The sequence below is a fragment of the Chiloscyllium punctatum genome, chromosome 35, assembly GCF_047496795.1.
Source record: "Chiloscyllium punctatum isolate Juve2018m chromosome 35, sChiPun1.3, whole genome shotgun sequence".
NCBI classification, from domain to species: domain Eukaryota; kingdom Metazoa; phylum Chordata; class Chondrichthyes; order Orectolobiformes; family Hemiscylliidae; genus Chiloscyllium; species Chiloscyllium punctatum.
Window position 1 is genome coordinate 6047987 of NC_092773.1, and position 72089 is coordinate 6120075.

At 45.2% G+C, this 72089-nt stretch overlaps 1 long non-coding RNA gene across 1 annotated transcript; it reads left to right on the forward strand.

Moving 5' to 3' along the window:
- The first annotated feature begins 8219 nt into the window (after nt 1–8219).
- Nucleotides 8220–37117, forward strand: LOC140459824 (uncharacterized). The gene is made up of 3 exons (XR_011953875.1): nt 8220–9219; nt 9689–9780; nt 36628–37117. It is a non-coding gene; the product is annotated as an uncharacterized lncRNA (long non-coding RNA).
- The last annotated feature ends 34972 nt before the right edge of the window (nt 37118–72089 follow it).

The following is a 72089-nucleotide window of genomic DNA, read 5'->3' on the forward strand; positions in this document are numbered from 1 at the left end:
GATTAAATTCAGTTAACGAAAATAAATCTCCAAGCCATCCGATGCCACAGTCAGATGTTAGTGAATTGGGAGGCAGCCTGAAGGGGCCAGATCTCCCACTCGCCTTCTTACTATTTATCTTCAATAGACAGCACTTTAAATAATACATGTTTAAAAGGAGCATTTTATCTTCCAGTGTAGCTAGAGCGTGAGGAATTTCATCTGTGCAATGCAATTGATCAGGAATGCATCCTTTGAGCTGCCCAGTTAAAATATTGTGAGCCCAATATCTTGTACATATTTCAGGGCAAATATTGGAGGATTGAGAGCAAATCTTACCCTGTTGGCTAACTTCAGTTTGGTTTGGTCCAACCAAAATTTGAGGAGATATTTGCAGTGTGGATAATGAAAGCCTCAGTTAATTCCGTGGTATAGACAATATTCAGGGACTGGGCAGATTCCTCTACTCCGGGACTGACAAGCTTGAAGGTGGGAAGGGCTTTACGTCATAGCATGGTGATGATATAGCTAAACTCAACCAACTTTCTGCCTCTTCCAGAATTAAGTTCGGGCTAAAAATGCTCACCATCGACATTCCTGACCTTCTGCCACTTGAGGGCAAGTCAGGATCACTTAATGGTTTCATCCCCACCACTGCTGAAGTTAACCCAGTTCCAAACTTGTTGCAATGCAGCATGTACGAGAGGTCAAGCTGTGTGGGCCACTTGTCACTTCAGGGAAGTAGTTGCCTCCTTGATTGGAGGGCTGGACAAGAGATGGAGTTACCCACAGGGAACCGAAACACTTCCCCTGCTTCCACCTGTCCCACAACTCCAAACTGAGAAGTGCTCCTCCCCCCCATTGCTTACATTTGTCCTGGGTCCTCTGCAATCCTCAGACTCTGAGGGTACTTGTGGGAGAAAGATCAGCTCCCCTGGCTACCGACAGCATGACCACATAAAAAAACACAGAAGCTGGCCTGCGAAACACAGAGGTCAAGCCTGCCAACACGCACGAAACACACCCACAATGCCCCAGCCTTGACCAAATAGGATAACGAAGGATCCAGACATGGCCAAGCTATTCCCAGACCAGAGAATTCACTTACCAAACAACCTTCACAGTAAAACTCCAGCCTGATTAGTACTGTGTCCCAATATCCTAAGGGCAGGCTTGTTTCCCATTGAAACCAATACCACATAAACAAACAGGCAGACTGAGAGACCCCAGAAAACTTCACTCGCAGGAGGAACACAATGGACAGACCTGAATGCCAGGAGAAGGGACATTTACACATACTCATGTGGACTGGAAATACAATGAAGAATCCTCTAGAAGATATTCTCAACCATTCACGGAGATGAGTGGAATCTCCTGTGTCAATTACAAATGAATTGCTGCTACCAGACGCTTGATTAATGTCCATTCAGTTTGTTCTTGTTTTAATCACTTTATAATTTTCCCTATTGTACTGTAACTGCTTTACAATGATCATCTTTGTGTTGGACCCCTATAAAGTCTGCCTTTACCTTCTGCCGAGGGAAGAACATTCTGACCATCTGTGCAGAGATTCAGTTCTGTGTCAGCCTGGTCAAATTCTTTTCCGCGATACCGCTTTGTTTGATAAAGCACTTGTCAACTTCACCGCGATCCTCCTTTGTGGTCTCTGATTCAGTGGGCTGAATTTCTCTGACAGTACTCCTTTATTAGCTCAGTTGGCTAGATGGCTGGTTTGTGATGCAGTGTGATGCCAGTGGTCTGCAATCAATTCCTGAGGCTATAATGAAGACCCAGCCTTTTCAGCCTCACCTGGTGATCCTGAGGTTAGACTGTCTGAAATGAGAGAAGACTGTCATCCCTGGGCTTACCTGGTCTGGCCTACACGTGACACCAGACCTACAACAATATGGTTGACCTGTCACTGCCATCTGAATTGACTGAGCAAGCCGCTCAGTTAAAGGGAACTATAGATGGATGGTAAATCCTGGCTGTGAATAAGGGAAAAAGAGACAGTTTTTCGTACAGTAGTTCATGTTCTTGCCAGCATTTGTGCAGGCAGATAATTTTGAACTTTCACATGAATTCTATTTGATGATCTAAAGTATGTTGCTATTTCATTTGTTTACAACAATGTTAACAACAACGACTGCAAAGATTAAAGGTAATATGTACCTTTGATGCTGGGGTGCACGTTGAGAGACCAGAGGTGACCGATGTGCAATAGAAATGCAACTTCATCACATTATCTTTCTCTGATTCTATCTAACTGAGCAGGAGAAGGGAATGAGAAGGAGAGTGAGAATACCAGTAATAAATTCATAATCTTGTCCCCAAGTGCTCACATGCTGATTACTGAGGATGGAGAGGAAACTCTATCTGTTTGATTTGGAAAGGAAAAGCCTCAGAGGTGATTTAATAGAGGCGCAACAACATGGTGAAGAAATGTAAGAAAGATCTGGAATCATTTGTGGATGGGTCAGAGTTTCAAATGTGTAATTTAGAGATAAGCCAAGCATCTTCCAACCCCACAACCACTTCCATCCAAATGGACAAGGGCAGCAGATACATGGAAACATCACACACTGCAAATTCCTCTCCAAGTCACACACCATCCTGATTTGGAAAGATATCACCGTTCCTTCACTATCGCTGGGTCGAATCTTCACATCCTCCCCTAAGGGCATTGTGGGTTAACCCACAGCAGGTGGACTGTAGCGGTTCAAGAAGGCAGCTCACCACCACCTTCTCAACAGCCACTCGTGACGGGCGTTAAATGATAGACAGCCAGAGATGCCCATGTCTCAGGAGTGAATTTTAAAACATCTTTAAACTGTGACGTGGAAGAATTGGGGTCTGATTCAGCTGGAGGTGAAAATTCCAGAATTTGAAGTATTGGTTGGTATTCGGATTAATCTGACAGGGTGAAGATGGATTGAAAAGCTTTCCTGCTCTGGAATTGTCTTTTGACCTTATAAACAGGCTCCTTGTCGCCGATGTATTCTGAGATATGTTGGCTAAATTGCATCTCGTCAAGAATAATAAAGGGCTTTGGGACTCAAGCCAAACTCGGAAAATGAAAAGCTACAACTGGGCTGTTTGGAGCCTGAAGCTGGATTTGAGTTTGAGTGGAAAGTGGAACAAATCTGGATAATTGGAATGCTGGACTTGATGTGTAAGAGCCAGGTCAGGTCATTGGTTCTGCACCCACTGGTTTCACATCAAATCCAAATGGAAAGGGTCAGGGGAGGGAGGGTGGTGGTGTTGAGATATTTCTGGCAAGGCACAAGATCTTGAGCAAAGTAGTTTTGTACTTGGCAAGGAGTGGATGGGAGAATGGTGCATCTGATGGAGTCAAAAATATCTTGTTAATGCAGTGAAACAAAAGGGTATTGAAAGAGTGGCTTCTTAAAGCACTCAGTGTTCCTCGATCCTCTGATGATTGTGAAATGTTGTTAAACAGATCAGTCAAGAGCCCTTATGACTAACTTGTGAATGTTACGCTGATCAGCGAGACAAGGCAAGCTTGGTTACGTCAAACGTCAGAACCCTAAACTGGGCTTCTGCATGTTGAGAGTTCAAGTCACAGGCCCAGTATTTTTTTAATGCGGAATTTTTTTTTAAAATCATGTGTAAGTGATTTATTTAGAAGTTGCTTGACGTCAGTCGTTCTTTCCTTTCATTTCTCAGATTGTTTGAGCTGCATTCAGGATGATAAATGAATCCTCGGATGACAAGAAAATGACTAATTGACTCTGGAATATGAGCTCCAGATGTGCGAGATGAAGCTGATTTGAAGTGGAGCCAGATTCCTATTGTTAGGCAAAACACAGGGGCTGCAATGACCATAGGGGTTGGTGGGGGAATGCAGAACAGCCTGAAAATTAGTTGAGCAGATCAGCCATCAAAAGAACTTTGCTTCTACTGGCAGCCATAAAGGCCTTTACGTGCAGGGTCGGAGGGTGGTGGTGGGGGGGGTGGGGGTGGGGTGTGGATGGAGGAACCAAAATAATCCAAAATGTGGTATGTGTCACACAGTAATTGCAATTATGTAGTGCGCTAATGCAGTGAAATGTCCTGAGGCAATTCACAGGAGCATAAATCAGTCAGAACTTGACATCGAGCCACATTAGAACAGGAAAATGTAGCTTTTAAGGAGGCTCTTAAAGGGGGACGGAAAAGGTCAAGGGTGGAAATCCTGGAGTTTGGGGCCCCAGGCAATTGGACACGCACCCTCTGATGCCCAAGAGTGGGGGATACTAGAGGAGGTAGTGTTGGAGGCACACAAAGACCTTGGCTCTGTCATAGGAGCAGAACAAAATGATGAGCTCAGGATGATGTAAGGGCATGAAAGAATTAGAAAGTAAAGATCAAAATTTAAAATTCACAATATTGTCACACTGGGAGCCAGTGGGGGCTCTGATAATTTCAGCAAAACTTAAGACCTTTCAGGAGTTGGAGAAAGAATGCAGAAATGAGATCTGAGCGATGCAAAACCATGGCTGGAGGGTGGACTTGCAGCATGATGAGATGTTAACATGGTTAGCTCTCCTTATGAAAGTTGGTGTGTCCTTATGAAAATTGGCAAGAGCTAAAGTGCAAGTAGATATAAACATTGAAATATACATAACTTAGAGCCCAAGATATTTAATAGCAGGCAATGCAGAAAGGAAGTCCCCTTAAAACACCAGAGAGACATTCATGGCTAGTCCGTCTTCATGGCAGATTGACTGATATTCTACAGTGACTATTATACAACCATGGGTCTCATTTCCCAAACATACCTCCACTTCAGCTGTTTCGAATTCCTATTCCACAGGAATTGCATGAATTTACTGCACAGAAAGAGACCATTTGGCTGAACAATGCCAGTGTTTATGTTCCATGTCAATTTTCTCTTACCTCAGCCCTTTCAGCTTAGTAGCACTCTCATCTATGAGTCACAAGGCTGTGGGTTGAAAGACACCTCCAGACACTTCATCACACAGAACAAGGCTGACACTGCAGCAAAGTAATAGTCTGTTCGAGGTATCACATTTTGAACAAAACACAAAGCTGAGGATCTATGGCCCTAAAATGAGGAGCTACAGGACAATTAATTTTGGCCAAAATTATCTCTTAACTTCACAGAATAGATTATCTGGTGGCTTTTCCAAAACACAAGTTGACTCTCTCTGGACTCTCATTATCTCATTTCTGAAGTGTTTTGGGACATTGTCTGCTGTGAAAGTTGCTTTCTAATTACAAACAGTTTGTAACCCCATCAGTAAAGACATCTGTTACTTTCTCCTGAAAGCATCTAGCTCTGTTTAAATGCATCTAACACTAATTGTTTCATCTATTCCTTATCGCAGCCAATTCTGAACTCTAGCAATTTAACAGGAAAATAAATGTTCCTTTTGGTTTTATGAACAACTTTCTGATGAGTTCAGAAGAAGGGTCATTGCACCCAAAATGTTAAGTCTGCTTTCTCTCCACAGATACTGCCAGGCTTGCTGAGTTTCTCCAGCATTTTCTGATTTTTGTTTCAGATTTCTGGCATCTGCAGTAGTTGATTTTATTCTTATATTTATGCTCTCTAACTCTGGCGTCTGCCACAAGTGGAAGTTTTCTCAACATTGAACCGATCAAACTCCTTCTTTTGCTAAAGTTAAAAATCACACAACACCAAGTTATAGTCCAACAGGTTTATTTGGAAACATCAGCTTTCGGAGCGCTGCTCCTTCATCAGGTGGTTGTGGAGAATAAGATCGTAGAACACAGAATTTATAGCAAAAGTTTACAGTGTGATGTAACTGAAATTATATATTGAAAAAGACCTGGATTGTTGTTAAGTCTCTCAGCTTTTAGAATGATCATGTTGGTTTCAGTTCTTTCACATGCAAATCCCAGAACTTTCTTAAAGTTACATTCTCAAATGAACTTTAACAATAGGTGCCATGTCGGCCCAGATAATACAGGTACATTGAAAGTATGAGGTGCCTTGGGTGAGGCTGTCTGTGTCCCAATCTTCAGACTGATTCTAATCTCAAAAAGGGATTGACAGAAGCTTACATGGATTCATGCAGTTTTTGAGCAAAATAAAATGGAATTCTGCAAGTACAAATTCACCCCACAAACTTACACGTGTGTGTGGTGTGGGAGGGTGGTGCTATGAGTGTCTGTGACAGAGTGTGCGTATGTGTGTGAGTGTGAAGGGATATCAGTCTGTAAGAGTCTGAGTGTGGGAGTGTATGTGTGAGCATATGAGAGAGAGCTTGTATATGAGAGAGGGTCTGTGTGAGTGTATGGGTCTGTATGATTGTGTGTGTGTGAGAAAGTGTATAGTGTAGTGGGGTCACCTGTAGTGTGACATGAACCCAAGTCATCTCCACGAATACTGAACTTGGCTATCAGCCCCTGCTCGGCCACTTTGCATTGTTGCCTGTCCCAAAGTCCGCCTTGGAAGATGGTCACCCAAAGGTCCGAGGCCGAATGTCCCAGAACGCTAAAGTGTTCCCCAACTGTGAGGGAACATTTCTGTCTGTTGATAGTCAGGAATGGCAGTGTCCATTCGACCATTGCCATAGTCTCTGCTCGGTCTCACCAATGTACCTTACTTCACAGGGCATCCTTGCCTGCAGCCTATGAGATAGACAACGTTGGCCGAGTCATGGTGGGAGGTGTCCCCATGTGTAATGGTGGTATCCGTGTCGACATTCTGACACATCTTGCAGCGTCTACCATGACAAGGTTGTATGGTGTTGTCCTGAAAGCCAGGCAGTTTGCTGCGAACATTGATTTGTTTGAGGTTTGGTGGTTGTTTTAAAGTGGAGATGTGGGGAAGGCCTTCATAAGGTCAAGGCCTTTATTAGGTCATCCGTCCTTTCCAGAGAAAAGAACTCCCTTGGATTCAGACTTGCACGTGTCAAAGGCACACGACAAATCAAGTTGGAAACAAGGTACAAAAATTCTGAATCATGTATCAACTGCATTCTGTTTGAAACATATCCCTTTCCTGAGGCAAAAAGTTCAGTTTCCTTTTTGAAGTAGAGAGAAAATGAATTGTCATGACTGATATTTCATTTCAAAAGGATTTTTCAAAGCAGGATTGGCCATAAGGCTGCGAGACAGCGTATTCGAGCTATTGTTCTGCACACAAGGGGGCCTGAATGTACACATAACTTTCTAAACAGCCACAGGTGTGTTGACACTTTGTATTGACATTTACCCACTCGACCGGATAACCCATCTTAATTTGTACCATATGAGTTGCTGACACACTTGAGATTGATGCTCACTCACAATTAGGCAACAGGTAGGGATTGTTTAGTCATAAAAATATCTGGATTATATTTGTCTGCCTACATCTGAGAGAAGAGGAGGAATTTTCCCAGGTGTCCTGGGACTAACATTTATCCTTCAAGCACTGCTGCTAAAAACAGATGATCTGGTCATTATCTCGTTGCCGACTCTGGGAACTTGCCGAGTGCAAATTGGCTGCTTTATTCCAATTTATAACAGACAACACGTCAGAAAGAAGAATGGCTATGAAGCACTTTGGGAGGCTGTGAGGTTTGTGAAAGGCACAATGTGAATGCAGGACTTGACTTTCCAAAGGAGAAAAGTCAACCTTGGCATTGCCTCTGACACCTCCCCCACCCCCTGACTTGTTTCAGCCCTCAGGCCTCCTCACGCTGACACATTGACGAGGTGGTGTGACTGACATCTGATTTGTACAAATTTCAGACCTAATAAATCTACCTGTCAGAGCTGAGAGTGCCGAGCCCAGGGGGGACAAGCCGAGCAAGCATTCAGTAGATGAAATTCTGCAGGAGGAGAAATTACTTCTGTCACAGATTCCACCCACATCAGACCTGACACAAACCTTGGCAAGGAATCACCACAGCTTCACTTCACTGCCAAAAGCCCATCAATCATCAGATCAAAAGCAATAGTAAAACTTCGAATGTTGTGCTTTTATTTTTTTAAGGGGTGTGTGTTGGTGGGGGGGGGGGAGACAGAGGGCAGGAGAAAGACACTTTTTCCCACCACAAGGACTCCTTTGAAACCACCCTCCTCTGCTACGTACCTCCCATCGACACACAGAGGAACAGAAAGAGTAGCTTTTTTTTAAAGCAATGTGGTTGAACAACCACCCTGCTCTTCACTGACACAATAAGCCCCATGGTTATTTGTTATTAATGACAGCTGGCTTAGCCAGATTTTCCCAGCTGGTCGTTCTCTGGAAAAGAAATCTGGAAATGGTTGAGGCTTGTTTTTCTCTCTCTCTCCCACTCGCTCTCTCTCTCTCTCTCTCTCAGTATGAAATAGTGAGACAGGCTTCAGCTAAGTGCTAGGCATTGCTGAGGCCAATATGTCTCTGGGAAAACCATCACAGTGATCGGAACAGGACAGGCAGTTGTACTGAATAGGTAAAACAGTTGCCCAGGGACACTGCAAGGCTGTCCAACCCTTCCACATGAACCCGGAGCCTCCAGGAATGAAAGATTAACTTCCAGGAAACTGCCACACGAAAGAGAAGAGCATTCACTGGCAGCAAAAACAAAATTGTGTTCTTAGAAACCACTGACACTAATAGTTCATCACAGACTAACGAAGCAACATTCTCACAGAATTGTGCCTTTCAGTCAACTTCCCAGGCTCCTCAGTCACTGTCCCTGGATTTATCTTGGCTCATTGGCAGGACAAAACCACGAGAAGTAGTGGCCCAGTGGTATTTAGTCAGGAAGGAGTTATCTTGGGAAATCTTCCCCATTGACTCAGGATCCAGTGAGGTCCTCTGGTATCAGGTTAAATATGGAGGAGGAAACCTTCTGAAACCTCTCACAACTAGTCGGTCAGTTCTCTTTCATGTTAGACACCAATTGGAGGAAGTGGTGGTCGGAGAATCAACGGGCAAAAAAGCCAACTTGCTCTCGACCTTGCAGATTGCAAACGTTTTCGCCTGTGACAATAATGGTTGTTCATAGCACTAACGGAGATGAAGTCCTGTCTTCACGCTACAGAAATCCTCGACCACATTTAGTGACACTGCCATCGTGCTGGTTGAAACAGATTTAAAACAATGCTTGCCACACAAACCTGGGGATCAATAAAGGAATAGGGCCATCAGCAGCAGCAGGAGTTCCACTGGAATCTGGATCCAACATGTCTCTCTCCACCAGCGACATCACACAAATGAATCAGCCAATGTTCAATGAGGAGCGCATAAAAGCAACTATAGGAAGATATGAAAATAAGGTATGAACCTACTGAGACTGCAATGGAGTACTGCATGCATGCCAAACCATACAAGTGTCAGGCTTTTAGCTGAACTAAGGGACTCGGAAAGCAAATATGATAGTGGACAATTCTTCTTATTCATCCTCAAGGCAAAGATAACCCACTCATCATGTGGGATGTTTTATAGAGATCCGGTGGGATCCTAAATGACCAGTCATCAGCCAGAGGATTCTGCTGGAATATGAAAGGATACCGCAGATGGCTGAGTTGTCAAAATTTGGCTCAGGATTTCCTCTCCTTAAGTTTTCTTTTTTCCTCTGATGTGTGCTTGCTTTTATGAGGAGCGGGTTTTTTTCTGAGGGAGGAGGCGAGGCGGAGGGGGGGGTGGGGGGGTGCACAGAAGCATCTTTTGCGTTTTGTTGCTGCAGGTACAGTGATGCTGGGTGAGCTTCTCTTGGAAACTCAAAATCAAAACCCTACTTTTCAGGTTATCCCTCCAGTTTTTCCTTCCTTCCACCAGCATGAGCATAACCAACCCAAGTAACCAAGGTTTGGGCTCTCCAATGAAGATTTATGATGGTAAGTCAGTGAGTGTCGGCCATTCTGATGACATGAGTCACTCATCTGGTTGTGATTGTCTCAATATTATGTGAATGTCTGCATCCTCATTGTCTGGTATTTTGACTCATGGGTCTAAACTTCAAGAAACAACTAATCTGAGGGTGAGACTCCACATTCCCACCTCCATACTTAATAATGTGGGAGACCAGCATGTGAGTACAAAAGGAAAGGATTAAATGTATGCAACCATCTTTAGCTAGAAGTGCAAAAAGGACCACCCATTCTTGGCCTCCTGAAATCCACCATCTATAGATGCCATTCTTTGCCAAGCAGATGAGTTTAACGAGTATTACTTGTCACTGAGCATCCAGCTTCTGACCTTATGTTGGGCGGTTGAAGCAGCTGAAGATGGTTGGGCCTTGGACACTACCCTGAGGAACTCCTGCAGAGATGACCTGGAGCTTCAACCATTTTGACTCATTTTGCATCCAATCAGGCAATGGCTGAGTGCACTTGGATACAGCATCTTAACTGTGCTGCCACAAAACCTTTGTGTCTTGATCTCTTTGAATACATTCATGGCACCAAAGCATTCTCTCCATCATCAACAAAGTGAAAGAAGGTGGCATTGACAATGCTATCAAGCTGCCCTTGCTCATTGTGGGCTCGGCCAAGGTTACACAGTTCCTAACATCATTACAGTCTTGGGGCCAATGTGGACAAAGGAGCAGAATTCAAGAGGTGAGGTGGGAGTGACTGCCCTTGATGTCAAGGGTGCATTTGACCAATTGGCATCAAGCAGTCTCTATGAAATTTAAATCAATAGGAATCAAGACTCCTCTAGTGATTGGAGTCATACCTATCAGAAAAGAAGATGGTTCTGGTGGATGGAGGTTAGTCATCTCAGCTCCAGGACATCTCTGCAGGAGTTCCTCAGGGTAGTGTTCGAGGCCCAAACATCTTCAGCTGCTTCATCAGTGACTTTCCGCCCAACATAAGGTCAGAAGCTGGATGCTCACTGATAATTGCACAATGTTCAGCACCAGTTGTGACTGAATCAGATATTGAAACAATTCATGTCTTGTTGAGGCAATACTTCGACATGTCTCAGACTTCAGCTGATAGGTAACAAGTAGTACTCATTAAACTCATCTGCTTGGCAATAACCAACAATAAAGAAATTAACCATCACCCCTTGCATTCAATGGCACTACCATCACTGACTCCCCTACCATTGATCAAAAGCTGAAATGGACTAACCATGTAAATACAGCAGCGACAAGAGTGCTTCAGAGGCTTGGAATTCTGCAGCGAGTAACTCACCTCCCGACTACAAAAGCCTGGCCATCATCTACAAGGTACAAGTCAGGAGGGTGATGGAATACTCCCCACTTGCCTGGATGGGTGCAGTTCCAACAACACTCTAGAAGCTTGACACCATCCAGGGCAAAGCAGTCCATTGAGTTCCACCCCCATCCATCCACTTAAATATTCAATCCCTTCACCAGTCTCAAGATGCACTACCAAGAACTCACCAAGGTTTTTTTCTTCAAGGAGTCTCTTAAAGAAACAGAAGGGGTTAAACCATAGGCAGCTGAAGGCACTTGTGAAGTCATACAAATCGGGAACACTGAAGAGGCCAGAAGTGGATGAGGTAGGTATGATGGAAAAACTCTGGTCTAGTGGTGGTTCCAGAGGGAGGAAGGGATGATTCTGTGGAGGAATTTGAAAACACAGATGAGAATCTTAAATCCAAGGAACTAACCTTCACTGAAAAGAATCTGCTGCTTTTGAAGTGCCAGAGAATGAACCAAGAGAAAGAGGAGCTCACAATGTTGTTAAGGAACTGCAGTGATGAATTAAGAGAAGGAAGACCTCTCACGACTGTGAGCAAACCTTTTTTTAAACACCTGTCTCCTTCAACGATAGAGTGGAGGTGTTACCACAAAAGCACACACAGACATTCCTTGTTCCACATTGCATGATTGAAGGGACATTATTGATGCACTTGACTTGTCTCTCAACAGGCTATTTTGCTAAAACAATATGATCTGATATTTCCATCTCCTCCTCTCTCCCACACTTCTCCCAGCCTCTACCTGAGGGTGGATCATATTCTGTGTAAATGCACGCTAGCTGGACTCACAGTGTACCATGTCCTGTCTGGCTGAGTGACGGTGGAAGTCACAATGACTCACAGAGAGACCCTCCCTGCACTTACCATCTGCTTCTTTCTCTCATTATGTCTGGGTGGGTAACTGATCGACGGTGGCTGGGGGGGGGTATTGGATATTTTCCTGCATTCCTGCTCAACAGTTGTAAGATGTCAGTCTTCTGTCTGTGTTGCTGGTTAGAGCCTGAGAATGATGGTGGTTAAAATATTTTGGAGTTGCACTCCAGGTACCAAACATCACCAGGGTGCAGTACTTTCTGAACATGATATATAGGAGAGATATAGTGCAGGGAAGAGACTATTCAATTTGGTGTTCTTGTTGATGTGATAAGTAGAGCACTGCTCAATCTCTTCTGAATGCTGACAGAAGCAAGAAATTGAAATTGTTGCTCAAAGCAAGATGCTAGATATTCTTTTTGTGAAATTTAATGGCATTTTCTTTAGTCTTGGCTCGGTTTTGATAACCAAATTCTCACCTTTAGCTGAAAGGATTGTGCTTGCAAAGAACCTCCTCTTCGAGTGAATGGAATGACATGAAGAGATATGGGTTGAGCTGCCCTTAACATTACAGAAATATTTAGGCCATGAGGAATCAATAGGGACATCCTCCAGTGGCTGAAGTTGAACCAGATTTGTATTCCAACACAGCCCATTCACCCATTTCCATCAAAGAGAGGATCACGGTTTGTGGGCGGCACGGTGGCATAGTGGTTAGCACTGCTGCCTCACAGCGCCAGAGACCCGGGTTCAATTCCCGCCTCAGGTGACTGTCTGTGTGGAGTTTGCACATTCTCTGCGTGGGTTTCCTCCGGGTGCTCCGGTTTCCTCCCACAGTCCAAAAATGTGCAGGTCAGGTGAGTTGGCTGTGCTAAATTGCCTGTACTGTTAGGTGAAGGGGGGAATGTAGGGGCAGGGGTGGGTGGCAGGTCGGTGTGGACTTGTTGGGTCAATGGGCCTGATTTCACACTGTAAGTAATCTAACCTTGGGAAAGTGGAGAGTGCAAAAGGGTATGCCAGGAGCAGCACCAGGCACATGAAGTGTCAACTTTGCATGCTTAGACACAGCTTAAAAAGAATGCCATAACCAATACATCAGATCTAAGCTCTGCAGTCCTGCAGTGAGTCCTATTAAACAACTCACTGGAGAAAGAGGCTTTACACATATCCCCATCCACAAAGATGGAAGAGCCCTAAACATCCGTGCAAAAGATAAAGCTGAAGCCATTGCAACAATCTTCAGCCAGCATGGCCAAGTGGATGATCCATTGTGGCCGTCCCCAACATCACAGATACCAACCTTCAGCCAATTCAATTCAGTCTACATGATATCATAGAATGGTCAGAGGCACTGGATACTGCGAAGCTTTGGGGTCTGACAACACTTCACCAATAGTACTGAAGGCTTGTGCTCCAAAATATGCTGCTCTGCTAGCCAAAGTCTTCCAGCACAGTTACAATACTATCCAATAAGATGGAAAGTTGTACTATTTTGTTCTTATACACATAAAGCAGGACAAACCCAACATGACTAATTACTGCCCCATCGGTCTACTCTCGATCATCATGAAAGTGATGGAAAGGGTCATTGACAATGCTGTCAAGCAGTACCTGCTGAGCTGAGTAATAACCTGCTCAGTGATGCTCAGTTTGGGTTCTGCCAGGGTCACTCATCTCCTCAGCTCATCCTCAAACATGGACAAAAGAGCTCAATTCCAGAAGTTGAGGTGAGAGTGACAGCCCTTGGCATCAAGGCAAAATTTGGATGAGTGTGGCACTGTGGAGCCCAAGCCAAACTGGAATGACTAGGTATCAGGGGCAAATTCTCCACTGGTTGAAGTCATACCTAACACATAGGGTAATGGTTGTGGTTGTTGCAGGTTAGTCATGTTAGTTCCAGGACATCTCTGCAGGAATTCCTCAGGGCAGTGTCTAAGGCCTAACCACCTTCAGCTATTTCATCAATGACCTTCTCTCCATCATAAGGTCAGAAGTGGGATGTTCACCGATGATTGCATTATGTTCAGCACCATTTATGGATCCTCACTTTCTGAAGCAGACCATATTCAATTGGAACAAGATCTGGACAATATCCAGGCTTGGGCTTACAAGTAGCAACGTAACATTTGTGCCACACAAATGCAACACTATGACCATCTCCCAGTAAGAGACGATCTAATCACTGCCCCTTGAAACTCAATGCCATTACCATCACTGAATCCCCATTCTCACCATCCTGTGGGTTATCATTTGACCAGAACATCATATAAGTGCATGGCTATAAGAGCAGGTCAGAGGCTGGGAATACATTGGCAAGTAACTCACTTCCTGACTCCCCAAAGCCAGTCTGCCATCTGCAAGGCACAAGTCAAGCATGTAAGGGAATATTCCCCACTTGCCTGAATGTGCAGTTCCAACAGCATTACAGACAGTTTGTGCGAAGATTTGTTGCTCGGGTGCTCGTTGTTGTGGTTCTGTTCGCCGAGTTGGGAATTTGTGTTGCAGACGTTTCGTCCCCTGTCTAGGTCACATCCTCAGTGCTTGGGAGCCTCCTGTGAAGCGCTTCTGTGATGTTTCCTCCGAGAGGCATGGCACTCATCCACAGATTCAATCAATAAGCACATCGACCTGGACCCAATGTACCGACCACTGCAACGGACAGCTGGAACTGACAACCGGAAGCGGCAGATACAAACCACTACAAATGCCGGAGGAAACATCACAGAGGCACTTCACAGAAGTGCTCCCAAGCACCGAGGATGTCACCTAGACAGGGGACGAAACGTCTGCAACACAAATTCCCAGCTCGGCGAACACAACCACAACAACATTACAGACGCTTGACACTATCCAGGACAAAGCAGCCAACTTGATTGGCACCACACCCATAAACATCCAGCACCGACGCTCAGTAGCAACACTGTGTGCTATCTACAAGATGCACTACAGCAACTTGCCAATGCTCCTTCAGCAGCACTTTCCAAACCCATGGCTGCTTCCATCTACAAGGACATGCAGCAGATACATGGAAACACCACCAGCTGCAAGTTCCCCTCCAAGCCACTGACGATCCTGAGTTGAAATTATGTTGCCTTTTTTTCAGTGTCACTGGGTCGAAATCCTGGAATGCTATCTCACAGCGGTATTAACAGGATGAGTTCCTGAAAATAATTGAAGCAGCAGGGGGAATTCATTTTTCACTATCCCTGCTGCAAAACCCAATCTTTAGGTTTCATTTTTGTCCCCTGCTGCATACACAATCCAGCCTGCCAGCACTGAACTCCTGCTGAAATCTGATCTCTGAGAGTTCGGTATATTTCCCTTTTGGATTCAATCAGTCCCAGTTTCCTTAGTTAGCTGAAATCACAGTCTAACTTCACAGAAATTTGACATCAAAGCCTTCCAAGAAAGCTAAAACAGAAATTGCTGGAAAAGCTCGGCAGGTCTGACAGCATCTGTGGAGAGAAATCAGAGTTAATGTTTCAGGTCAAATGACCCTTCCTCAGAAAACTTCCAAAAAACTGGAGTTTTAATTTTTTTTAAGTCATGCGTTGTCTTAAAGCTTTGAACCAACCTCAATAAGCCAAATAGCCTGCTCCTACACTGTCGGGATTTTATGATTGTAAATGTTTGTGGGTAGCTATCTCTCCCTACATTCCACACCCACCGCCAATCTTACTCTCATAAACAGCAGATGTAACCACAATTGTCAAACTAGTCATCACATTTCCATAAAATTCACTGTCTAATTTGCGTAGAAATGTCTTGGTAGTCCAACCATTACCCAGGACCTCACCAATGACGTTCTCTCTGTCATCAGACCAAGAGTGAGGCCGTTCACTAATGAACCATGGGGTGGTGCGGTGGCTCAGTGGTTAGCATTGCTGCCTCACAGCATCAGGGACCCAGGTTCAATTCCACCTTGGGTGACTGTCTGTGTCTGCATGGGTTTCCTCCAAGTGCTCCAGTTTCCTCCCACAGTCCAAAGATGTGCAGGTTCCATGGTTTGGCCATGGGAAATGCAGGGTTACAGGGATAGGATAGTAGGGTGGGTCTGGGTGGAATTCTGTTTGGAGGGTTGGTGTGGACTTAATGGGCCAAATGGCCTGCTTATACACTGTAGGGATTCTCTGACTACACAGCATTCAACTCCATTCACAGCTTCTTCTGGAGTGAAATATTCGATGTCCAGCCCTCTGTGAATAGCATTTAGCTCTGATAACATTCAAATTACATAAGGGCCATATGCAAGAAGAGAAAGCTCAGTCCCTTCCCTTACATTGTCACTGAGTTCCCCAAAACCTCAGGGTGGTCACCAGTGAGGGAAGCCCCTCTTCCTCCACATCTTCAAAAGGGAAGGTAGCATTGTGATAGAATATTCAGTATTCCCCTGAGTTGGAGGAAGCACAAAGCATTCAAGAACCTGAACACCAGCAACACTATTGATGTTTGGCTTGTCCCATTCCCTCCGCTGTTGCACCATAGCTGCTGTGTTTGTTCCACAGGATCAGACTTCCAGTCATTCAGCAGTGCACTGTACTTTCATAACTCTTGTGACACCAACAACGATGTTCTCATGGGATCTCCATCACCTCCTAGTCATGGCCCAATGGACCTGATGCAAATATAATGGATACATTACCCTGTGTAAAAATAGTCACTTAGTTCAAGTGACTATGCTGGCTGTTATTGCTCGATTATGTACATTTACCTCACTTGTCTGTATTATCTCTTACAACTGATATAAAGTGGGTTGAGAGGGAAGAATGTGCATTTCTGTAGCATGATTCACAACCTCAAGACTTGACAAAGCTCCTGACAGAATGAAGGATGTTCAAAGTCTAACCGTGATTGTTATTTTGGAAACTGCAATGCTCTCTTACCCAGACTTGTCAAGCACTTCATGAAACTTTTTAATTATTGGAAGAAATTCCTAACAAGAAATCCAATTATCCACAGCAGGTAGTGTTCAAACAATACAAGAGATGATTTGCAGCCTGTCAAATATGGGACATGAATACTTTGCACACCTGTGTAATATAAACCATATCTGGAATGAGTTCATTAGACTGAAGTAATTCATTAAGTTGATTATTTTGTTCATTCTCCAGTTGTAAGCATTGCTGGCTGGCCCAGCAATTTTTGAACATCCCTAATTTCCCTTGAGAAACTGGTGGTGACTTGCCTACTTGAATTACTGCAACCCATATGGTGAAGGTATTCACACAATAATTTCAGGGACAGAGCTCTCGCATTTTAACCCAGCGACACTGAAGCAACGGCGATATATTTCCAATTCAGCCTGGTGTATGGCTTGGAGGGGAACTTGCAGGTGGTGGTGTTCCTGTGTACCTACTGCTATTGCCCTTCGAGATGGAAGAGGTTTTGGGTTTGGGGGGTCTGACCAAGGACCCGACTTGAGTTAATGCCACAGGATGCTACAGGTGCAAGGAATAAATGTGGCAGCTTTGTCTGGTGTGGTGCTGAGCTTCCCACTTGGTGCTGGCACTCACCCAGGTAAAAACAATGACTGCAGATGCTGGAAAGCAAATACTGGATTACTGGTGCTGGAAGAGCACAGCAGTTCAGGCAGCATCCAACGAGCAGCAAAATCAACGTTTCGGGCTTTATTCCTGATGAAGGGCTTTTGCCCGAAACGTCGATTTCGCTGCTCGTTGGATGCTGCCTGAACTGCTGTGCTCTTCCAGCACCACTAATCCAGTAGCTGCACTCACCAAGCCAAGTGCAGAATATTTGATTACATCTCTGGCTTGGGCATTTTGGATGTACAGGTTTTGTGGAGTCAAGATTAGAATTACTCACTGCAGGATTCCCAGCCTCTGACTAGCTCTTGTACCACAGTACCTATGTATCTGATCTAGTTCACTTTCTGGTCAATGATAATGCCAAGGGTGTTGGCAATGGAAGGTTCAGTGACGGTTCAGTTGGAGCAGTGTCTATAAGTGAGACCAGCAAGTCTGTAAACAGTGTGGAGAATGAGGATGTGGTTAGCATGGGAATGTGGAACCCAAACAGGTCCACTATGATCTTACAGAACAGATAACCACTGGTGCAGGAATTGTCATCAGATACTGCAGCTTGCTCAAAGTTTGTGAGAAGATTTGTAGCTCGGGTGCTCGTTGTTGTGGTTGTGTTCGCCGAGCTGGGAATTTGTGTTGCAGACGTTCCGTCCCCTGTCTAGGTGACATCCTCAGTGCTTGGGAGCCTCCTGTGAAGCACTTCTGTGATGTTTCCTCCGGCATTCATAGTGGTTTGAATCTGCCGCTTCCAGTTGTCAGGAACTGAGCAAAGTTAAATCACACGGGGGAGTCAATAAAAATGTGCAGAAAGCGCAGCAGGTCAAACAGCATCAGAGGAGCGAGGGAATCACCATTTAGCTTGGGACAATTCATCAGGACTAGGGAGGGGGAATGTGGCTGAGAAAAGAAGTAACAAAGAGGATTGATGAGGGCAGAGCAGTAGATGTGATCTATATATAGACTTCAGTAAGATATTCGACAAGGTTCCCCCTGGGAGACCTGAGTAGCAAGGTTAGATCTCATGGAATACAGGGAGAACTAGCCATTTGGAAACAGAACTGGCTCAAAAGTAGAAGACAGAGGGTGGTGGTGGAGGGATGTTTTTCAAACTGGAAGCCTGTGACCAGTGGAGTGCCACAAGGATCAGTGCTGGGTTCTCTACTTTCGTCAGTTATATAAATGATTTGGATGTGAGCATAAGAGATATAGTTAGTAAGTTTGCAGATGACACCAAAATTGGAGGTCTTAACCAGATGGGCCAATGGATTGAGAAGTGGCAGATGGAGTTTAATTTGGATAAGTGCGAGGTGCTGCATTTTGAAAAGGCAAATCAGGGCAGGATTTATACACTCAATGGTAAGGTCTTAGGGAGTGTTGGTGAACAAAGAGACCTTGGGGTGCAGGTACATAGCTCCTTGAAAGTGGAGTCACAGGTAAATAGGCTAGTGAAGAAGGCATTTGGTATGCTTTCCTTTATCGGTCAGAGTATTGAGTACAGGAGTTGGGAGGTCATGTTGCAGCTGTACAGGACATTGGTGAGGTCAGGGTTGGAATATTGCATGCTATCAAAAGGATGATCTGAAACTTGAAAGTGTTCAGAAAAGATTTACAAGGACCTTGCCATAGTTGGAGAATTTGAACGATACAGAGAGATTGAATAGTCTGGGGCTGTTTTTCTTGGAGCATCGGAGGGAAACCTTATAGAAGTCTATAAAATCATCAGGGGCAAGGATAGGATAAATGGACAAAGTCTCTTCCCTGGAGTAGGTGAGTCCACAACTAGAGGGGCATTGGTTTAGGGTGAGAGGGGAACGATATAAAAGAGACCTAAGGGGCTACGTTTTCACACAGAGGGGGTAATGCGTGTATGGAATGAGCTGCCAGAGGAAGTGGTGGAGGCTGGGACAATGACAACATTTAAAAGGCATCTGGATGGGGATATGAACAGGAAGGGTTTGGAGTGTTATGGACCAAGTGCTGGCAAGTGGAACTAAATTAGGTTGGAATATCTGGGCGGCATGGTCGGGTTGGACTGAAGATTGTTTCCATGCTGTACAACTCCACGACTCTAAATAAATGGAGGGAGGGGTGATGGAGGGTGGGGTTGGCAGTGTGAATGGAAGGGGCAGATGATAAGTGGGATGGCGATACGTGGATGCAGTTTGGAGGTGATTACAATTGGTTAGAGATACCCACCCTACCATTCCCACTGATCGTTAACAGCTTCGATGTCACTGCGCTGTCAGAGGGTCAGTGCTGAGGGAGTGTTGTCCTGTCAGAGGGTCAGTGTTGAGGGAGTGTTCTACTATCAGATGGTCAGTACTGAGGGAGTGTTCTACTGTCAGATGGTCAGTACTGAGGGAGTGCTGTACTCTCAGAGAGTCAGTGCTGAGGAAGTGTTGTACTCTGAGATGGTCAGTGCTGAGGGAGTGTTGTCCGATCAGAGAGTCAGTGCTGAGGGAGTGCTGTCCTCTCAGAGGGTCAATGCTGAGGGAGTGTTGTACTGTCAGAGGGTCAGTGCTGAGGGAGTATTGTCCTATCAGAGAGTCAGTGCTGAGGGAGTGTTGTATTATCAGAGGGTCAGTGCTGAGGGAGCGTTACACTATCAGAGGGTGAGTGCTGAGGGAGTGTTGTCCTATCAGAGGGTCAGTGCTGAGGGAGTGTTGTACTGTCAGAGGGTCAGTGCTGAGGGAGTGTTGTCCTATCAGAGAGTCAGTGCTGAGGGAGTGTTGTCCTCTCAGAGGGTCAGTGCTGAGGGAGTGTTGTCCTCTCAGAGGGTCAGTGCTGAGGGAGTGTTGTCCTATCAGAGAGTCAGTGCTGACGGAGTGTTGTACTGTCAGAGGGTCAGTACTGACAGAGTGTTGTATTATCAGAGGGTCAGTGCTGAGGGAGTGTTGTACTATCAGAGGGTCAATGCTGAGGGAGTGTTGTACTATCAGAGGGTCAGTGCTGACGGAGTGTTGTACTGTCAGAGGGTCAGTACTGACAGAGTGTTGTATTATCAGAAGGTCAGTGCTGAGGGAGTGTTGTACTATCAGAGGGTCAGTACTGAGGGAGTGTTGTCCTATCAGAGAGACAGTGCTGAGAGAGTGTTGTCCTCTCAGAGGGTCAGTGCTGAGGGTGTGTTGTCCTATCAGAGAGTCAGTGCTGAGGGATTGTTGTATTATCAGAGGGTCAGTGCTGAGGGAGTGTTACACTATCAGAGGGTCAGTGCTGAGGGAGTGTTGTCCTATCAGAGGGTCAGTGCTGAGGGAGTGTTGTACTGTCAGAGGGTCAGTACTGAGGGAGTGTTGTACTCTCAGAGGGTCAGTGCTGAGGGTGTGTTGTACTATCAGAGGGTCAGTACTGAGGGAGTGTTGTCCTCTCAGAGGGTCAGTGGTGTGGGAGTGTTGTACTATCAGAGGGTCAGTGCTGAGCGAGTGTTTTACTATCAGAGGGTCAGTACTGAGGGAGTGTTGTCCTATGAGAGGGTCAGTGCTGAGCGAGGGTTTTACTATCAGAGGGTCAGTACTGAGGGAGTGTTGTCCTATGAGAGGGTCAGTGGTGTGGGAGTGTTGTACTCTCAGAGGGTCAATGCTGAGCGAGTGTTACACTATCAGAGGGTCAGTGCTGAGGGAGTGTTGTACTCTCAGAGAGTCAGTGCTGAGTGAGTGTTGTCCTATCAGAGGGTCAATGCTGAGGGAGTGTTGTACTATCAGAGGGTCAGTGCTGACGGAGTGTTGTACTGTCAGAGGGTCAGTACTGACAGAGTGTTGTATTATCAGAGGGTCAGTGCTGAGGGAGTGTTGTACTATCAGAGGGTCAGTGCTGAGGGAGTGTTGTCCGATCAGAGAGTCAGTGCTGAGGGAGTGTTGTACTGTCAGAGGGTCAGTACTGACAGAGTGTTGTATTATCAGAGGGTCAGTACTGAGGGAGTGTTGTACTCTCAGAGGGTCAGTGCTGAGGGTGTGATGTACTATCAGAGGGTCAGTACTGAGGGAGTGTTGTCCTCTCAGAGGGTCAGTGGTGTGGGAGTGTTGTACTATCAGAGGGTCAGTGCTGAGCGAGTGTTTTACTATCAGAGGGTCAGTACTGAGGGAGTGTTGTCCTATGAGAGGGTCAGTGCTGAGCGAGGGTTTTACTATCAGAGGGTCAGTACTGAGGGAGTGTTGTCCTATGAGAGGGTCAGTGCTGAGGGAGTGTTTTACTATCAGAGGGTCAGTACTGAGGGAGTGTTGTCCTCTCAGAGGGTCAATGCTGAGGGAGTGTTGTACTGTCAGAGGGTCAGTACTGACAGAGTGTTCTATTATCAGAGGGTCAGTGCTGAGGGTGTGTTGTACTATCAGAGGGTCAGTACTGAGGGAGTGTTGTCCTCTCAGAGGGTCAGTGGTGTGGGAGTGTTGTACTCTCAGAGGGTCAGTGCTGAGCGAGTGTTTTACTATCAGAGGGTCAGTACTGAGGGAGTGTTGTCCTATGAGAGGGTCAGTGCTGAGAGAGTGTTTTACTATCAGAGGGTCAGTACTGAGGGAGTGTTGTCCTATGAGAGGGTCAGTGCTGAGCGAGTGTTTTACTATCAGAGGGTCAGTACTGAGGGAGTGTTGTCCTATGAGAGGGTCAGTGGTGTGGGAGTGTTGTACTCTCAGAGGGTCAATGCTGAGCGAGTGTTACACTATCAGAGGGTCAGTGCTGAGGGAGTGTTTTACTCTCAGAGGGTTAATACTGAGTGAGTGCCTCACTGCTGGTCATACCATTTCTCTGTCAAACCAAGGTCTACTTGCTCTTTGAGGTCATACCAAACAATCCTGCAGCTGCAGTTTAAAGATGGCTTCAGTATGTCTTCTTGGTGGGGTGGTCCATATTAACAGTCACTGGTCTGAAAACAGTGCTTCTTTGCTGGTGGAAAGCAACGGGTAACCCAGGAACTATGAGCAGGTGTTAATCCAGGAACCCAGGGAATGATCCAGGGGCTCAGGTTCAAATCCTGTCATGGGGATGGTGGAATTTGAATCTCATAAAAAAGTTCTGGCATTAACTGTCTAATGATGGCTCTGAATACATTGTCGATTGTTGAGAAAAAGCCATCTGGTTTACTAATGCTGTTTAGTGAAGGAAATTGTCGTCCTGACCTGGTCTGGCCTACGTGTGACTCCAGGTCCACAGAAATATTGTTGATTCTGAACTTCGGAATGGAAAATAAATGTTGGCCTATCATGTGTTGCCCTCATCCTATTAATGAATTTTAAAAATGTTTAATGCTCACTGCACTCTGTTCCCTTTCCTCTCTGTAAGTCAAAGAAAGCTGCACATTTCCTCCAATTTTTTTTGATGTTAACACTGAGAAGTCAGATGGATGGGATTCCTGAGGGAAGTGCAGCTTCTCTCCATTTCATTCAGAATGCCTTCCGATCCTTTTCCCCTGGGCTGACTGCTTCCTCTCGGTGTCGGGCGTCTTTGTTTGGAGCTCAGTCTATTTAATTGGAATTTGAAGTTTCTTGTGCAAGGCCCAATTCTGCACAGAGTTTTGACTGCAGTAGGTAACAAGGTTCAAAGGGGAGCGGTGTTCAAGAGAAAAGAAAAACACCTCTCTGCCAAGGCAACAAGTAATCCATCAGCCACATCAAAGGCCACCCCCCCATCCATCAGATCAAAGGACACCCTTTGGACTCTGCGAGTGTGACAGCCAGTTCTGCATCCATTCAGTCAAGAGCATGATTAATCAGTGTTCTTAACTTACAACAAAATCAAAGCTTGCTTCCCCTGCTGAGCATGGGCTAAAGCCAAAATGCGAGTTGACCTGTTTTAGCTTGGGCTTGGGGTCACTATCAGTGCACTTGCTCAGGTTAAACAGTCACGATGGATTAGCGACAGAATTGTCCTTTGCACCTGGCTTGATTGATTGTTACGTGTGGGTTGTTTGGAGGGAGGTGGTGGGTTGGGGTCATTCAAGGCTCACACATCAAGAGCCTGCCTACATCATCTCCATCATGGTCATCTTGACCTGTGTAACCTCATCTGAGCAGGAAACATTGAGCAGGAGTATTTTAATGCCCTTTCTTAATTCTTGTGTTAATGCCTCAGTGATTTCACCCCTTCCTGTGTCTATAACCCAACCTTTAAACTCTGACAAACCTCTGGATTCTGCTGATTCTTCTCTGTTGTACATCCCCGATTTGCTTTGGTCTGTCATTTTACTGTCATAAATCTCCCCTCTCTTCTCTTTTAAGATCCTCCTCCAAAGCCACCCTTTGGCTAGACTTTTAATCATCTCTGCTGATATCTTCTTCTTGGGTTACTTGTTAATTCTACTATGATAACCATACTGGTGTTGAGTTTTACTGTGAGCTCATGTTTACAGAGTGTGGATGGTGCGAGGCTAACCCAGTCAGATATATGCAATGCATTTGTTATGAGGTGACAAAAGCATGGCTGAACCTTCCAGAAGCACGTGGGCTGGGACAGTGATGTGATTTGAGAGCTGGGGTTAGCCAGACATACTGACAGAGAATGAAGACCAAACGTGCAGACAGATATGCACAGTTAGATCGAGGGGTGACCAGCTAGCACATGAGAAGGTTAGTTCCTACCCCACTGGCTGCCAAAGCTGAGCTGAAATGTCCATTCAGTAAACACAGCAGACAACTGGAACAACAGGATGTGAAAGACAAGATACAAGGAAGTAGATCCATTTGGCTCCACCTGCCTGTACCCAGCCGAAACTAAACACCCCTCATCACTATCACCAAAACAACAATACCTGAGCTGGGAAAAAGGAAAACTCGCAATGATTGTTCTCCTGACACTTGGACATGTAAAGATAGAAAAACCTGACAAGTTAATGTTACACAATCATTTTGAAATTACATGGGATATGGGCCAAATGCTGGCAAATGAGACTTGATTAATTTAGGATATCTGGTCGGCACAGAGGAGTTAGACCAAAGGGTCTGTTTCCGTGCTGTATGATTCGATGACTCTCCAACTCAATTCTGAACTCATGACCGACAGTCACACTCCCAGTGCAACACTATGTAAGGCACTACATAAATGCAAAACTGTCTGAAAGGACATAAATGAACATGCAGTAGTCAATCGGTGCTATTACATGGCTATATGCATATAACTGTGTTAATGTCAAAGGTACATTCAGCTACACCTCAAAACGTTGAAGGAATTCCAGACCATCGACCCTCCTCAGCTTAAAAAAAAACAGCCAGTTATTTGGCTTGTGATAGGCCGTAATCAGTCATGCTCAGGCCCAGTGGGTGACTGGCAGCACAAGGGCTCCAGCCAGATCTCCAGCTGACCTCTCAATGACCTGACTATTGAGCTGATGCAAGAAGCTCTGAGTTTCCATCTCAGCCCGGGCCTGTCCCCTGAGCAGCAGTTCGTGTTTTGTCCCACGAGCTAAAAGATTGGGCTCTTTCTGGAGCCTCAGGAGAATCTCCTCAGGTCTTCATTAGTAACAACAAAAACTTACATTTACATTGCACCTGTAACATTATAAAGCTTCTATGTGACACACCAGTATTATTCGATAAAAACCCTAACACTGAGCAAGATATTAAAGTGGTATTAGCCCTGATTGGTAAATGAGATCATTTCTAAATAGTATTTTCAGACAGGTCAGAAGAATGAGTGGTTGTGGAAGGGTATTCAAGAGCTTAGCCATTAAAAGCACGGCTACTAAAATGGAGCAATTAAAATCAGAAAACTGTTCAGAGGTCAGAATTGGAGAGTCACAGAGGTTTTGAAGGGTTGTTGGGCTGGGGGAGGTTGTTGTAGTGAAATGGGGAGGCAATGGACGGACTTTAAAACAAGTTGGAGAACTTTGAAATTGAGCTGTCACTGGACTAGGTTCCAAAATGGGTCAGTGTGAGCACATGGAGATTAAATAAATGGATGTGATGTGAGGTAGAGTGTGAGAGTTTCTCATCAGCTGTAAATTACCGAAGATGGAAAATGGACACCAGCGAGAAACTGATTACAATCGTCTGGCTAGGAGAGTACTTAGATTTGTCTCTGCTCTGGACAAGTGGACACTCAGAAACTTGTTGTGGAGCCACTAATACTGCAAGTGAAGTTGTTGGACTATCACATTCTCCTTTTGTGACAAAAGGAATCAGAGGGTAGCATCCTTTCCTCTGGGTTCAACTCTAACGTGAGAGACTGAGCCCCAAACCTACTGCAGTACAGAGTGAGTGCTGCACTGTCAGAGATGCTGTCTCTGACAGATTGCACAATAACATGATGCCCTGTCTAATCTCTCAGGTTATTGTAAAATATATATGCTGTGAGAATACCGAGGAATTCTCCCTCATGTCCTGATCAACATTAATCCTGAAAGCAACGAGGCAGCTGACTTGGTTGGTTGCTGCTGTGCAAAAATTGACCCTGTAATAGGGACAACATTTTAACACATATTTAATTGACTGGAACTCAGTTTAGAGCTATGCTTTTGTACGAAGGCCTTTCCTCTCTTAAAAATCTGTCAGTCTCAGTTTTGAAATGTTTTGAAATGAACCCCAAACTCACCAGATGCCTGAGGGAGACGGTTCCAGCTTTCAATTCCCTTTTGTGCAGAAGGGCTTTCTGAAATCAGTTCAGAATGCCCAAATGTCCACCCTGAATACATCGCATCTTCTCTGCCATTCAGCCTGACTTCTGTCACACCATTGTGCTCTCCATCTATCCCCAATATCTGTTGTTTTCAGGTTTATTAAAAACCATTTTCATTTTAAACGTAAGCTCACTTGTTCTGATCTAGAATCTCCAGCCTGTCAATTACATCTGCTCATCAGCCTTACAGAGTGGAAATTTGCAAATGTAACCCCACTGTTCGCCCGATGTCAGCAATGGTGAAAATACCAGAATCTATATAACTGGGCACTGAGATAATAATGACCTGATTGGGCGGAATCACAAACGGGAACTCGCAAAACCTTCTGCAAATGTTGCCAATAGGGTCAGAGAGTCATAGAGATGTACAGCACAGAAACAGACCCTTCGGCCCAACCCGTCCATGCCAACCAGATATCCCAACCCAATCTAGTCCCACCTGCCAGCACCCTGCCCATATCCCTCCAAACCCTTCCTATTCATATACCCATCCAAATGCCTCTTAAATGTTGTCATTGCACTCGCCTCTACCACTTCCTCTGGCAGCTCATTCCATAAATGTACCACCCTTAGGTGAAAAAGTTGCCCCTTAGGTCTCTTTTATATCTTTCCCCACTCACCCTAAACCTATGCAAAGAGTAGTGATAAACGGCTCCCTTTTGGAATGGCAGGCGGTGACCAGTGGGGTACCGCAGGGATCAGTGCTGGGACCGCAGCTTTTTACAATGTACATTAATGATAGAGATGAAGGTATTAAAAGTAATATTAGCAAATTAGCTGATGACACAAAGCTGGGTGGCAGGGTGAAATGTGAGGAGGATGTTAGGAGAATACAGGGTGACCTGGACAGGCTAGGTGAGTGGACAGATGCATGGCAGATGCAGTTTAATGTGGATAAATGTGTGGTTATCCACTTTGGTGGCAAGTACAGGAAGGCAGATGACTACCTCAATGGAGTCAAGTTAGGTAAAGGGGCGGTACAACAAGATTTAGATGTTCTTGTACACCAGTCAATGAAGGTAAGCATGCAGGTACAGCAGGTAGTGAAAAAAGCTAATAGCATGCTGGCCTTCATAACAAGAGGGATTGGGTGTAGAAGCAAAGAGGTTCTTCTGCAGCTGTACAGGGCCCTGGTGAGACCACACTTGGAATATTGTGCACAGATTTGGTCTCCAAATTTGAGGAAAGACATTCTGGCTATTGAGGGAGTGCAGCGTAGGTTCACGAGGTCAATTCCTGGATTGGCGGGACTATCTTACGCTGAAAGATTGGAGCGACTGGGCTTGTATACCCTTGAGTTTAGAAAACTGAGAGGGGATCTGATTGAGGCGTATAAGATTATTAAAGGATTGGACACTTTGGAGGCAGATGGGTGATGGGTGAGTCCCGAACCAGAGGACACAGCTTAAAAATACGGGGTAGACCAATTAGGACAGAGATGAGGAGAAACTTTTTCACCCAGAGAGTGGTGGGTGTGTGAAATGCTCTGCCCCAGAAGGCAGTGGAGGCCCAGTCTCTGGATTCATTTAAGAAAGAGTTGGATAGAGCTCTCAAGGATAGTGGAATCAAGGGTTATGGGGATAAGGCAGAACAGGATACTGATTGAGGATGATCAGCCATGATCATAATGAATGGTGGTGCTGGCTCAAAGGGCTGAATGGCCTCCTCCTGCACCTATTGTCTATTGTCTATGCCCTCTAGTTCTGGCCTCCCCCACTCCAGGGAAGAGACTTTGTCTATTTATCCTATCAACGCCCCTTATGATTTTATAAACCTTTATAACATCACCCCTCAGCCTCCGACGCTCCAGGGAAAACAGCCCCAGCCTGTTCAGCCTCTCCCTGTAGCTCAAATCCTCCAACCCTGGCAACATCCTTGTAAATCTTTTCTGAACCCTTTCAAGTTTCACAATATCTTCCCAATACGAAGGAGAGCAGAATTGCACACAATATTCCAATAGTGCCCTAACCAATGTCCTGTACAGCCACAACATGACCTCCCAACTCCTGTACTCAATACTCTGACCAACAAAGGAAAGCATACTAAACACCTTCTTCACTATCCTATCTACGTCTGACTCCACTTTCAAGGAGCTATGAACCTGCACTCCAAGGTCTCTTTGTTTAGCAACACTCCCTAGGACCTAAGTGTATAAGTCCTGCTAAGATTTACTTTCCCAATATGCAGCACCTCACATTTATCTGAATTAAACTCCGTCTGCTACTTCTCAGCCCATTGGCCCATCTGGTCAAGATCCCGTTGTAATCTGAGGTAACCCTCTTTGCTGTCCACTACACCTCCAATTTTGGTGTCATCTGCAAACTTACTGACTATACCTCTTAGCTCACATCCAAATCATTTATGTAAATGACAAAAAGTAAAGGGCCCAGCATCGATCCTTGTGGCACTCCACTGGTCACAGGCCTCCAGTCTGAAAAACAACCCTCCACCAGCACCCTCTGTCTTCTACCTTTGAGCCAGTTCTGTATCCAAATGGCTAGTTCTCCCTGTATTCCATGAGATCTAACCTTGTTAACCAGTCTCCCATGGGGAACTTTGTCAAATGCATGACTAAAGTCCATGTAGGTCACATCTACTGCTCTGCCCTCATCAATCCTCTTTGTTACTTCTTCAAAATAATTCAATCAAGTTTGTGAGACATGATTTCCCACGCACAAAGCCATGTTGACTATCCCTAATCAGTCCTTGCCTTTCCAAATATGCAAATATGGACAAATCAATCGATGTGGTGTGTTTGTATCTTGGGAAAACTTTTGGCAAGTTCCCTCCTTGGAGGTTTGTAAACAAAATTATAGCACCTGGAATATTTGCTCAAATACTTACATTGAGTGAGTATTGGTTGAGAGGAAGAATATTGAGTAGGAATGGGTGACATGGTGGCTCAGTGGTTAGCATTGCTGCCTCACAGCACCAGGGACTTGCGTTCAATTCGCCCTTGGGCTGTATAGCATTTGCACATTCTCCCTGTGTCTGCATGTGTTTCCTCCCACAGTCCAAAGATGTGCAGGTTAGGTGAATTGACCATGCTAAATTGCTCATAGTGCCCAGGGATGTTTAGGTTAGGCGCATTAGGTAGGGGGAAATGTAGAGTAATAAGGGAGGGGAATGGGTCTGGGTGGGTTACTCTACGGACGGTCAGTGTGGACTTGGTGGGCCGAAGGGCCTGTTTCCACACTGTAGAGAATCTATGATCTCTGAATGAATGGGTCATTCCCAGGTTAGCAGGTTGTGACTGGTGAGGTACTGCAAGGATCAGGAACTGGATCCACAGTTTTCACAATCTGGATCAATGATTTAGATTTTTGCACCAAAAGTAATATTCTCACATTTGTGAATAACACAGACTAAGTGGTAATGCATGTTATAAGATGATGCAAAGATGCTCCAGGGGGATTTAGACAGGCTGAGTGAGGGGGAAAGAAAATGGCTAATGGAATATACTGTGACTGAGTGTGATGTTTGACAGGAGGAACAAAGCTTCCAGGTATTTCAGAAATGGGGAGGGGTTTGCAAAATGTTAATATACAATGGGACCTCGGTGTTCTTTTATGTGGGAAACATCAAGTGCAGGTGGAGAAACAGTTAGGAATACAAGTGACATATTGGCCTTTATCATACATGACTTTCAGCAAAGATGTCTTGCTTCAATTGTCCAGAACACTGGCAAGATTACACTGGGAGTATTGTGTACTGCATTGTGTACTGCTTTGGTCACCTTACTGAAGGAAGGATATACTTAACAAAAAGGAAGTGCAACTGGGGTTCACAAGATCACCAGACTAATTCATGGGATTGTTCTGTGGGGAGAGATTGAGGAAACTGGGCCTGTATTCTTTAGTTTTAGAAGAATGAGAGGTAATTTCATTGAAACTTGAAAAGTTCTTAAAGAGCCAGGCAGGTTGCCTGCAGCAAGGGTGTATCCTCTGACTGTGGAGAGATGGGTTTCTCAGAATAAGGGCCAGTCCATTTAAAAACAAAGTGAGGTGGGATTTCTTCACTCAAAAGTCAGTGAACCTTTGTAATTCTGTGCCCCCGCTGGCTGTAGAAGCCCAGGCATAATGTACAGTGGAAGTCTGTTGGGACCCGAAAGGTAAACCCACCTATTGCCACCTAATCACATTAGGGGAGAAAGTGAGGACTGCCTCCCCCAACGCCCCTCCCCCTAGTCCCTCCTCCCTACCTTTTATATTAGACTGCTGGACACACTTTCCTCATTCCTGAAGAAGGGCTGATGCCCGAAACGTCGATTCTCCTGCTCCTTGGATGCTGCCTGACCTGCTGCGCTTTTCCAGCAACACGTTTTCAGCCCTGATCACATTAGCCAGATAACACTTCTTGTCTCTAATTTTAAAGAACAAAGTGAAGATATTAAATAAAAATTTACTTCTTTGGGCATCCTGAGTTTAACACACCAAAAGCAAATTGACAGTAGATGGAATTGCTTTGGAAAGAACTTCCCTGTGTTTTCAAGACAGAGATCTAAAGAATTCTAGATAGGAATGACATGGAAGGGTAACTCAGGTAATTCATTTTGTGGTGGATGATCATACTTGATCTTCAATGGTAGAACAGGCCCGAGAGGCTGAATGGCCTTAAACCCAGCTCCTCTGTTTCTGTGTTTCTCCCTGCAACTTCTAAACCGTGGTCTCTCTCTCTCTCTCTCTTTCTGTCCTTAATGTGCAATGAGTTAGATCAAAAAGAAATTCCATCTGACTAAATAGAAGCCAGTGTGTACTTCACTTCCAGCCAGTCTCTGCCTTAAATTGCTGAGCTAAAATTTGAGTTTGTGGTGAAATATTTGTGCTCTGGGTGGGCTTCTTTTCAAAGTGAGTATCTCTCTATACATAGCTAAGGACTGGTTGAGGGGTGTGGAGGGGGCAATTAAAAATTCCCGGCATGAAGTGTTATGGAATTGCAGCTGGACAATAAATTGTACACAAGATTGATGTCAGAACATTTGCTTTTCATCAGTGCCTCAGCTTCCCCCAGTTAAGGGAAAGAAATAGGATTTTATAAACTGTCATTTGAAATGTGCTTCCTCTGTTCAGATTAACACATTTACAGAAGGAGAAATATTGGGCCATTTCCCTCACTTTTGTCCCTCAAATGTTCTGCATTGCTGACTTATGCATTTTCAGGGCTTTCTGTCCACTGAGGTATTTTGAACCTGCAATCAAAGATATAAATGTCACAGGGAAGATTGAGACCTTCTGTTCTTCATGGGGTGTAACTTGTCACTTAGGTGTAATGTTTGCCAGCAGGAATTTGGGTTCTCTGTGAAGTGAGAATCCCTGGGGATAGGAAGGAAATGAAGTTGCATTTCTATAACACTTTCGCCCACTCAGCATGTCGGAATGTGCTTCACATTCAGGTCACCATTTGTAAAATGGGGCTGCTTTTAACCCTGTCGGACCCTAGAGGCTGGGTGGGCATCCCACTGGAGGGTCAACAAGGAGTTGGTGCCAAGTTTCTATTCCTTGCACTGACCCCCATCCCCCTTCTCATCTTAGAGGAGAAAGTGTGGACTGCAGATGCTGGAGGTCAGAGCTGAAAAATGTGTTGCTGGAAAAGCGCAGCAGGTCAGGCAGCATCCAAGGAGCAGGAGAATCTTCCTGAAGAAGGGCTGATGCCCGAAACGTCGATTCTCCTGCTCCTTGGATGCTGCCTGACCTGCTGCGCTTTTCCAGCAACACATTTTCAGCCCTTCTCATCTTACCCTCACATTTTTATTTATCAGTGAATAGGTCAGGAAGGGCTGCCCATGGGATGTGGGACCCAGTGCTCCACCTGGAAATGTAACAGACATGTATTTTATTGAAGGATTGAGACGAGCCCATCAGCGAAGGTTGGCAGCAGCAAGGATCCTGAGGGGCTAGGAGTCAGTTCCCCACAAGGACACCCCTGTTGTTCTGTGCTGGTTTTATCTGTGATCACGGCCTCACTGACTGTCTTCCTCAATAGGCAGTGGAAGCTGAGTCTTTAGATCTTCAAAAGACAGAGTTAGATGTATGCTTGATAAAGAAGGAGGTCAGCCATGAACTGATGGAACAGAGGAACAGGCTGGAGGGGCTGAGCACCCTCTCCCTAGTCCTACTTCATGTGCCCATGGACTTTGGATCCCACTCACATACAACCAGACAGAGTACCATTTCTATAGTTCCTTCAGCAATGGGCTCACCTCATGGCCAGCCATTCGGTTTCCACTGCTCCTGGATCTCCCCCTGATCTCACCCTTTCTCCTCTGTAATGTCTTCCATCTCTGAAACCCTCTGAGATCTCTGCACTCCTTTCTTTCTCACCTCTTCAGCACCTCTGATTTTAATTGCTCCACCTTTGTCTGCTGTACCTATCGCTGTCTGGGTCCGAAACACCTTGGATGGGTGGGGTGGGGGAGAGGCAGTGAAAAAGTGATAATACCACTGAACTAATAACCCAGAGATCCAAGGCAGATGGTGAAATTTTAGTTCAATTATTCAATCGAAGGCTAGTCTGAATGGCAACCATGAACCTTGGGCAAATGTCCGTGTGGAGTTTGCACATTCTCCCCGTGTCTGCTTGGGCTTCCTCCAGGTGCTCTGGTTTCCTCCCACAGTCCAAAGATGTGCAGGTTCGGTGAATTGGCCACGCTAAATTGCCCACTAGTGTTAGGTGGATCAGTCAGGGGTAAACATAGGCGGGGGGGGTGGGTTTCTCTTCGGAGGGTCGGTGTGGATTTGTTGAGCTGAAGGGCCTGTTTCCACACGGTGGGTAATCTAATCTAAAAATCTAACCTATGGTCAATTGTATTAAAAACCCATCTGCTTCACCAATGCCCCTTAGTCTTTGATGCCATCCTGATTGATTGACTCTTAGTTGCTGTAATGTTCCTCACTGAAAGTGGCTCGCTAGCATCACAACTGACTGAGCTGGTCAAATCCTAAAGGACATAACTGCGAGGGTGGGTCAGCATACATGATGAGGGGACAAACAAACAACCAAGCACACTTGACCTGATTCCCACCAGTCTGTCTGCTACATGCATGCCTCGCCATGACGGTATTACTAGCAGTGACTACTGCATATTCCTTGTGGAGATAAAGTCCCACCTTCACATTGAGGTTATCTTCCATCGTGTTGTGTGGCATTACTGGAATATATTTTAATCAAATCTAGCAACCCAAAACTGGGCATTCAAAGGTACCTGTCCACTATCTACAAGGCCCACGTTAGGATTATGATGAAATACCCATACTTGACTGGAAGGGGGCAGCTCCAACAATACTCAAGAAGCTTGACACCACCCAGGACAAAGATCAGCAGCACCTCTATAAGTATCCATTGTCACCACCACCGACGCTCAATAGCAGCAGTGTGCAGTATCTACAAAGTGCACTGCGGAAATTCATCAAAGCTCCTTTGCCAGCACCTTCCAAACACACAACTTATCGCACTGAGATGGACAAGGGCAACAGTTGCGTGGGAACACCTGAAGCTGCAGGTTCCCCTCCAAGCTTGGAAACATATCATCGTTCCTTCAGTTCACTGGATCAAAACCCCGAAGGACATTGTAGGAGTTCCTGTATCACAATAAATGAAGTGGTTGACCACCCTGTCACCTTGTCCAGGACAACTGGGGCTGGCTCAGTCAGTGATGCCCAGTGGTGTTTCCAGCAGGAAGGTTGTCTGAAATAGGTTGGCTTGCTCACCCACCCTCTTGCTGCTCACTCCCAAGTTCACCCTCACACTAGCAAAGTGTGCAGTGAAGTGCACAGCCCATACGCCAGTATCCAAAAAAGATCATTAACAAACAGTTACATTTGGTAACAAGATGGTGACCACAATGAAATGCTGCCAGTGTTTTATTGCAGCAGGCAGGTGAGAGTGGGGAGGCTGTATTTAAAGGCCACTGAATAAAGGCAGGAAGGAAGGGGGCACTGATGCTCTACAGAAGTATCCCTATTCCTGATGAAGGCTCATGCCCGAAACGTCGATTCTCCTGCTCCTCGGATGCTGCCTGACCTACAGTCCCAGCACCACACTGTCAACTTTGAGCTCCAGCATCTGCAGTCCTCTCTTTCTCCTGGAAGTACTCCCACAATGTTACTCTGCCCAGACCTTCCACACCGTCTGCCTGGATGATAGAAACTGGTCCTATCAACCCTGCCAAGGTTCCAGGATCCTCTTCCACACTGAAAACATCCAACCTAGCTTCTTGGGAACACCATTACATTCCTCCCTCCTCTTCCTACGGTCCTGGCAATGTTCACTACTGACCTCCGGTTCTACTGGGACTGACGGAGACTGTCTGGTAGCTCCTAAGGATGAGATGACTTCCCACTGAGGGGACAGCATTCCCACCGCTGTGAGATGGCTTTCCAATGACTGAGTCCGATGCAGCCAGCTTTCCTTAGGGAATGGGTGGTGGGAGTGTTCTGAGCACTTCAAACCTACCCCCAATTCCCAGCCCAGAGGGACAGAGCAGTGACCCAGCACTGCGACAGTCTCATTGTCAAACTCTTCCCTCCTGTCCTCCTCCCCAGTTACAGGAGACGTTGCCAGCCCAGGATATCCCAGGGGAGGGCAGGGCTAGAATAAAACCTGGGGTGACTGGGGTTCCTCACTGTCACTCAACGAGCTGGATATCTAGTGGGAGGGACTTCTGATGCTGCTCTGAGGATTGAAGCTGTCTCAGAGTGGGAGGGAATCAAGAGCATCTGTAAATGTACAAAGAAAACTCTTTCACAATTAATTTCCTGCCAGATGCTTAAACATATCCAGCTCACAGACTTTCCCAAGACTTTTTTTTAAATTGAAAAGCTCCCCAAGCGACAGAAGTACTTCCTGCTGTTGTTTCAAGGCTCGTACTTTACAAAAGGAAAGGGAAGGCCATTGGAAAACTTTGGAATTATTCTTTTGAAATGTCTTGGCTGGCGAGCAGCACATCAAGCCCTCAGTGCTGCAGAAGTTATCACTTATGATCATGCTGCCCAGCACACATTCCAAGCAATGCCTGCGAGAATAAAATAAATATTAAACATATTGAAACATGCAACAAAACAATTTTGGGACAAACGTGTGTTTCCATCAAGTGTATCCACTTGAGATATCAGCCCAATGCGATCACTGCACAGACATGTTGGCTGTTGGACCATGAAGGCCATGAATGACCAGGGCCATGATCACAAGTTTCAAGAGGATCATCTCTGTCTTGTAGTCAAGAAGTATGGTGCTGGAAAAGCACAGTCAGTCAGGCAGCATCGGACGAACAGGAGAGTTGATGTTTCAAAGATAATGTCTTCATCAGGAATCTTTGTCCTGTAGCCCCTTCAAAAGGCGTACAGTTGAAGTTTAGTCATCATTATAATTTATTGCGGGCATTTGTGCACAGAAAACTTCCAGAATCAGCTCTCAGATAATGACCAGATAATCTACTTTACTGATAGTGGTTGAGGGAGAACAATTTACAATGAGAGATGGAGCTCTTCGTTGTCAGAGGGACAGTGAAGTGCTGCACTGTCAGAGGGACAGTACTGAGGGAGTACTGCACTGTCAGAGGGACAGTACTGAGGGAGTACTGCACTGTCAGAGGGACAGTACTGAGGGAGTGCTGCACTGTCAGAGGGTCAGTGCTGAGGGAGTACTGCAATGTCAGAGGGTCAGTACTGAGGGAGTGCTGCACTGTCAGAGGGACAGTACTGTTGAAGTGCTGCACTGTCAGAGTGTCAGTACTAAGGGAGTACTGCACTGTCAGATGGTCAATACTCTCTTTATGCAGAGAGTTGTGAATGCACAGATTGTGTTGCCAGTTGAGGTGGTGGAAGTGAAGTCATTGGGGACATTTAAGCAACTGCTGGACAAGTACATGGATAGCAGTGAATTGAGGGGTGGGTCGGTTAAGTTACTATATTTAACATTAGGATTAAGTCTCAGCACAACATCATGGGCCAAAGGGTCTGTTCTGAGCTGTACTTTTCTATGTTCTATGTACTGATGGAGTGCTGCACTGTCAGAGGATCAGTGCTGAGGGACTGTTGGATTGTCAGATGGTCAGTGATAAGGGGGTGCCATCGCACTGTCGGAGGGTCAGTCGTAAGCTGTATTCCTGGACTGGCTGACCATGCAGTCACATTCCTACTCGGGAGTGTAATTGAGTTTAACCTGTCCCTGTCCTTTACGTGACTGGTTTAAGAAGCTTCTATTTGCCCATGACGCAATCTTAGGTTGTCACCATTACTGGGAAATGTGGTATTGATTGTCAATCTTTCCTTTTCCCTTGACTGGGGGTGGCTGAGTTAAGCAGGTTAAAATGGCAGTGAAAGTTCCTGGGCCTCTCGAAGAGGCAATGATTGCAGATAGTGCCGTGTTAGACAGTGTTCAGGTCAGGTCAGTGAAAAAGCCTATCAATTGATTTCCCATCGAGGATCACTGGTGGCTTTTGTAAAGGACAGGCATGTCTGAGTGACAGTCCACACTTTATCAGACATTTACTTTAAATGGTGTCAGAGTTGTGATAAGAAAGATAGGGTGACTGCATTAATGTACTGTCTTTCTTGATTGCAGGGTGTGAGCTAGGAGGGGCCTGACAAGACTCACAAAGCACAGAAAATTTGGTGGATGTCAGAGCAAAGGAGGAGGCAGTGATAAAGAGATTGTGAATCCTGATGCTCAGTCAAAGGATAAACTGATCAAAAACATTTCCGTTACTTCCTGGAGAACATGATTTGGAGATGCCGGTGTTGGACTGGGATGTACAATGTTAAAAATCACACAACACCAGGTTATAGTCCAACAGGTTTAATTGGAAGCACTAGCTTTCGAAGCACTGCTCCTTCATCAGGTGGTTGTGGAGCAGGATCATAAGACACAGAATTTACAGCAAAAGGTTACAGTGTCATACGAATGAAATATATTAAACAAACTTAGATTAAGTCTTTCATCTTTTAGAATGGTTTTGCGAGTTTTGGTTTGTTAATATGTAAGTCCCAGAACTCCTTTTAAATCACATTCTCAAGATAACTTCAGATTTTCTAACAATAGGTGTCATCTCAGCTCAGACAATGCATGAATGGTGTGAGATTAAAGTCTGTCTGTGTCCCCATCTTGAGTCAGACTGGTTCTGTTTCTAAAGTGGGATTTATAGTATCTTACATGGATTGACTGTAGGTTATGCATTTTTTGAGCAAAATAAAATGTAATTCTGCAAACACAGATTCACCCCATAAACTTGTATGTGTGTGAGAGAAAGAGAGAGTTTCTGTATGTGTGTGAGTGTGATGGGTATAAGCCTGTGATAGGATATGTGTGTGGGTGTTGGGAGGGTGTTTGTGTGTGCATATGAGAGAGAGCTTGTATCTGAGTGAGGGTCTGTGTTAGTGTGTGAGTATGTAAGAGTGTGTGTTTGTGTTTAATAGTTTGTGTTTATGAAAGAAACCTGGTTGATAGACACTTTTTTCAAAAAAAACCTGATTGTTAATGAAATAACTCCACAGTGGCCAGTATCCTGTCACTAAGTCCCCCTTTATTCATACAGGGACAGTCCTTGACACTGATCGAGCTTCCTCAGAGCCAGCTCTCAGAGTGAACAGGATGTTTGACATTCCTGTTTCTGTGTGTCAGCCAGGGCTCCCTGATTGGATCAGGTTAACAGCCCCACGATTCTCTGAGAACTCAGACTCTATGAGAATTCTACTGGGCTGACCTTGTTACAGTCACTACAGTTAAGGTGTTTAATTGGTCATCTTAGTCATTCTTTTGTGATTGTGTGGATTAGTAAGACAGAATCAACAACTCGTCTCTGCTTAATTATGGTTGAGATGAGAGTACAATGCTAGATTAATGATGTTGGAAGAGCACAGCAGTTCAGGCAGCATCCAACGAGCAGCGAAATCGATGTTTCGGGCAAAAGCCCTTCATCAGAAATAAAGGCAGTGAGCCTGAAGCATGGAGAGATAAGCTAGAGGAGGGTGGGAGTGGGGAGAAAGTAGCATCGAGTACAATAGGTGAGTGGGGGAGGGGATGAAGGTGATAGGTCAGGGAGGAGAGGGTGGAGTGGATAGGTGGAAAAGGAGATAGGCAGGTAGAACAAGTCCGGACAAGTCATGGGGACAGTTACTGAGCTGGAAGTTTGGAACTAGGGTGAGGTGGGGGAAGGGGAAATGAAGAAACTGTTGAAGTCCACATTGATGCCCTGGGGTTGAAGTGTTCTGAGGCGGAAGATGAGGTGTTCTTCCTCCAGGCGTCTGGTGGTGAGGGAGCGGCGGTGAAGGAGGCCCAGGACCTCCATGTCCTTGGCAGAGTGGGAGGGGGAGTTGAAATGTTGGGCCACGGGGCGGTTTGGTTGATTGGTGCGTGTGTCTCGGAGATGTTCCCTAAAGCGCTCTACTAGGAGGTGCCCAGTCTCCCCAATGTAGAGGAGACCGCATCGGGAGCGATGGATACAATAAATGATATTAGTGGATGTGCAGGTAAAACTTTGATGAATGTGGAAAGCTCCTTTAGGGCCTTGGACAGAGGTGAGGGAGAAGGTGTGGGCACAGGTTTTACAGTTCCTGTGGTGGCAGGGGAAGGTTCCACCTATCCACTCCACCCTCTCCTCCCTGACCTATCACCTTCATCCCCTCCCCCACTCACCTATTATACTCTATGCTACTTTCTCCCCACCCCCACCCTCCTCTAGCTTATCTCTCCACGCTTCAGGCTCACTGCCTTTATTCCTGATGAAGGGCTTTTGCCTGAAACGTTGATTTTACTGCTCCTTGGATGCTGCCTGAACTGCTGTGCTCTTCCAGCACCACTAATCCAGAATCTGGTTTCCAGCATCTGCAGTCATTGTTTTTAACCTCTGAGCCATAGCTGAATTCTGGGATGTCAAGTCCTACAGTTGTCAGTCTCACTGTAATTTAAACCCAATGAAGATGTTGCTAATCAATTCAGGACATGAGCGTTTTGAAAATAGTCCTCAGTGTTTGACAACCTGAGTCTGTCTCTCAGAGACATGGTAACATAATCACCTTCAGGTTCCCCTCCAAACTTCACACCATCCTGATGTGAAGTGATATGGCTGCTCCTTCAGTGTCGCTGGGTCAAAAACCTGGAACCCACTCTTCAGCAACATTGGTGGGTATCCCTACACGCCATGGACTGCAACGGTTCAAGGAGGCAGTGCAGCACTCCCTCAGCACTGATCCTCTGACAGTGCAGCACTCCATCAGTACATACTTCTTAAGGGCAACTAGGGACGGGCAATAAGTGACACCCACAGCCCATGAGTGAATAAAGAAAAGTTGAGGTTCTCTAACAGCAGCTGTTTTTCCTCAGCAAGTTTCCAGCATGTAGCTACCTGACAACCACCTGATGAAAGAGCAACACTCCAAAAGCTAGTCCTTCCAAATAAACCTATTGGACTACAACCTGGTGTTGTGTGATTTTTAACTTTGTCCACCCCAGTCCAACACCAGCACCACCCCATCATGTGAGGTGAGCCATTTACATTTTATGTCATTTCCCAAAATGAGACATGTCACTTCACTCACTGTTTCAGAAATGCCATAAGGTGAGGTTTGGGAAGAAAGTCCCTGCACCTCTTTTTTTTAAACCAAGAGAAAACACCTCAAACTGAGTTTTGACACACAAATCACAGAAACCTCTGCTTTCTGTTGGTGTTCATAGCTTTATACAGCACAGAAACAGACCCTTCTGATCAACTCATCCATGCTGATCAGATGCCCTAAATAGATCTAGTGCCATTTGCCAGCACCCGGCCCATATCCCTCCAAACCCTTCCTATTCATACACCCATCCAGATATCTTTTAAATGCTGATATTGTACCAGCCTCCACCACTTCCTCTGGCAGCTCATTCCATACTCTCACCACGCTCTGGGTGAAAAAGTTATCCACAGGTCCCTTTTAAATCTTTCCCCTCTCACCTTCACTGTATACTCTCTAGTTTTGGACACCCCTACCCTAGGAAAAAGATTTTGGCTATTCAACCTATCTATACCCGTCAGGACTTTAAAAACCTCGGTAAGGTCACCTGATGCTCCAGGGAAAAATGTTGAACCTATTCAGCCTCTCCCTATAGCTCAAACCCTCAACCCTGGCAACATCCTTGTAAATCCTTTCTGAATTGAAAACAAAAACCGCTGGAGCTCACACTGGGATCAGGCAGCATCTGTGGACAGATAGCAACCTAACGTTTTGAGTCTTGATGACATGAGGTGTGGAGGCAGCAACATTTATGTAATGGCAGGGGGCGAGAGTGCTGGGGGAGACAGGATGTTGATGGATTAAGTGATCGGAATGCAAGAACTGTCAAACAATGATGTGTCTAACTACCGATGAGTAAAGGACCAGTAGTCCCACTGGGGTGGGGGAGGGGAGAGAGGACATGGTAAGGTAGAATGTAACCTGTCATGTTGCGGCTGTACAGGACGTTGGTTAAGCCACTGTTGGAATGTTGTGTGCAATTCTGCTCTCCTTCCTATCGGAAAGATGTTGTGAAACTTGAAAGGATTCAGAAAAGATTTACAGGGATGTTGCCAGGATTGGAGGGTTTGAGCTACAGGGAGAGGTTGAACAGGCTGGGGCTGTTTTCCCTGGAGCGTTGGAGCTGAGGGGTGACCATATAGAGGTTTATAAAATCATGAGGGGCATGGATAGAGTAAATAGACAAGGTCTTTTCCCTGGGGTGGGGGAATCCAGAACTATTAGATTACTTACAGTGTGGAAACAGGCCCTTCGGCCCAACAAGTCCACACTGACCTGCCGAAGCACAACCCACCCAGACCCATTCCCCTACATTTACCCCTTCACATAACACTATTGGCAATTTAACTTGGCTAATTCACCTAACCTGCACATTTTTGGACTGTGGGAGGAAACCAGAGCACCCGGAGGAAACCCACGCAGACACGGGGAGAACGTGCAAACTCCACACAGTCAGTCGCCTGAGGCGGGAATTGAACCTGGGTCTCTGGCGCTGTGAGGCAGCAGTGCTAACCACTGTGTCACCATGCTGCCCACAGTGAGAGCATAGGTTCAGAGTGAGAGGGGAAAGATTTAAAAGAGACCTAAGGAGCAACTTTTTCACACAGACGGTGGTACGTGTGTGGAATGAGCTGCCAGAGGAAATGGTGGAAGCTGGTAGAATTGCAACACTTAAAAGATATCTGGATGGATATATGAATAGGGAGATTTTGAAGGGATATGGACCAAGTGCTCGCAACCCCTATATGCGATGCACTGACCAGTGAAGGCAAGCGTGCCGAATGCGTGTTCCTTCCTTACATTATATTTTCATATTTGCAGTATATTTATTGCCCAACGGTGACATAATGAGGGATTAACTATTCATCAGATGTCAGTAGCTGGGGTTGACAGCATAGTGGTGTGAGTCATTAACAAGTGTGTTTAATATTCTCCTCCTTTGTCCGAAGTCACACCCCTTTCCAATCCCCTTTCACCCTGATGTTCATCAACCTATTTCAGCTGCCAGTCTGACAATGCCTCAATTTTAAGATTTTCATCTTTATTCCAAACTCCTCCCTGTATCTGGAATATTCTCCTAATATTCCTTTGTGAAAAAGAACAAAGAACAATAGATTCTGAAAATCAGAAACAAAGCCAGAAACTGCTGGAAAAACTCAGCAGGTCTGGCAGCACCTGTGGAGAGAGAGCAGAGTTAACATTTCAGTTCCAGTGCCCCTTCATCAGGACAGAAACCTTTTGTGATCTGAGTTCTTCACCAGTTCTGGCCTCTCACGTGTCTCTGATCTGAATTACTCCACCATCGGTTCCCCCGTCTTTACTTTTCTGGGACTAAAACTTGAATCCTTTCCCTGCATCTCTCAGCCTCTCTTTCCTCTTTCAAGTGCTCCTTAAATCGAAGTTTTATCTCTTTGACCACGTTTTTGGTCAGTTTTCTCAGTACGTCCTCATGGCACAGTTCTTAATTCTCTTCAATTTATATTTCTGTGGGGCTCCTCAGGATGTTTTGCTGACACCAAAGATTTCTACAAATTCAAGTTAGTTTGTTGAATGTTGACACCATGTCAGACTAGAAACAGTCATCATATAAAACTTGCTTGGGTAGACTTCACCTAAACATGGAGACTTGCACTGCTCCTGATTACTCATGGTGAGTAACACGGTACTGCAGAACCTGTTTCAGTCTTTGGTATGTGGAGCTCATAGTACCCAGGGTGAATGTCATGGATGAGGTGATGTCATGACCTCTGAGCTGCATAGACACAGGAAATGCTTGGTAACACCACATACATGAAGCAGCAGAGTGAGTTGAACAAATAATCTCCAATCGCTGTATTATTCATCTATCACTCTCAATAAGTGGACCAGTGTCAGACTCCTGCATTGAGAGCCTTTCTAGTTGAGTATCTGCAGTCCAGATTATTGTTACACCTCCCTGAGTAAGGATCATTGTGGTCCCTAGCTCTGGGCCAGATAATCTATGTTCAAGTCTGACCTGCTCATGACATAACACATCTGAACAGGTTGCTTAAAAGTATTTAACTTCCTTAGTTTACTTGGCCAACAGAATATCATTAGATGGAGACAATGACCCTGATATCAACATGATTTGGTTCTGACTCACCAAATGTTAGCACCTCCAACAATGTAACACACTTTCAGGAGTGCACAGGATGCATTAACCAGTGATATGTGCTAAGCCTTTGATTCTGACTCCAAAGAGAGCATACTTTCCAATGCATACACTGCAGCTGTATTTGAACTGGGAGAGTTGAACCTTCAGCTTTGTTTGAGAGGTCTGGATGTGGCTCTTCAGTTTTCCAAAAAGAAGCAAAACAGGAAGCACCTCTGCCCTCAGACAGTGATCTGAAAAGACTACATCTTCCTCATATGTCCACACAGGGCCTTTGAAGGCAAGCTGGCAATGCAGACACTCTAGCAACGAAAGCACAAAGTCTCACTGATCCACTGGAGGAGTGCAATGCTGCATGAAGAGGCAGGAAACATTTTCCAAGCCTACAGACTGTAAATTCCCCTTAAAGAAATCCCATCAAACCTTGGCCTTTTGTTCAGTCCCATTAGGGATTTATCAATCATGTGTGTTAAGGATTTTTATGGTGTGTTCCTTGCAAAAAGTGAGATCAGCCTGACTTCAAAGAGCCCCCCAAAACAGCAGTGTTTCAATTTGATGAACAGCAAGTGTTAGCTTTTCAGCAACTGAAGATTTATAACAGGGTATCCTGATGAGGAGATTACTTTTCCTCTTTGTTTTTTTGATGTGACTACCTGAATACCATTGCTGTGGAGACAGACTGGCTGCTAAAATCTGTTTAACGAGCTCCAACCACTTTATTATGTTGTCAAAACTGCATCATAAAATTTAGCCAGAATGGTAGCTCATTGTTTCCTCGTCTAAGTACCTCGATTACCCTGTTATCATAAGGTTGTAATTCAATGAGCAACTTCAACTGCTAAATTACTGGCCTGCAGGTGAATGAAACCGTGTGAACACTGCGAAGGCTCAGAGAATGGGCAGTGATAGATGCCAAGTTAAAGTCAAAAGGATCAAGAGAAACAGTGGTGTAGTTGCTGTCGACTGAGCTGCAAAAAGGTAAGTTTAAATCAAAGGACTTTATTCGATTTGAATTGGATTCTGAGCAGTTTTCATTCCAGCGTACTTACTCAGGATTAGGAAGTGATTCAAATCCACACCTGTGCCTCACAGGAAGAGAAACTAAAAGGGAAATAAAGAAAAGGTTGACTTGAAAAGGACTTTACATAACCTCAGAATGCCTCAAAGCTCTTTACAGGCAATGGAGTAGTTTTTGAAGTGTACTCACACTGTTGTAATGTTGGGAACACAATAGCTCAATGTTTACGTGGCAAACTCTCAGAAACACCAACGTGATAATGCCCGAATGACCTGTTCTCCCAGAGTTGCTAAAGACTTAAGTACTGGTCAGGATACTGGGAAAAATGTCCCTCAACCCCTGTGCAAATTGTGGTCATATTATCTTGTACATCCATCTGAGCAGGGTTCAGTTTAAAGTCTTGTCCACGAGCTGACATCTTGAATGGTGCCTCACAGTTGTACTAGAGTGTCAGTGTTATACAGAGAGTGGGGCTTGAACCTGGGGCATTTTGTCTCCAAGGTTAGAGTACTTTCCACTGAACCTATTATGTCCAGACAGCAGGTTGACAATCTACTGTGAGATATCATGTAGACCAAACATACACAGTAATCACAAAACCCTTATGTAGCATCTTTGCAGACAGGCAACATTCCAAGATAAATTAGACTGTCACATATGATTCTTATCTACATGAAATATGACTTCAGCACGTCCAGAAATGTTTTTATTTGTCACACCTTCATTAATATGGTGCACATTTAAGATATAAATTCAACAACAATTTGCATTGCCATAGTACCTATAGTTTGGCAAAACATCCCAAGAAATGTCATATGAGCATTATCAGGCAAACATTGTGAGCAAGTTGCATAAGAAGATATTAGAACAGCTGCCCAAAATTCTCATCAAAGAGGTAGGTTCTTAGGAGGAGGGAGAGTTGGAGAGACAAAGAGATCTAGGAATGGACTTTAACAGCTTAGAGCCCAAGATCATAAAGGCAAGGCCATCTTGGGTGGAGTAACTACATTTGGGAATGCTCATGAAGTCGTTTTGGGTGGTTGTGGGACTGGAGGAGATTACAGAGATAGAGACGAGAAAGGCCGGAGAGTGATTTGAGAACGATTCCATATCAGTGTCCTGAATTTTGATGAGAATTGTCAAAATGAAGGACTGGTGAGCCCTGATTGGGCAGGAATATGAACCTGGAGTGATCTATTTCCTGGAATGAGTTCCAGCTTTAACTCATTTTCAACTCCAGAGTTGTGGCCTTAATTTGGACGGATAGGTGCATGAGTTTACATCATTTTATACGTGGCAAGGCTGAGGTGGCTGACTGCCCTGTCCTCAACTGACAGTTTCCTTTTGGAAACAACTTGAACAGTGCTGATCTGAGGTGGCAAAACCCGTTTCTCCAGATGGCGGAGTCTCTTTCACAAATGCTTCTGACAGGACCAATCCCCTTATAACAAAAACTACTCAGCATCATCACTCCAACTGTTACATCAGTCTCAGTAGATCTCCTCCGGTCTCAGAGAGCCTAGCCAAGTGCTGAAAGATAAGACTTAACTCTTTTTTTTTAACCTTGTGAAGAAAGAAGCAGAACTTCATTCAGCTCGCTCCTTATTAACATGTCTCGATTGGTGATTAAATCTTGGAGCCAACACGGGATTTGTGGTTTGATTCTGTCTTTAAAGCTTTGTTGCTTTAGAGGGAGACATGCCAAGAAAATAGTTTCCTCTCTTGCTGGCTGACGGGTCAAATTGAAAAGTAATTTGATTTCTCTGATAGAAATCTGCCAGCACCGTGTTGCAGAGGGAGCACATTTGAAACCAAAGAGGAAATTTCAAGTTCAATATATGCTGTTTGGAATAATTCAGTCTTTCCACAGACACATAATGAGCAACAAGCAGCTTGATAGAGAGGCAAGAAACGGTTAAATTATGAGCACAGGTTGCATTGACTCGTCTTGAATTCCCTCGAATATAGGAGACTAAGGGTTGAGGCGCTAAAGATGATGAGAGATATTGATGGGGGAGGAAGATATTCTAAAGGTGTGGGGGAGGACAGAGCATTAAAATGTGAAATCAATCAGCAAACATTTCTTCTCACATAGTGGGGTCGGAAATCTTAATCTCTCTCTCTCCTGAGAAGGTTGCTGAGAGAAGTGATGCCCTGTCAATCCACAGACCCAGATGATGTTCTGGGAACCTGCGTTCAAACCCTGTCACAGCAGGACTTTTTATTGAATTCAGTAAAAATCTGGAATTAATAATCTAGAAACCATTGTCAGTTGTCGGAAAAAGCCATCTGGTTCACTAATGTTCTTTCGGGAAGGAAACTGCCGTCCTTACTTGTTCTGTGACTCCAGCCCCACAGCATTGTGGGTGATTCTCAGCATCTTTCTGGGTAATTAGGAATGGGCAATAAATGCAGGCCTAGCCGGCCACTTCATCCTGTGAAAGAACATTGAAAAAGAGTGGTGGGGGTAGGGTGCTGATGAAGAGAGGTCAGTTTTAGATTAGATTAGATTACTTACAGTGTGGAAACAGGCCCTTCGGCCCAACAAGTCCACACCGACCCGCCGAAGCGCAACCCACCCAGACCCATTCCCCTAACACTACGGGCAATTTAGCAATTCACCCTAACCTGCACATTTTTGGACTGATTGGGAGGAAACCCATGCAGACACGGGGAGAATGTGCAAACTCCACACAGATAGTCGCCTGAGGGGGGAGTTGAACCCAGGTCTCTGGCGCTGTGAGGAAGCAGTGCTAACCACTGTGCCACCGTATGTGAAATTAGAGAGTAATAGATTTTAGTTGGCTAAGGTATTAGGAATGATGGAACCGAGGTGGTTGATTTGAGTTCAAATCTGGAGCAGCCTGAATTGGATGTTGGAACTGGAGCAGGGGATTGAATGGGGTGTCCTCTTTGTGGAATTGCGATTGTGGAAACTAATTTGATAGCAGTTTTATACACTTCTGTTCCCTAGGCATGAGTTTGGATGCGAAGGGGTTGATCGTCATGTTTGGTGAAGAATAGACTGACAATTCAAAGCACCACAGAGTAAACGTTTGCCCATTAATCAGAAGCTAGTGAGAGTTCTTTAACTGCAATATATCAAAGACACAGATCAAAGGTGAGGGAGCAATAAATCTGCCTGGAATTCAAAGGAGAAAATTAAAGCACACAAACCATATGCAGTAAAGTCATGCTACTGGCAGTGTAATATCAAATATTGTTTCTGAACCTTTAAAGGGGAAGCTTTACTGACAATTCTCCCACAATCTCACCTTTGTGTAGTGTTCGCAAGTGATAGGTTTAGGCCATTCTATGTAACTAATGGGAATGCTATCCTGTGGGCTCTGTGATTTTTACAAAGAAAGATTTCTCGATTTGATGATTCAGCTGATAAAAGCCTATCTGTTGCTTAAACTCACATTTATGCCTTTTCTCTCTCCAAACCAGTGACTATTTCAACAAATGTCCAGAGTGACCTGCCACTACACACCCTCAACTCCTCCAAGTCCTGCTGCTCGTAACCTAACAGTGAAAACAATCCTCTTCACCTTTTGCTCTGTAGCCACTGAGCTTGGTATTAACATTTCCAGCTATTTGTTCAGATCTTCCCCAACTTTTCCTGTAATTTCCTCCATTTGCAAAACACTTTGTGTTTCTCCAATACCAATCTCTCATGGACAGCTACCTGATTCCCTTCAGTCACTGAAATCCACGCCTTCAGCTGCTAATGTCCAAAATTCTGGAATTCCCTTCGAAAACATCATCTCTCTCTGTCTCTTTCTCTCCTTCTGTACAGGAACGGGATGAGAGCATTTAGCCACGCAAGGCTGAGGCCATTCAATCCCTCTTAACTGTTAGATTGGAATAGGAGGAGGCCATTCAGCCCATCTAACTCTGCTGTTTTTTAATGAGATGTCCAAATAGTCTTTGCCTCCACAGCCCTGCAAATGTTTCCCCTTCACGTCCTTATTCAATTCCCCTTTGAAAGTGACTGTTGAGTCTGCTCCCACCACTTTTACAGGCAATGCATTCTTGACCATAGCAACCTCCTGCGTAAAAACAATTCTCTTCATCTGCCCTTTTGTTCTTTTGATCTTAAATCCATGTTCTATCGCCAGCAAACCCTCCCCGCCTTTTGAAACAAGTCTCTTCTCCTTCCCTTGAGCAAAACACCTCTGAATTTTGAATACCTCTACACAATCTCTGCAGAATCATCTCTGCTCAGAATCCGAGTTTATCCAGTCTTTCCAAGTATCTTAAGGTTTCTCATCCCCGGTATTATACTGATAAATCTACCCTGTACCTTTGAAGCTGATTTATTTTCTGAATACAATTTAGAAAAGGGGTTCCGAAAATGAAGAACTGTAAAAATAGTGGATTGGGCAGTTTTTAAAAATGGATTGAGCTGGTAGTATTTTTTCAGCAGGCAGTAATGAAGACAAAGCCTGTTATTTATAGACAGTCATCTCCAGTTTGCACTGGTCCAAGTTCTTCTTGGAGCTATTTTGAACTGATTTCGATTTTTACTCCTGATAAATCATTCCAAAACTACAGCTTGTCTGTTTAAGGAGGTGCCATTAGTGCTGAGGAAGAGCAGTGAAAAATAGATGTGTGTTTGGGTGGATGTTGAATTGGGGTCGCTGCTTTGAGAGTGACTGCAGTAAACTTGAAATGTCCCTCAAATAGAGGGATCATTTACGAGCTCCCTAGGTATATAAAGTGAGTAAAACATAGGCTTACATTTATATTGTACCTTACCTAACCTTAGGATACTTTATAACCAATGAAGCATGTTGTAAAATGTAGTCAAGGCTGCAATGTCAGATGTGTGGCAGCCTACGTTCCACTGCAGGTCTAAGTGTCACTACGCACTGAGCTAGTTCTGCTAAGGTTTCGCTTTGAATACTGGATCCTGTTCTGGTCACACACATGTCTAGCTTCTTACAGGGCTTACAGTCTTTTCCCCCTTTGTGGACTTACCCATCTCTTTCTTCACTCCCATTTCCCTATCCCGAATATGTTTCACTGGGTTGATGGAAATTCTTCCCATTTCTGCATCCCATCCTTCCGTCAGTCAGAGACTGGGAGAGGGTGTTACATCAGAATCAACAGCCTGTGGTCAGGGCCTGGAGGGTGAACTCTAACACTGCCTCCTGCCTTCACTTTGCATTCCTGGGTGTCAGCTACTCTGGAATATCTTCACCCAGCTGGCCCCACTTCTTCAACTCCCTCTACTCCTCAATGAGATGTGCCCAGTGGGGAGCAATTTCTGCTCAGAGGTCAGAAAGTTCAACTCCAAACACCTGAGCACATAATCCACACCAATACTGTATCTAATGCAGTACTGAGGGACAACCGTGCGGTCTGATATACCGGTCTTCAGATGAGCTGTAAAACCAATCCCTGTACGGTCTGCCTACTGACATATTTATTTGATTTTCAAAGATGTAACTAATAAGGTGCATGTCATATACTTGTTTTCCAAAAGGCATTTGGAAATGTGCCACACGAAAGGTTAGGACATAAGATAAGTTCTTGTGGAGTTGATATATTAGTCTCTACAAAAGATTAGTTAATGGACAGAAAGTAAAGAGTAAGGATTAATGGTGCGTTTCTGAGTTAGCTGTGGCTAATGGAGTGCCACAAAGATCAGTGCTGGGGCCTCAGCTATTTACCATCTATATTGATGCCTTACATGAAGAGGCAGAGAGTATTGTATCTAGGTTTGCTGATTGTACAAAGCCAGGTGTATTGGAACTGTAAAGAAGACACAAAGAGGCTGCAACTAATAGAGACGGGTCAAGTATATGAGCAACAATGAGGCAGGTGAAGGATTATAATGGACAAGTGTGAGACGATTCACTTTTGGTCAGAAGAGTAGAAAAGCAAAATTTTTTAAAAAGGTGTGAAATCCTGCAAGTGTCGATGTTCAGAGAGCTGTGGCTGTACTTATGTCAGGATTACCCAAATTCACATGTAGCAACAGTAAGCAATGAAAAGTCCTGCTGAGTTGTGCAGGGATTTGGGGACGCTATGTTTGAAATACAGTGTGCATCTATATTCTGTGAAGTAAGAATGAAAGGTGATCTTCTTGAAAAGTTCAGGATTATGAAAAGGCTTGACCAGGACAGACACTGAGAAGTGTTTTTTTCTGCTGGGTGAGAACTCAGGAATAAAGGGCGTGTCATTTCAGACAGAGATGAGGGCTGAAATTTCATCACTCAGGTTTTTTAAAATGCTGTATCCACAGCATTAAGTGTGCTCCATCTTTAAAGACATTTAAATCTGGGATCTACTGATCTTTGGTTTCTTAGGAATCCTTGGGATGTGAGGATCTGATGGAAAAGTGAGTTCAAAATCCATATTAGTCATGACCATGTTGAATGAACAGAGCAGGCTCGATGGGCCAAAAGGCCTTCTTCTGCTTCTATTCTCCAGCCTGGGACATACCACACATTGGCAGGGGTGGGGTGGGGAGGATGTTTACTTTCTGAGGCTTGGCTTATCGCCGAGAGTGGGGTGGGGAAGGAGGGGGCTGGCTGCAGGGGATGGTGGTGGTTGACAGTGAACTGTGCAGATCCCAACCACTGTGTTGTTCAATGTTGATCGCAGGAGTTTTGGGATTAAGATGTGAACTCACACCCTTCAATTTGGGAAAGTCTGTGAGTTCCTGAAGCATTAATCATGAGCTCAACTGAGGACTTTTACAACATACAGCTGGGGAAATGCTGACCCTTTGATGATGAATGAGCTGTGCTTAAATAGATGCTCTCCAGATCACAGACAGTGTAAGGTCTGTCTGCTTGTGGTAAACTCACAGCAATCAGCCTTGTAAATTGAAAGAGTTTGAAGATTACCTTTGTTCTACCAGCTAATGAAGGGGTTATTCCAAGCTTCACTTCGAAATAGGTTGAAATACTTGTAAACAGTGATTAAACCAGGACTTGCCTCAAAAAGTTCTGCATTGCAAGGGTGTGCAAAACATTTCGATCTTCAGATCAGCTCACCAGTTCTCGTTCAGACGCTAGGTGTTCAGATCCTTCCAGAGTCTCACCCCTCCGTATCTTTGGATCCTCTGGCCTTCCATGTTCCTTCGAGATCTGTGCATTCCTCTGACTCCATTCGCTTGTTTATCTGACTCACTCTCTCCCAGAAAATCATTGGTGACTGAGCCTTTAGCAATACCTCAGATGTCATGAGCAGACGTTTTTTCAATTTGTTGAGAATTTGAGCGGCTATTCTGCTGATGTGACACTTTACTTTGAAACAGGTTGGTTAGAAAGCCCAATATTATTACCCAGTGTGTCAGCTGCAGCATCATTGCTTCCAAACCTTCAATTATTTGTTAAGGTTTGGAAAGATTCCCATTTATAATTCAACTTGGGTGAACTATGAACTTTCACTGCTATAAGACTATCTGTGTGGTAGCATAGTCATTGTTACAAAGAGAAGTAACAACATCCTAAATTTGCATGATAGTAAAGCATCCCAAAGGCACACTTTTAGGAGTGTAAACTGATCACATTTGACATTGAATGGAAGAGAGCTGTTTGTTCAAACGCTGGCCAATTTTGATATTTGCAGCCCAATACAAAATGTCGCAAGCTTTTTGTTTCTGAAATTGAATTTGCACTTTTCACAGTTATCTTTATATGTCTCCAAATCCAATGCTTCACTACTCACTCGCGGGACGTGTGCATCTCTGGCTGCACCAACTTGTATTGCCCCATCCATGGTTGCCTTTGGGAAGGCAATGGTAAGCTGCTATCTTGAAGTGTTTCAGTCCACATGCTGTAGGTTAACCCACAATGTCCTCAGGGAAGGAATTTGAGGATTTCCATTCAGCAACAGTGAAGGAACAGCAATATATTTCCAAGTCAGCATAGTGAGTGGCTTGGAGGGGAACTTGAAGGTGGTGATGTTCTCATAGAACATTGCAGCACAGTACAGGCCCTTCGGCCCTCAATGTTGTGCCGACATTTTATCCTATTCTAAGATCAGACTAACCTACATACCCTTCATTGTAATATCTTCCATGTGTCTATGCAAGAGTTGCTTAATTGTCCCAAATATATCTGACTCTCCTACCACTGCTGGCAGTGCATTCCAGGCACCCACCACTTTCATGTATCTGCTGCCCTTGTCCTTCTAGTGGAAGTGGTCTTGGGTTTGGAAAGTGCTGTGTGAAGATCTTTGGTGAATTTCTGCAATGCATCTTGGAGATAGTACACACTACGGTGGATGGACTGGATGTTTGTGGATGTGGTGCCAGTCAAACAGGCTGTTTTGTCCTGGATGGTGTCAAGCTTCTTGAGTGTTGTTGCAGCTGAACCCATCCAGGCAAGTGGGAGGTATTCCATCACCCTCCTGACTTGTGCCTTGTAGATGGTGGACAGGCTTTGGGGAGACAGGAGGTCAGTTACTCACCGCAGTGTTCGTAGCCTCTTATAGCCACTGTATTTAAATAGCAAGTCCAGTTGAGTTTCTGGTCAGTGGTAACCCCCAGGATATTGACCAGTGATGATAACACCTTTGAATGTCAAAAAGTAGTGCTTAGATGGTCTCTTACTGAAGGTGGCCATAGTGTGGCATTTGTGTGGCCTGAATGTTCCTTGTTACTTGTCAGGCCAAGCCTGGATATCGTTGCATTTGAATATGGACTGCTTCAATATCTGAGGTGTCACAAATTATGCTGATATTATGTAATCCTTGGTGAACATCCCCACTTCAGACCTTATGATGGAGGGAAGGTGATTGATGAAGCAGCTGAAGATGGTTGGGTCTCAGACAGGACCCTGAGGAACTCCTGCAGAGATGTCCTGAAGCTGAGATGATTGGCCTCCAACAACCACAACCAATTTCACATGTGCCAGGGGTGACTGCAACCTCTGGTGAGTCTGCCTCCTGATCCCCACTGGTTCCAGTTTAGTCAGGGCTACTCAAAGCCACACTTAGTTGAAGACAGCCTTGATGTCAAGGGCTGTCACTCTCACTCCTCTCTGGAATTCAGTACTTTTGTCCATGTTTGAACCAAGGCTGTAATGAGGTCAGGAGGTCTTAGAACATAGAACAGTACAGCACAGAACAGGCCCTTCAGCCCATGGTGTTATGCTGACCATTGATCCTCATGTATGCACCCTCAAATTTCTGTGACCATATACATGTCCAGTAGTCTCTTAAATGTCCCCAATGACCTTGCTTCCACAACTGCTGCTGGCAACGCATTCCATGCTCTCTCAACTCTCTGTGTAAAGAACCCGCCTCTGACATCCCCTCTATACTTTCCTCCAACCAGCTTAAATCTATGACCCCTCGTGTTAGCCATTTCTGCCCTGGGAAATAGTCTATCGACTCTATCTATGCCTCTCATTATCTTGTATACCTCAATTAGGTCCCCTCTCCTCCTCCTTTTCTCCAATGAAAAAAGTCCGAGCTCAGTCAACCTCTCTTCATAAGATAAGCCCTCCAGTCCAGGCAGCATCCTGGTAAACCTCCTCTGAACCCCCTCCAAAGCATCCACATTTTTCCTATAATAGGGCAACCAGAACTGGACACAGTATTCCAAGTTTTATAGAGCTGCAACAAGATCTCACGACTCTTAAACTCAATCCCCCTGTTAATGAAAGCCAAAACGCCATATGCTTTCTTAACAATCCTGTCCACTTGGGTGGCCATTTTAAGGGATCTATGTACCTCCACACCAAGATCCCTCTGTTCCTCCACACTGCCAAGAATCCTATCCTTAATCCTGTACTCAACTTTCAAATTCGACCTTTCAAAATGCATCACCTCGCATTTATCCAGGTTGAACTCCATCTGCCACCTCTCAGCCCATCTCTGCATCCTGTCAATGTCCCGCTGCAGCCTATAACATCCCTCTATACTGTCAACGACACCTCCAACCTTTGTGTCATCTGCAAACTTGCTGACCCATCCTTCAATCCCCTCATCCAAGTCATTAATAAAAATTACAAACAGTAGAGGCCCAAGGACAGAGCACCACTGTCTTCCAGGCAGAATATTTTCCTTCTACTACCACTCGCTGTCTTCTGTCGACCAGCCAATTCTGTATCCAGACAGCTAAGTTCCCCTGTATCCCATTCCTCCTGACCTTCTGAATGAGCCTACCATGGGGAACCTTATCAAATGTCTTGGTGGGATCCAAACTGAGTGTTAGCAGGTTGTCCCTGAACAGGTTCTGCTTGAAAGCAATGTGGATGACCTTTCCTATCACTCTACTAATGATCAAAAGTAGAGGGGACTGTAATTAGCCAGACTGGATTTGTCCTGCTTTCTGTGCTCAGGATATAACTGGGGGGGGCAATTTTTCACATTGTCAGGTAGGTGCATTATTGTAACTGTACTGGAAGAGCATGACTAAGGGAGTGGCAAGTTCTGGAGCACAAGCCATCAGTACTATTGCCTGAATGTTGTCAGGCCCCATAGCCTTTGCAGTACCTAGTGACTGCAACCACTTCTTGATATCACGTGGAGTGAATCAAATTAAATGAAAACTGAAGATCTGTGGCGTTGGGAACCACAGGAGGAGGCAGAGATGGATTATCCATTTGGCACGTCTGGCTGACTATTGTTGCAAATGCTTCAGCTTTACTTTTTGCACTGATGTGTTGGGCTCTGCAAGCATTGAGGATAAGCATAGTTATGGAACCTTCTCCTCCGGTGAACTGTTCAATTGGCCACCACCATTCACGTCTGGGTGTGACAGGACTGCTGAGTTGAGATCTGATCCATTGGCTGTGGGATTACTGAACTCTGTCCATCACTTGCCACTTACGCTGCTTGTCATGCAAGTTGGCCTGTTTAATCACTTCACCAGGTTGGCACTTCCGTTTTAGGTATGCTGTAGATTTACCCACAATGCCCTCAGGGAGGGAATTCCAGGATTTCCACTCAGCGACAGTGAGACAACAGCAATGTTTTTCGTTGTCATTTTCAGTTTGACTTTTCCTTTATTCATTCTGTATATGAGCCAACATGTATTGTCCACTTCTAATTGCATCATGTGAAAGTGTTGGAGAACTACCTTATCAAAGTGCTGCAGTCCTGAGAAGCGAGAGGGAGGTCGGTCCAGGATTTTGACCCAGCGGCACTAAAGGAATGGTGACGTGTTTCCTGTTCAGGGTAGGGAGTGGCCTGGAGAAGAATTTGTGGGTTTGAGAGTGACTTCATTGAATCTTGTCAATGGTAGACACTGCTGCCAGTGTTCTGGTCCCAAACTGGTCTAATTCCTGACGGATAGGCTCTTGCAACTTCACGATTTCGCTGCTCGTTGGATGCTGCCTGAACTGCTGTGCTCTTCCAGCACCACTAATCCAGTATTTGGTTTTCAGCATCTGCAGTCATTGTTTTTATCTTGCAACTTCAGACTGTTGGAATACAGTTCCAGAAATCTTGTGGAAGTAACCGCAAAATGTTTACTTTGTCAAAATGTAGTGGGTTCAATTCCTGCATTGGCTGTTGTACTTCATGGACACATGCCTCCTCCCATTGTCCCATGTATATGGAGGAGTACTCCTCGAGTTCTATAGAATCAGTTCTCTCTCTCTAATGGAGAGCGATACCGATACTGCTTGTGGACTATGGCCAATTACATCCTCAACAGTGTTGAGTGAGAAAAATCTTCACTCAACTGTAATCACAATTAATAATTATCTACATGTTTCATTAACAAGGTCATTTCTGATGAAAGATCAGAATGTCAGCAAATATCATTATGCATAATGTTGAAATTAATCTTTCACCACAGCTGTCATTTATTTTATTGAATCCAATGAGGTATGAACACTTAGTCTCACCATGCATAAAACCTACACATACCCAGCAGAATTCAGCATTTCTTCATGAAATAGCAGGGCAACCCAGCAAATATTAATTGAAAATTATACAACCTTTGACTTCATTGCTCATGGGCCATTAGATATACTTCAGTCATTAAAAAAATGCTCTTCTCATGTGTTCCCATTATATTCATGGGATCTAGCCGTTCATTTGATCACGACGTTGCACTTTTGGTGCAGAGTGGCAGTCTTTTGAAATCACTGCACTTTTCTTTCTGGAAGCTTTTCATTGTTTGACCTCCACAATGTGGTTGTTTGGATGAAGTTGATTTGGATTGCCATTTATTGCCTGTCCCTTGTTGTTCTTGAGAAGATAGTGGTTGAGCTGTCTGTTGACCCGCTTCATTTGATGGCAAGATTTGATCAGGTATAGTCAGTATGGTTTTGTCAGAGAGTGGTCATACTTAACAACATTGATTCAACTTCCTGAGGAAGTGACCAGATACATAGGTGGGTGTTTAGTGCAGTTGATGTGTTTCATATGGATTTCAGCAAAGCCTTTGTCAAGCTCCTAACATTTGATAACAAAGGTAAAGGCACATGGCAACTTGGTCATCAGAGCCAGAGGGTGGAGAAGGCTGTTTGTGAGACTGGAGGCCGATGTCCAGGATGTATGACATTGTTTGTGATATATTTGAACAATATAGATGAGATTGGTGGATAATAACTAGCTTTGTGGATGACAGAAAGACTGGCCGGGTGGTCGGCAGTCAGGAAGAAGGTCTTGGGTTACAGGAGGATATAAACGGATTGGCCGGATAGACAGATCAGAAGCAGATGAAATTTAACCCTGACAAATGGAGGTGATGTACTTTGGAAGAAGTAGCAAGACAAGGGAGTACTCAGTGAATGGCAGAATATCTGAACGCTCACAGGAACAGAAGAATCTTGGTCAGCTTGTCCACTGATCCTGAAAAGTGGCAGGATAAGTTATTTGCATAGTTAAGGCACACAGGACATTTCTCTTTCTCTGACCTGACAGAGATTCTCAGAGCAGGGAGGTTATGTTGGAGTTGGACAGGACCTGGGTGAGGCCACAGCTGGGGTACTGTGTGCAGTTCTGGTCCCCACACTATAGGAAGGAAGTGATTGCCCAGGAAGGGGTGCAGAGGAGATTCACCAGGATGTTGCCTGGAATGGAGCAGTTTCGCTACGAAGAGAGGCAGGATAAGATTGAGTTGTTTTCTTTAGAGCAGAGAAGTTTTGACAGAGACCTGAGTAAGGTTTATACGATGATGAGGGGCATCGACAGGTCGATGGAATGTAGCTGTTCCCCTTCGTCGAAGGGTCAGTAACAAGGGGCCATCGTTTTAAGGAGGAGAGCAGGTGGTTTAGAGAGGGTTTGAGGAAAAATACTTCCATCCAGAAAGTAGTGTCAGTGTGGAATGCACTGCCTGGGAGGGTAGTTGAGGTGGGAAACCTCACAATATTTTAAAAGTACTTGGATGAACATTTGAAATGTTGTAACATTTAAAGCTATGGACAAATTGCTGGAAAGAGGGATGAGTGTAGATTTCAAATAGTTTTGTTGGTGAAAACTCGATAGACCAAAGGGCATCTTTTTATGGAATCCCTACAATGTCAAAACAGGCCCTTTGGCCCAACAGATTCCCAATGAAGGGCTTATGCCAGAAACATTGATTCTCCTGCTCCTCGGATGCTGCCTGTCCACTGCGCTTTTCCAGCACCACTTTCTCGATTCTGATCTCCAGCATCTGCAGTCCTCACTTTCACCCATTTTGCCCAACAAGTCCACACTGACCCTCCAAAGGGTAACCCATCCAGACCCATTCCCCTACCCTATTACTCCACATTTATCCCTGACTAATGCACCTTACCTACACATCCCTGAACACTATGCGCAATTTAGCATAGCTAATCCACCGAACCTGCACATCTTTGGACTGTGGGAGGAAACCAGAGCACCCAGAGGAAACCCACGCAGACATGGGGAGAATGTGCAAACTCCACACAGACAGTCACCCAAGGGAGGAATCAAAACCTGGAATCAAATCTTCAGAACCATGTGATTCAAGATGCTAAGTAGACTGACAGTGCAGTGAGAGAGGGATATCCAAGATTTCCACCCAGAAACAGTGATATATTTCCAAGTAAGGATAGTGAGTGGCTTTGAGAGGATCTTGCAGGTAGTGATGTCCCCTTGTGTTTGCTGCCCTTGTCCTTTGATATGGTCTGGGATCATGGGTTTGGAAGGTGCTCTCAAAGGAAACTTGGTAAATTTCGACAGTGTATCTTATAAATGGCACACATTTGCTGCTATTGAGTTTCAGTTAAGGAGGGCGTGGATGTTTGTGGATGTGGTGCCAATCAAGCAGGCACAGAGAAAGTGAAGGCTGCAGATGCTGGAGATCAGATTCAAGAGTGTGTGTGCTGGAAAAGCACAGCAGGTCAGGCAGCATCTGAGGAGCAGGAGAATCAATGTCTCGGGCAGGAGCCCTTCTTCAGGAATGAGGCTTAACTCAGGCCCTCATTCCTGATGAAGGGCTTCTGTCCAAAATGCTGATTCCCCTGCTCCTCAGATGCTGTCTGACCTACTGTACTTTTCCAATCAAGCAGACGGCTTTGTCCTGAATAGGTTACACCTGAAACGTTGACTTCTCTACCTCTTGATGTTGCCTGGCTTGCTGTGTTCTTCCAGCCTCTTCCTTGTCCACCTTGGATTCCAGCATCTGCAGTTTTTTTTGTCTCTTGTCCTGGATGGTGTCAAGCTTCTTGAGTGCTGTTGGACCTTCATCCATTTGGGCAAATGGGGAGTATTCCATTACACTGCTGATTTGTACGTGATAGATAAAGGCTTTGTGGAATCAGGGATTGAGTGACTTGCTGCAGAATTCCCAACCTCTGACCTGCACTTGTAGCCATTGCATTTATATGGCAAATCAGTTCAGTTACTGATCAATAAAAACTCTCAGGATGTTGATAGGGGGAGATTCAGTGATGGTAACACCATTAAATGTCGCAGAGCAGTGGTTAGATTGTCTCTTATTGGAGATGGTCTTTGCCTGGCATTTGTGTGCCAAGATGTTATTTGCTGCTTTCCAGCCCAAGCCTGGATATTGTCCAGATCTTTTTGCATTTGAACATGGACTGTTTCAGTGTCTGATGTGTTGCAAATGGTGCTGCAGATTGTTCAGTCCGCAGTGAAGGTCCCCACCTCTGATGTTATGCTGGAGACAGGGTCATTGATGAAGCAAAGAGCAAACAAAATTTACAGCCCAGGAACAGGCCCTTCGGCCCTCCAAGCCTGAGCCGATCCAAATCCACTGTCTAAACCTATCGCCCAATTCCTAAGCATCTCTATCCCTCTGCTCCCCACCTAGTTATGCATCTGTCCAGATGCATCTTAAATGAATCTCCCGTGCCTGCCTCTACCACCTCTGCTGGCAACACGTTCCAGACACCCACCACCCTCTGTGTGAAGTACTTGCCGTGTGTATCCCTCTTGAACCTTTCACCTCTCACCTTGAAAGCGTGACCTCTCATTATTGAATCCTTCACCCTGGGAAAAAGCTTATCTCCATCCACCCTGTCTATACACTTCATGATTTTGTAGACCTCAATCAGGTCTCCCCTCAATCCCCTTTTTTCTAATGAAAACAATCCTAATCTACTCAACCTCTCTTCATAGCTAGCAACATCCTCGTCAACCTTCTCTGCACCCTCTCCAAAGCGTCCACATCCTTTTGGTAATGTGGCGACCAGGACTGTCCACAGTATTCTAAGTGCTGCCGAGCCAATGTCGTGAACAATTTGAAAGCAGGTTGAGATGCTTGCACCAAAGACACAACCCTCAGGTCCTCCTGCTGGGATGTCCTGGAGCCTTGCTCAGTCATGAACAATCAAGTGTGCTTTGATGTCAAGAGTAGACACTCTCACCTTAAAATAATTTAGAATATCTCAGTCAGATTTCCTCTTGTGGATCCTCTGTCTCTCATACCTGGGCTTATCTCCTAAACCCTGTCTTTGGTCTTGACGTCATCCTGAAAATAAGAAGCCCAAAACTGGCACAATATTTGGCCAGTGGTTGAGTCAGCAGCTGTGTTTGGTTTTGTGTTGCTCCTCATTTCTGTATGAGGGCAGGATTGTCGAAAATTGAAGAATGAACTGAAATAAACCTCAGGTTCTTCATGGTTAATCAGAGAGACCAAGGACGTTGAACATAAATGCAGAAGAAGGAAGCCATTTACCCTCGCGGGTACATTCCACCTTTCCATAAGATCATAGCTGATCTGTATCTGAATTCCATTTGCCCATCTTCATTTTGTAATCCTTAACACCCTTATCTAGAAAGACACCAGTCTCAGTTTTAAATTTCCAATTTCCCAGTTTGAAATGTTTTGTATAGAGGAGAGAATTTTGGAGTTCCACTATTTATCGTATGAGAACATTTTCAGCTTACTTAGACCATAAGGCACAGGAACAGAAATTAGGCCATTCAGCCCATCGAATCTAATCCTCCATTCAAAAATGGCTGATAACTTTCTCAATCCCATTCTTCCGCTTTCTCCCTGTAACCCTCGAATCTCTTAACAATTAATAACTTATCTATTGTCATCTTAAATACACTCAATGACCGGGCCTCCACAGCCTTCAGTGGCAGTGAATTCCATAGATTCATTACTGTTTGGCTGAAGAAGTTTCTCCTTATCTACATTCTAAAACGTCTTCCCTTTGCTCTAAGGCTGTGCCCTCGGGTATTTGTTTCTCCTACAAATGGTAACATCTTCCCAACATCCACTTTGTGCAGCAGGATTCTGTAAGTTTCAATTTGATCCCCCCCCTCATCCTTCTAAACTCCATCATGTTTAAACCCAGAATTCTCAAATGTTCCTCGTATGTTAGGCCTTTCATTCCTGGGACCAATCTTGTGAACTTCCTCTGAACGCACTCCAGGGCCAGTATATGCAACCCAAAACTGCACACAATCCTCCAAAGGTGGCCTGACCAGAGCGTTGTAGATGGCAGACACTGCTGCTACTGAGTATCGGTGGTGGAGGGAGTGGATGTTGAAGGGGGTCAATGTTGTGCCAGTCAAGTAGGTACAGGTCAGGCTTGAGATGAAATATGCTGCACTTGTCTGGATGATGTTGAGTTTCTGAGGTGCTGTTGGAGTTGCAGTCATCCGGCAGTATTCCATCATGCACCTAACCCGTGTGTTGTAAATAGTGGACAGACTGTGCTTTCAGACACCAGCCTGAATAGTTTGGTTTTGATTTTAAGGTTATATTCCTGTGCTGAGTTGACCAGATGAGGATAGGTAAAGTGATGACTGTCTTGTCCCACTCCTAATCTGAGATTTTTTCAAAAAGAATAAATTGCCAAATCAGTGCATTTCTACTTGTTTATGTACTGTGACTGTAAAATGCACAGGTTTTTGAAAACAAAATAGGGTTTTATTTATTGAACTTAACTCTTTTTCAGAAAAACAACACAAATGCTCCAACTTTTACGCACACTCAGACTGAGAAAAATACATTACACAGTGGGAAGATGGAGTAAGCGATCGTTTATTTCAGTTTATGCTCTTTTTTGGCCTGGTAACCATTCTACTGTTTCAGTTACATGCCCTGCAAACTCAGTCTGTCCTTCCTGATGCCCAGAACTGATTGGAGCTTTATATATGCAGGATAAGCACAGTCCTCCTTTCAGAGACTACAATCAAGGCTGTTCAACAAAACACCTTCAAAACAGAACTTATTCCTGACAGTATAAGGGCAGGGTAACTGGTCCTTCTGATCAAATCGGCAGGCCAGAGTAAACCAAAAGGTTTGACAGCAAAGGTCTCAAATTTGGCTGAAGGGCAATAATGCAGTTCCAGAAATGGGAAACCCACTGTAGAACTCTCAACTGAACATAGGATGTGCACTGGCATTGCAAGGTGCTTCACTTTGCAGCAGTGCCCACAGTAACACCAACATGTCATCCATTGTTTGCACCTGAACAGTACACCTCACCGTAGAGCAGACATTTGCATTGCTGTGTGCTGTTCATCAGGGGAGTTTCTTATTTAAAACCTGCCTCATCACACCAGGGACCCAGATTGGATTTCAGCTGTGGGGTGGTTGTCTGTCTGGAGTTTGCACATTCTCCCCATGTCTGCGTGGGTTTTCTCTGGGTCCTCTGGTTTCCAAAGATGTGATGTTTTGGTGGATTGGCTGTGAGAAATTGTCCATGGTGTCCAAGGATGTTTAGGCCAGGTGGATTATCCCTGGGAAATGCAGAGTTATATCGTGGTTGTGGGTGGGCTGTTCTTCAGTGGATCGGCATGGACATGAATGGCCAACTTCCACACTGTAGGGATTCCATGAATCTATTTGAACTATTGTGACAATTTCTCGCATTTGGCTGCAGATATGATAGCAGCCAATTTGTACACAAGAATTTTCCACAAAACCAGTGATCAAATGATCCATCACATTGTGGATGGTTCAGGATAAAGGTTTGGCTGAGACAGAGGGGCAAGTTATAATGAGGATTTAGATGAGGAAACTAAATGTGATGTCTCCAAGCTTGCAGATGTCATAAAGCTGGGTGAGAGGGTGAGCTGTGAGGAGGATGCAGAGATGCTTCAGTGTGATTTAGACAAGTTGGGGGAGTGGGCGAATGCTTGACAAATGCAGTATAATGTGGCTAAATGTGAGGTTACCCAGTTTGGTAGCAAAACCAGGAAGGTAGATTATTATCAGAATGGTGATAGGTTGGGAAAAGGGATCTGGGGTCTCTCACTTCCCAGTTGCTGACAGTAAACCTGCAAGTGCAGCAGGTAGGAAAGAAGTCAAATGGACGTTGGCCTTTATAGGATTTGAGTACTGGAGCAGGGATTTCTTGCTGTAATTGTACAGGGTCTTGGTGAGACCACACCTGAAGTATTGTGCAGAACTTTGGTCTCCTTATCTGAGGAAGGATGCTCTGGATAAGGAGGGAGTGCAATGAAGGTTTTTCAGATGGATTCCTGAGCTAGCAGGACTTGTGAATGAAGAGAGGCAGCTAGATTCACTGGAGTTTATAAAAATGAAGTGGGGGATGCAGGGCGCAGGGACATGAGCTGACATGGTCGCTCAGTGGTTAGCACTGCTGCCTCACAGTGCCAGGGACCCGGGTTCGATCCCAGCCTCAGGTGACTGTCTGTGTAGAATTTGCACATTCTCCCCGTGTCCACGTGGGTTTCTTCCGGGTGCTCCGGTTTCCTCCCACAGTCCAAAGGCGAGCAGGTCAGGTGGATTAGCCATTCAAAATTGCCCGTAGTGTTCAAGGATGGGTAGATTGGGTGTACTAGTCAGGGGAACTGTCGAGTAAAAAGGAATGGGTCTAGGTGGGTTACTCTTCGGAGGGTTGGTGTGGACTTGTTGGGCTGAATGGCCTTTATCCATACTGTAGGGATTCTATGAAATGTACGAAATTCTGACAGGCACGATGCCGGAAACATGTTCCCAATGATCAAGAAGTCCAGAACAAGGGGTCAAAGTTTAAGGATACAAGGAAGCCATTGAGGAGAGAGATGAGAAATTCCTTCAGCCAGAGAGTAATGAGCTGTGGAATTCTCTGCCTCAGAAATCGGTTAGGGTCAAAATATTAAATTTACAAAAAGGAGCTAGAGAAAGTTCAAAGGACACTGAGTACAGACCCAGTGACAGTGCAGCACTCCCTCAGTACTGACCCTCGGACAGTGCAACACTCCCTCAGTACCGACCCGCTGACAGTGCAGCACTCCCTCTGTACTGACCCTCTGACAGTGCAGCACTCCCTCAGTACTGACCCTCGGACAGTGCAACACTCCCTCAGTACCGACCCGCTGACAGTGTGCCACTCTCTCAGTACGTACCCTCTGACAGTGCAGTACTCCCTCAGTACTGACCCGCTAACAGTGTCACACTCCCTCAGTACTTACCCTCTGAAAGTGCAGTACTCCCTCAGTACTGACCCGCTGACAGTGCGGCACTCCCTCAGTATGGACCCTCTGACAGTGTGGCATTCCCTCAGTACTGACCCTCTGACAGTGCAGCACTCCCTCAGTACTGACTCTCTGACAGTGCAGTACTCCCTCAGTACTGACTCTCTGACAGCGCCACACTCCCTCAGTACTGACCCTCTGACAGTGCAGCACTCCCTCTGTACTGACCCTCCAACAGTGCAGTACTTCCTCAGTACTGACCCTCTGACAGTGCAGTACTCCCTCAGTACCGACCCGCTAACAGTGTGGCATCCCTCAGTACTTACCCTCTGACAGTGCAGTACTCCCTTAGTACTGACCCGCTGACAGTGCAGCACTCCCTCAGTACCGACCCTCTCACAGTGTGCCACTCCCTCAGTACGTACCCTCTGACAGTGCAGTACTCCCTCAGTACTGACCCGCTAACAGTGTCACACTCCCTAGTACTTACCCTCTGAAAGTGCAGTACTCCCTCAGTACTGACCCGCTGACAGTGCGGCACTCCCTCAGTACTGACCCTCTGACAGTGTGGCATTCCCTCAGTACTGACCCTCTGGCAGTGCAGTACTCCCTCAGTACTGACACACTGACAGTGTGGCACTCCCTCAGTACTCACCCTCTGACAGTGCTGTACTCCCTCAGCACTGACCCACTGACAGTGTGGCACTCCCTCAGTACTGACCCTCAGACAATGCAGCACCACCTCAGTACTGACCCTCTGAAAGTGCAGTACTCCCTCAGTACTGACCCACTGATAGTGTGGCACTCCCTCAGTACTGACCCTCTGACAGTGCAGCACTCCCTCAGTACTGACCCTCTGACAGTGCAGCACTCCCTCAGTACTGACCCTCTGACAGTGCAGCACTCCCTCAGTACTGACCCTCTGACAGTGCAGTACTCCCTCAGTACTGACCCGCTAACAGTGTCACACTCCCTCAGTACTTACCCTCTGAAAGTGCAGTACTCCCTCAGTACTGACCCACTAACAGTGCGGCACTCCCTCAGTATGGACCCTCTGACAGTGTGGCATTCCCTCAGTACTGACCCTCTGACAGTGCAGTACTCCCTCAGTACTGACTCTCTGACAGCGCCACACTCCCTCAGTACTGACCCTCCGATAGTGCATCACTCCCTCAGTACTTACCCTCTGACAGTGCAGCACTCCCTCAGTACTGACCCAATGACAGTGTGGCACTCCCTCAGTACTGACCCTCAGACAATGCAGTACCACCTTAGGACTGACCCTCTGACAGTGCAGCACTCCCTAAGTACTGACCCTCTGACAGTGCAGCACTCCCTCAGTACTGACCCTCTGAAAGTGCAGTACTCCCTCAGTACTGACCCACTGATAGTGTGGCACTCCCTCAGTACTGACCCTCTGACAGTGCAGCACTCCTTCAGTATGGACCCTCTGACAGTGCAGCACTCCCTCAGTACTGACCCTCTGACAGTGCAGCACTTCCTCAGTACTGACCCTCTGACAGTGCAGTACTCCCTCAGTACTGACCCTCAGACAATGCAGCACTCCCTCAGCACTGACCCTCTGACAGTGCAGCACTCCCTGAGTACTGACCCTCTGACAGTGCAGCACTCCCTCAGTACAGACCCGCCAGCAGTGGAGTACTCCCTCAGTACTGACCCTCTGACAGTGCAGCACTCCCTCAGTACTGACCCTGTGACAGTGCAGCACTCCCTCAGTACTGACCCAATGACAGTGTGGCACTCCCTCAGTACTGACCCTCAGACAATGCAGCACCACCTCAGGACTGACCCTCCGACAGTGCAGCACTCCCTAAGTACTGACCCTCTGAAAGTGCAGTACTCCCTCAGTACTGACCCACTGATAGTGTGGCACTCCCTCAGTACTGACCCTCTGACAGTGCAGCACTCCTTCAGTATGGACCCTCTGACAGTGCAGCACTCCCTCAGTACTGACCCTCTGACAGTGCAGCACTTCCTCAGTACTGACCCTCTGACAGTGCAGCACTCCCTCAGTACCGACCCGCTAACAGTGCAGTACTCCCTCAGTACTGACCCTCAGACAATGCAGCACTCCCTCAGCACTGACCCTCTGACAGTGCAGCACTCCCTCAGTACTGACCCTCTGACAGTGCAGCACTCCCTCAGTACAGACCCGCCAGCAGTGGAGTACTCCCTCAGTACTGACCCTCTGACAGTGCAGCACTCCCTCAGTACTGACCCTGTGACAGTGCAGCACTCCCTCAGCACTGACCCTCTGACAGTGCAGTAGTCTGTCTGTACTAACTCTCCCAAAGTGTGGCACTGCCTTCATACTGACTGTCTGGCAGTGCAGCATTCCCTCAGTACCTCATAAGGATTCTCATTCTGAATTATGGTCTCAAAAGTTTACATGAGGGAATGGGTAGCTCCTTCAGTCCATTGTCTTTCTTTCAGTGTGTAAGTGACTATTTTGTGGACTGTTGTTTAATGAGTTAATAGTTTGTTTCTGGTCAGTCTTGATGCCTGGTGTCCAGAAATCAGATTGAATCCTGGTTCTTTTCCAGCTTGGCACACTCTAAAGATTCCACATCTGGTACATTATACCAGCACCAATAAATTTTACAGTTTATAGTTTAATGCTCTAGAGCCTAGAAGCGTAGCACGACAAATCAAAGACAGATCTTAGCTGAAGCAAAACGCCGTTTAGTTCCCAGCTCGTTGCAACACCCTCCAGAACTACAGCTCAAGGCTCACCGTGCATCTTGATTTCATTGCAAGCTTCCTCCATTCCAAGGGCATGTATTACAAAGAATGGGGTGCTCTTTAGTGCTGTTCAGCACTTCAGCACATCCCAAAGGATATATCAGCCAATCAAGGACTTTGAAACTGTTGTCACTGTTACAATTTCTGAAAACAGTGCAACCATTTTGTCCTGCAAATTCCCAGAAATAGCAATGAGGTTATGACCAGATTGCCTGTTTTAGTTTTTGATTGAGAGCTAAATATTGAACAGGAGACTGGAGAGAACTCCATCCTTCTTCAAAGTAGTTCCATGAGAACTTTTAAAATCATCTCAACCAAAAGATAGGACTTTAGGTTTACGTTTTATCCAAAAAGACCACACCCTCAATACTGCACTGAAGCCTACTTAATGCTCAAGGTTCAAATTTGTGAAAGGCAATTCAATCCCCACCTTCTCAGGAGCAACGTGTGGCAGGCTATAAATACTGTCCCAGCCAGCGATGCCCACATCCCACCAGTGAACTTAAATAACACTGATATCAGGTTGCACTTTGCACACAAAGGGTGCTACAAAATCTGGATGTCCTTTGTTCCTTTTGGAGCACTCAAGGCTGAATTTGATTGCGATACCATCACGTGACTATGTCCAGGATGATGTGACAGTGGCTGGGAAAGGGAATTGAGGTACAGTGCTGGGCAGCCAGTTCAAACTGAACTGGTTGAGCAAATGTGAGCTGATATAGGTTCTCCTGTTCCTCATATTCTGAAGGAGAATTTGGAAACACAGTTACTCAACTGATAGTTGTGGCAGCAGTTCTGGTGTATTTGTAGTCAGAGACAATTCAGACAAGGACACTTGCATTGTCAGCTCCTGTTGGACATATTCCTGTATATGACCTACTGCCTCTTATCTCCCCAGTGTGGCACTGAAGCTGAGTGCAAGTCTTCATCATCTGGTGGTGTAATCCTTGAAGGGCAGTCAAATAGTCCCTCTCCCCTGAATATTCCAGTTGGAACAACTGATCAGAAAAAGTGTTCGAGGATTTTTATGAATCCCTATAATTATTTTCCACAGTGACCTGGAGATTAATCTCCAAGTTCTGGAGACACGAGTCTCGTGCTGGAGGGCTGATCACTGTATCTACCACACGATGAAAGAATGCAGTTGATTGTATTTGGTTTGTCTTGCAACCAAATTCCTGCACAGCACCTAAAAAGGGAATATGGATTTCTCCCAGGATGAGTGAGGAAGCAACCAAGAGTAACCTTGCTGAATGAAAGCAAAATAAAGCTCGAGAACCTGATCTCAAAAGCTTTGGGCCATTTGTAACTTTACTTACTGGCAAGGCATCTGGACAGAAGTACATTTTCAATCCAAATGGAGTGGCATATATTGAGGCAAGGTACAAAATCTTGGACTCCATATGGCCAGAAGGTGCCAGCCCTGTTGGGGGGGGGGGGGGGGGTGGAGAGCTTCATACTGAAGCCCAATTTGTATTCATTGTGTCCTTAGGAGTTGAGCTGTGTTGATAAGGTGATATCAGTCATCCATCTACCTATTGCTTTGCTTCTCAACCAGGTGGTTTTTCAGGCCATATCAGCCAGTCCTATTAATTTGGGACTGGAGTTACATGCAGGTCCAGACTGGGTAACAGTGGCAGATTCCTTTCCCTAATGGATAGAAATTATCATTTTCATCCTCTGACCACAATTTGCCAATGACCAGATTAATCAAACTCAGTTTTTGCAGCTTGCCTTTTTGAAGTTGTGAGCTCTGATTGTCTTGGTCAGGTTTGTGACGACTTCAGACTGGCCGTCTACAGACTCACTCATCCCTGTGTCAAAGTGGCTTTGGTTTGCAGAACAGGAAGAGAACCCAGGCCTTTCAAACAAGGTGCTTCACAAAGCCTCAGGTTTAACTGTGTCTGTGTGCCATGAGCAGGATAACGTTGTCATTATATTCAAAGCTCTGGGGTAAAGTAAAAACTCGGTACCAGTAAAAATGATCATGAGAAAATCAGGAGATGTCTGCTGACAATTACTGAACTGGTTCACTGATGTCTTTTCAAGCTGCTGTGCTGACCTGCTTTAGGCTGATATTGAACTGACTTGAATTAAATTGGATGAGGTTTATTGTCACATGTACTCAAATGAATACAGTGAAAAGTTTCTAAGTCACCACTTACAGAGCCATCTGAGGTGCAGAGTACCCACTTACTTACAGAAATGTAGAAAACAAAGTTATGTTACAGCTATATCCATTACATATACATTACAGCTATACATGGTTAAGCATAAGTCAGGAAAACACAAAGCAAAGTTAAACACACATCACAGTTTCTGTCCAAGGTCTCCATAGCAGTGAGCCTCCATGTGGTGTGACTGCTGGCTGCCACCATGCTCTACACTGGGCCGCTGATTGCTGCTGCCCCTGAGATACATGACTCCAGTCCCACCTCAGTGTAGTTGAACCTGAAAGAGCTCAGCAAAGCTCTGTTGTTCTCCAATGCTGACCAGCAGACCACAAAGGCAGCTCATCTCAACCACCATTTCAGGACAACTGGGGAACTGGAAATAGTTAGCAGCCCTATCAGGCATGTCCACATCCTGAGACATATTGACATGATTTTTGTTGACATGTGGATTATGAATCTGCACACGTTGTACAAAGACACAAAAACCTACCAGCAGCACATTTGCACAGTCCTCTGTGTGGACATTCTTCAGAAAATGCAACCGGAGATTAAAATCCTGTTGGTGAATGTGAAGTAAAGTTCATTTTTCAGAAAGTGGTTCACTCAACAAGTTGCTGAATCAGGGTGGATGGCACTTCTCATCCCGGCCTGTTGCAGCTTGTTTCATTTGGGTGATATGAGAAGACTGCAATTCTGGCTTCTGGGCTCAAGTTGGACAGTTTAACTTGGAAACATGGGCTCTCAATTGCAAACAATCTTATGCTGTTTAAGGAGCTCTTCCACAAACTCCAAAGCACAATTAACTTTAGGCAGAGATTGTTTGTGTGCCCCTGTCACTGTGCTTCCTGGGATATCATCGATCCAATCTAGCAACTCATTTCTGAGCATCCATGAGACGCTGTATGCAACAACAATGGCCAAAGTGTACTTCTACACAATTTGCATCTTCATGATTCAGCAGATCCCCCAGTCCACCATTATTTGCAGATCATTGACCACTCTGCCAACACAGCTTGTGTGGTGATGCCTGTACTCAGCATTGTAATATATAAAATACAAGTTCCCACACTCAGGGATGTGTTAAAGACCAGCACATTTGTTCTGATTCTGTTGCTTGGGGTATTAATATTGGCCTGAACATGGGGGCTAACTCCCCTGTTCTTCTTTGAGTTGGTGCCTATCATTAGGTGTCTCTACAGATTGTTACGCTTTGTTAAATAGGATGAATCATTGTTCCACAAAGCACAGTCATCAAGATGTACAGCATGGAAGCAGACCCTTCAGTCCAACCCGTCCATGCTGACCAGATATCCCAACCCAATCTAATCCCACCTGTCAGCACCCAGCCCATATCCCTCCAAACCCTTCCTATTCATATACCCATCCAGATACTTTTTAAATGTTGTCATTGTGCCAGCCTCCACCACTTCCTCTGGCAGCTCATTCCATACACATACTACCCTCTGTCTGAAAACATTGTCTCTTAGGTCACTTTCAAATCTTTCCTGTCTCGCCCTAAACCTATATCTTCTAGTTTCGTACTCCCCCACCCCAAAGGAGAAAAGACCTTGTCTATTCACTCTATTCAGTCTATCCATGTGACTTAGAAATGGTGGACGCTGGGAAATTGTTTCCGTCAGGCGGGGATACTCGGACTCATGGGCACAGCCTTAGAATTAGAGGGGGTCAATTTAGAACAGAAGTGAGGAGACATTTCTTCAGCCAGCAAGTGGTAGACATTTGGAATTCATTGCTACAGAGTGCAGTGGAGGCCGGGAAGTTAAACGTCTTCAAGGCAGAGATTGATAAATTCTTAATCTCGCAAGGAATTAAGGGATACAGAGAGAGTGCGGGGATGTGGGTTTGAAATGCCCATCAGCCATGATTGAATGGTGGAGTGGACTCGATGGGCTGAATGGCCTTACTTTCACTCCTATTTCTTATGGTCTTATGATTTTATAAACTTATATAAGGTCACCCCTCAGCCTCCGAAGCTCCAGGGAAAACAGCCCCAGCCTGTTCAACATCTCCCTTTAGCTCAAACCCTCCAACCCTGGCAACATCCTTGTCAATCTTTGCTGAACACTTTGAAGTTTCACAACATCGTACCAAAAGGAGGGAGAACAGCAGTGTTCCAAAAGTGACTGAACCAATGTCCTGTACAGCTGCAACATGATCTCCCAACTTCTATACTCAGTGCTATGTCCAATAAAGGAAAGCATACCAAATCCTTCTTCACTATCCTACCTACCTACAACTCCACTTTCAAGGAACTATGAACCTGAACTCCAAGGTCTTTGTTCAGCAACACTCCCCAGGACCCTAACATTAAGTGTATGAGTCTTGCACTGATTTGCTTTCCCAAACTGCAGCAACGCACATTTATTTAAATTAAACTCCACCTGGTACTCCTCAGCCCATTGGCCATCTGATCAAGATCCCCTTGTAATCTGAGGTAACCTTCACTTGTCCCCTACACCTCCAATTTTGGTGTCATCTACCAACTTACTAACTATACCTCTTATGTTCATATCCAAACCATTTGTATAAATGATGAAAAGCAGTGGACCCAGCACCAATCCTTGTAGCATACAGTGGTCACAGGCCTCCAATTGGAAAAATGACCCTCTACCACCACCCTCTGTCTTCTACCTTTGAGCCAGTTCTCCATCCAAATAGCTACTAAACTGGAATTTGATGTCGCATTCTTCCAGTCTCTTGTTTTCTCACAAGGTTTGAATTTTCACGTCTTTGGAAGGACTTTTTGTGACATCCAAGGGTTAATCAAATTCTCAGTGGCTCTCTCTGTGATTGGTGCTGAGATAACGTACCTGTCTGACTGCCTTTGGCTGACAGGAAATTCACAAGAACAGTCATCTGATTTTTGGGAACCATCCAAGAAAGTGTTGCGTCTATGGTAAAAGTTAAATTAGCGTTCAATACAAAATATATAACATTGTCATGACACAGGAGTTACTCTGGATTGTGAACATCCTGGGATCATGAAACCAATGAGTTCAACTCCAAATTCTTTTTCAAATGAAGTACCTTCAGTTCCAACACCAGAGTTCATGTTTGAGTCAAATATGACCCTTCTTAAGGAACAGTCTTTGAAACTGAGAGCTAAATTTGAACTTTGGAAGTGATGATGAATTTCATCGTCTGTGACTCCCTTTTGAAAGCGAGGATTCCCTAAGGTATGGGAAATGATGCATATTTTCCAGGATACTGCCGTTGGTCTGAATCAATGTAAAGAGTTGCTGTGTTTTAGATCAACCTATTAGAAAGGACTTGAATCTCCAACACACCTAAAAAGTCCTTAGGATAGCCCGGGGCATGTGCGAGATAACTGAGGACTTCGCAAGGAGCAGTCAGGGTGGTAAAAGTGGCAGCTGATTTGTACACAGCAAGATCCCAGAAACATTCATGGAGGGAAATGTCGATAATTTTTTTTCCCCCGCTGGTGCTGATTGGAGGTTTGGAATTCGGCCAGAGAAGACCTCACGAAACCAGCTGTTCTGACAACTGAGCTGCACAGGGCACAGTGAAGACCAAAATGGCTTCCTCAAGACTAAACAGTTCTTCCCTCATTAAAACAAAACTTGCAGAGAAAATAAAAGCTGGGAGTAATTGGAAACAACCAGACACTTCATTAATCCTCCTCCATTTCAGCA